This window comes from Amblyomma mixtum, chromosome 8, assembly GCF_055824585.1.
Source record: "Amblyomma mixtum isolate Tamu chromosome 8, ASM5582458v1, whole genome shotgun sequence".
In the NCBI taxonomy this organism is placed as follows: Eukaryota; Metazoa; Arthropoda; class Arachnida; order Ixodida; family Ixodidae; genus Amblyomma; species Amblyomma mixtum.
The window spans coordinates 11,792,051-11,861,782 of record NC_143019.1 but is presented as its reverse complement, the minus strand read 5'-3'; the positions used below and the strand labels follow the sequence as shown (position 1 = coordinate 11,861,782).

At 44.9% G+C, this 69,732-nt stretch overlaps 6 protein-coding genes across 7 annotated transcripts in view; all 6 read right to left on the bottom strand.

The window, feature by feature from the left end:
* LOC149331359 (uncharacterized) overlaps positions 1–7,210 on the bottom strand; it is a 7,863-nt gene extending 653 nt beyond the window's left edge. Inside the window, exons 1-3 of the mRNA XM_089556488.1 lie at positions 7,058–7,210; positions 4,537–4,609; positions 1,884–2,212 (exon numbers count right to left, since the gene is read on the bottom strand). Of these exons, the coding sequence (XP_089412614.1) occupies positions 1,884–2,212; positions 4,537–4,603 (396 nt within the window). The 5' untranslated portion in view covers positions 4,604–4,609; positions 7,058–7,210. The remainder of the gene's footprint in view (positions 1–1,883; positions 2,213–4,536; positions 4,610–7,057) is intronic.
* An 8,152-nt stretch (positions 7,211–15,362) lies between these two features.
* On the bottom strand, positions 15,363–23,320 carry LOC149331358 (uncharacterized). Its single transcript, XM_089556487.1, has 4 exons — positions 23,167–23,320; positions 20,937–21,009; positions 18,815–19,143; positions 15,363–15,826 (listed from the first exon to the last, which is right to left on the bottom strand). Exons 2-4 carry the CDS (start codon positions 21,001–21,003, stop codon positions 15,608–15,610), a joined length of 615 nt encoding a protein of 204 aa, XP_089412613.1. The 5' UTR covers positions 21,004–21,009; positions 23,167–23,320; the 3' UTR covers positions 15,363–15,607.
* A 5,442-nt stretch (positions 23,321–28,762) lies between these two features.
* LOC149331357 (uncharacterized) lies at positions 28,763–32,725 on the bottom strand. The gene is made up of 3 exons (XM_089555480.1): positions 32,631–32,725; positions 31,510–31,835; positions 28,763–30,127 (listed from the first exon to the last, which is right to left on the bottom strand). The coding sequence occupies exons 1-3, from the start codon at positions 32,710–32,712 to the stop codon at positions 29,888–29,890; spliced, it is 648 nt and encodes a 215-aa protein (XP_089411606.1). The 5' UTR covers positions 32,713–32,725; the 3' UTR covers positions 28,763–29,887.
* Positions 32,726–40,304: 7,579 nt separating this feature from the next.
* On the bottom strand, positions 40,305–47,138 carry LOC149331356 (uncharacterized). Of its 2 annotated transcripts, none has more exons than XM_089555478.1 (3): positions 46,896–47,138; positions 43,194–43,275; positions 40,305–40,872 (listed from the first exon to the last, which is right to left on the bottom strand). In XM_089555478.1, the coding sequence occupies exons 2-3, from the start codon at positions 43,264–43,266 to the stop codon at positions 40,325–40,327; spliced, it is 621 nt and encodes a 206-aa protein (XP_089411604.1). In that variant the 5' UTR covers positions 43,267–43,275; positions 46,896–47,138; the 3' UTR covers positions 40,305–40,324. The 2 variants fall into 2 exon arrangements, with proteins under 2 accessions (XP_089411604.1, XP_089411605.1); XM_089555479.1 differs by lacking the exon at positions 46,896–47,138 and adding an exon at positions 45,151–45,174.
* Positions 47,139–48,865: 1,727 nt separating this feature from the next.
* Positions 48,866–55,182, bottom strand: LOC149331355 (uncharacterized). The gene is made up of 4 exons (XM_089555477.1): positions 55,061–55,182; positions 54,005–54,101; positions 52,147–52,352; positions 48,866–50,077 (listed from the first exon to the last, which is right to left on the bottom strand). The coding sequence occupies exons 2-4, from the start codon at positions 54,081–54,083 to the stop codon at positions 49,697–49,699; spliced, it is 666 nt and encodes a 221-aa protein (XP_089411603.1). The 5' UTR covers positions 54,084–54,101; positions 55,061–55,182; the 3' UTR covers positions 48,866–49,696.
* Positions 55,183–61,160: 5,978 nt separating this feature from the next.
* LOC149331354 (iris-like) lies at positions 61,161–66,912 on the bottom strand. Its single transcript, XM_089555476.1, has 3 exons — positions 66,713–66,912; positions 65,879–66,168; positions 61,161–62,104 (listed from the first exon to the last, which is right to left on the bottom strand). Exons 1-3 carry the CDS (start codon positions 66,910–66,912, stop codon positions 61,200–61,202), a joined length of 1,395 nt encoding a protein of 464 aa, XP_089411602.1. The 3' UTR covers positions 61,161–61,199.
* Positions 66,913–69,732: the final 2,820 nt, after the last annotated feature.

Sequence of the window (69,732 nt, the reverse complement as noted above, 5' to 3'; positions counted from 1 at the left end):
CAAGTGTCGCTTTATGGTTTCTAAGCTCATATGTTAGTCTTGAGCCATCTTGCCGTGAGAAAAATAACATTCACTCAAACATTTCTTCTTTTACACGGGTGCAAAACTGCAAACCGTCGCTGTGCAGTAAACGATGTTGGGGTCTAGGTGTGCACCCGATATTAGTTGAACCCAAATTAAGTGATCCGGAATGAAACACTCAACAGCCTTGAGACCTAAACCAACCGGTCCCTGACGGTTCAGTGCGAATATCTGCACAGGTACATTGTACTCGCCCTACAAGGGCTTCAAGGGAACACATCTGTGTGCATGTTTTGTGCAGTGGAATGCTATTATAAAATCCCCGGTGCCAATAAAATTTCATCATTAATTAAGCCTGAATAATAAATTCTAAACAGCATACGCATTAGCCCAGAATAGAAAATTTAATTGCAAGTTTTAGAGTGCCCTCTTGTTCCCGAATGTGCGAAAACATTTTAGCCCCAAAGTTACGATTCGCATCAGGAATATTACAGGCTGAAAGAATTGTCGTGAAGAACTCGACCATCTTTCTGATTTATATCAATGGTATTGTTTTGGATCTTACCTGCAAAGTTCGGCTCTATGCTGACAATTGTCTCGTTTACCATGTTCTGGAAAATTCCTCTGATACGTTAAAGGTACAGCGAAACTTGGATTCCATCCAGTCCTGGTGCTCAAAATGGAAAATGTCTTTGAACACCACAAAATTCCAATTTGTCTCTTTCACTTTAAAGCGTTCACCATTAAAAACAAATTACTCAGTACATAATGTTTCCTTGCAAAAAGTACTTGAATATAAGTACCTCGGCGTTTCTTTTACATCTAAGCTAACATGGATGAGGCAAGTTGAGTACACTACATCCAAAGCCTGCAGAATGCTTAATTTCTTCAAACGAAATTTCAATAAAGCACCATCTAATGTCAAACAACTCCTGTATTTCACTTACATCCGACCAATTCTTGAATATGCCTGCCCTGTATGGGACCCCCAGTTTTCTTACTTATGTGATATGCTCGAGCGCGTCCAAAATAATGCTGCAAGATTTGTGTCCAATAATTACAGCTTCTAAACCAGTGTCACGTCTCTTAAAAACCACCTTGGCTGAGGATCTTTAGCTAACCGTAGGAAACATTTGAAATTGCAAATCATGCTTCGCATCTATTTTGGAAAGCTGAGCATTGACAAAGACCGGTATCTGCTTCAACCTCACTTTTTTTCTAGACGAGTTGATCATCAGTGGAAGATCCGGGAGATTAAATGTCGCACAGATGTATACAAAACCTCGTTCTTTCCACGGACGACCAATGAGCGGAACAGGCTACCAGCCGGCGTCACTCACTGCTGCACGGAAGGTCAATTCCGCGCATTTTTATCAGATGTGTGACGTGGCGCGCAGTTGTCTTGCGCGTGTCTTTTTCATTTCATTAGTGTCATTTTATTTGCGGAGCGTGGTTACCTTCCTTCAGTGCAAGCTTTTCCTCATGTATTAGGTGTGTGATTATATTTCTGTTATCATGTGTACTTTCGGCCAAATGAGCAGACGTTATTGTGTTCCCCCCCCCCCCCTGCAATAATGCCCTCGGGCGCTGCAGGTATCTGTATTAAATAAATAAATAAATAAATAAATAAACAAACGCTATGCAAGATACGCGTGAAGGCTTCAACCGCGGACATAGCCAACAGGGGATGCTGCCAATAAAAAAAGTTAAAAGGAAGATCAACTGAACTATTGTATGTAGACCTTATCATTGAGGTGTAGGCATGGCAACACTACGCTGCTCTTGATTGCTTCACTGCTCTCTCACCCCCCCCCCGGAAGTAATAGGCGTTTAAGTACAATGGGTCGAGTAGATCACCTCACCTTGAATATGAGCGTAACCTTAGCATCTGCGCGCGATGAAGCTTCTCCCTCTTTACCGCCGCAGTACTTCCAGGGGACGGTGGCCATCAGTTCTTCACGTATGGAGGCCAGGTCCACTTGCACGAACCTTGAACCATCATGACAGTACGGTAGCGGGGCGCCGTAAGGCCTCAGTTTGTTCAGGTTCCTGTAGACAACGCTGCCTATGGTGAGGCCAGGTAGTATTTCTTCTCCGGGTTTTGGATGCGGTGGTGTATGCTTCTCTGGTAACCGGTCCGCAATGGCTTCCACCATGTTTCTGACATCCAGGTCGGAAAAGTCGCAGGTAGCTGCGGATGTCAAGGCGTCCAAGTATGATGAACGAAACTGAGACAAACCCCTTCACGGGGCTGACTGATAAATTTTATATCTGATGTCTCAGAAAGGATAAACTGGAAACCAAAGGATCCATCTATTTAGCAAACCGATATTTAAACGACATTTGTAGGAATAGCTTTTACATCAGGCAAATTTTCGCCTTGGTTGTGTAATCGGGCCAAATTCTTTTTGCTGTCGTAAAAAGTGGTTTAGAAAGGCGCTAAAAACAACCATTAATTATATTAACAGTATCGATTCTGTTCAAAATCAGTTTGTTCCCAGGCGATACTTTGGAAGGTATCAGTCCTAAGATTGCTTTTCTGGTGTTCCAGTATCAAAAGATATCCAGTAAGCACGTGGAAGCTGAGCGCGCTGAACCCAATTTCTACAAAAACCACAACGGTGAAGAAAGCCTGCAAACAAAAATGCCCTTTCTTAATCTAACCCACCCATTTAACATTCTGACGGCCCCTACTACGCTTACCTTTTCTTGGGATCCACTCCGTTGCCCTTAAAGACTAGCAGTTACCTTGCCTTCGCATTACATGCCCTACCCAAGCCCATTTCTTCCTCTTGATTTCGACTAGGATGTCATTAACCTGCGTTTGTTCCCTCACCCACTCCGTCCACTTCCGATCTCTTAACATTATATCTATTATTATTGTTTCTATAGATAGCTGCGTCATCCTTAACTTAAGCTGAACCCTCTTTGTTAGCACCTTCCGGTCTCTTGACGTTATATCTATCATTTTTGTTCTATAGATTTCTTCTATTTATTCTACACATGCGTTGGCCTTAACTTAAACTGAACCCTTTTCGTTAGCGACCACGTTTCTGCCCCATAGGTGAATGCCGGTAAGGGTACCGGTACCGAATGGTATAAACACTCACGAACGCCGAGAAATGGGACTCTCGCCTTCGAACTATAGGTAGGATCCTTAAAGAGGCGCACGTAAAACATCTATGAGCGGATGTATCTTTCGTGGTCATAGGTCCATGTTGATTGTTTGGCGTGCAGCAGACCAGGACGAAAGGCAGTTGGTGGTAATCCCCTTTCCCTGTCGTTTCATGCTTCTCTTCCTTACGAAGTATGGGCCGTCAGCATAACACCAGTAGCGACCTTGAATATGCTGAACGCTGCTTACTCTTAACCTTACTGGGACCAGATCAAAACAAACCCTGAAAAATTGCAGCGCATTTTTGACACTGCACCAACCTAACCAGTGGGTTGGTGACTTAGAGGGGTGATTCAATTCAAGCTGAGATGTTGAGGACAGTTTGTGTTGCATCCTTGCGGAATACCTCATTTCTTGCTCATTCTTGTACGACAGAAATAGGCAATCATAACTATTTCTCCTGTGTGGTGTTGCAGTTGAGGGGGCTGATGTTGTTGACTAAATAATAAATAAATACTTACAAATCATTCCAGTTCGGGTTACGATTCTTGCTCATTAACCACTCTTGCTCCGAGTATTTGAACTAATTTTTTCTTGATGTTTGCTACACGGATGTTACAGAATTACATCAATGGAAAACGCAGCTAGGTTTCTTACGACGTAGCTTACACCATATAGAACACAAGAACTCCTTAGTCGCCGAATACATAGTAGTAAGGTGGAAAGTTGGGCAAGTTTAACCTTATTCACTTTACGAATCTTATTCAACTTACTTTACCAGGTGGGTTTATATCATGTGTTTTTCCATTAAATTTTTAGTTGAGAAGAAGCGCTCGTGTTGTGTTCTTTCTCCTACTTTGGTCCTCATTTTTGGCGCTAACTTCGTCATGAAGCTGAATACATAGTTTTCTGCCTGTCATAAACGTTGCTAAGAACCTACGCAAAGTAGTTTTGGCGCTCATTCCATCGTTTTGGCTCTAATTCCACTAATAAACTGAATGTGGTGTTTTCTTCTTTCCATTTATTGTTTTCTACCGGTTATCACAGCTTATTTTTGCTGGGTATGCTGAGGGAGGTTAAGCGCTGCGGATACAAGATAATTTAGTCTTTGTGGAGTAAACTTCTGTCGGCAAAGCTGCTTCGAATAATATAGAATAACAGCCATTGCGCGCAAGACGCTTCGTAAGAAGAGCTATACATTGTAATATTTGCGCCATAATTGAAGAAAAACTTGTGATAAGGCAAAGTGGACAGTCCACAGTTTTAACAATGAAAATTTCCAGATATTTTTGGCCAAACTCGTCTGCACTCCTTATTTTCGTACATCCACATCACTCTTTACACATAAGTCTAATTGTGCATTTCATAAAAAAAAAATTCGTTTCCTTTTCATGTCTTACCTCTTTGGGCTGTAACCACAAAGCAAACGCCCAGGAGTTGGAAGATGATCGTTGCGACTAGCTTCATAGTGCGCTGAAAGGCGAACAGTCATAGAGGTAAGCGAAGAGCAATCAGTTTAACGCATATGTGAAAAAACTGTAATATTAAACTGCATGAGATTTTAGTTCCCCTAACACTTTCTATACAATTGGAAACCCTACTACTTATTATCTGACCCATTTACCAAACTTTAACCAATGAGCCGAATCTGGAATCTTTTTTTGCACTTAATGCAGTCGCCAGCCACAAATTTTGCAGCCATTCCTTGCTCCGTAACTTTTTTAAACTATAACAAAATTTTCGCGCACCAGTCCGCGCAAATATTGGGTAAGCATTAATGAACGCAACCAACAAAATCTTTCCTGAAATTTATTTTTTTACATGGACCCTAACGCAACACATAGAAAACAGTTTGGATGATAGCATGAAGCATATTTGGCTGAGGGAATATTATCAAGTGTTTTTCATGTAACATAAATGGCGCACATCGAACGACGTGTGTATTATTGCATAGAGAAACAAATAGGCTTTCAGAAAAGAGCGCGTACAGGGCTCCTAATCGCGAGAAATTTAATACTGCTAATATGCCTTGAGCTGTCAACAATCGCTGTAGCTTTCCATTGTCAGACGGCCTAAACGATTGCTTTACTTTCTTTTTGCACTCAGTGAGTCGAATATTTTATTAACTATTTATTGTTATACCTCGAAAGACGCAGTTTTGATCAACGTAAGGTGGGTCACTCCAAAGATGTATATAACATAGACAACATATACTTGAGAGGTACGTAAAGAAAAACGTTCTGTTTAGCGCCAGCTAAATGGGCTGACAAGACAGATACCTAAGACACTGTTGCCAAGGCAAACTCCTGTTAGCTGAACTGTACTTGATGCTGTTGGTGACCAAACAATTATTTCCTCACACTACGGCATCCCACTAGACGAAGCCGTGACGAATATAAATGGTTGAAATTGAGCAAGACAGTAAACTACATCAAGAGAGTAAAGGAAGGAACAACTAGAAGGACATATCAGAACCGATGGACAACTTCTCTCTCGTATTTCAAAGATCAACGGCAGCAACATATATGTCTCCATTCTATAGGTTGGTGTAAACCGTCCAATACTGCCCACCCTCCTTGGCTTTTGGGCTGTTACATTTTGTAAGGCAATAAATAAATAAACAAAGTCACTAACTCACCCAGCATTCTGCATTACCTGAAAGCTTCACCACACCCAGCGCGAAAGCTGGTACTCCTCGGCCCAGCACGATGAGATAATGTAGGCGGGCCGTTTTAGGGATCACCAATTTCCAAACCGACAAATGCGCAAGAGCACCAACACCCTACGGCCAAAGAAGGCCAGTCTGAAGTGCGCGATCTGCTCGGGGTACACATCCCCTACGAGCCACGTACACCCGTGCGCAAAAGTGGAGAGACCACGCGAACTGACAGAACTGCGCGCCAGCGCTTTCTCACGGCGCAGCGCCTGCTTTCGAGATATGCATAGGGAGCCTGACCGAATAAGTTAACCCGTCTTTCTACCCATTTCTTCCAGACACGCCTTTATACACAGACAAATCGCAACCACCGCCATTCCCGTGGTCTCTGCACTTTTGTGCACGACTGTACTTCCCGATAATATTTTGTTTGCCGGAAGAACACGGGTAGGTGTGGTAAGCTCGTTCTAAGTGGCATCAGTTACGTGCTTGCGAGAAGAAGTCGTCTAGATCTTAAATTGGAAGCTGGCTTTAAGAGTAAATAATGTCATTCAAAGCAGTTTTTCACGGGTGCAGAGTTACGGTTATCCAAATACGTATTGTGCTTTCACGCAGAGAAGCGCATGTTACTAAATGGGAAAGAAAAAATAACAAGATATGTCCTTGTGCTGTGAATGTCATCAGCGCTGTTATAATGCAGGGAATCAATTTTAAGTAAAGTATAGTAAGGCTAGTTTACGCACGGCATTCATCGTACCCCGCTTCTGCTCTGTTGGTCGTCCCGCAATATTCCCCTAGTTTCACAGCCACAGGGATTTTGACTTTCTTACGAAGAAGTACACATTTAAGATAACTAGTTGTATTCCGACGTAAGCCCGATGTTTGCAACGACGCCACGAGTATCACTGATGAGTTTTACCGCATGATTTGACCATGTGAAGTCAATAAATATTCCGCAACTGATGAAGTTCTGAGCAATGCGTGGCTGTTCCTCATCTTTAAAGCTTTAAAGCAGCGCCATTCGCCTCTTATGGTATCGATACGCCGCGCTCATGTTTAAAGCAAGCTCAAGAATAGTTGCAAGGTACACCTTGTTTACTCCGTTTGTTTTGCATCCGCATTGCTCCTCTAACGTGGATGCTATAGTTATTACCATTTTCTCAGTGATGACAATGCGCGCTAGTTTCCTCCATTATGGGTTGAATCGGCACCACATACGCGCTACTGCACACACACAAAAAAAGCTAATTTGAAGGTATCCTTACCAGTGTTTGCTGTCCCTCTTATTTCGAACCTGCCTGAAGTCTTTTTGAGCTGACACTGCAGCAGACGTGTGCGCTACGACCATCTTTATACGCCTGAGAAAGGTTCGTGTCCGAAGATTACAGCAAGGCAGTTAATTCGCACGCAATCAGACAGCTTCCTCAAAGGGGCCCTGAACTTCTCTCCTCGTCGGAACTCTGTGTTTCTTCAGCCCTCGCGTACCTTCGCTCAATTAACGTCCCATTCATGGGGCGGCGGAGGAGAAAGAAAGAGAGACTTGGACCCGCCCCCCGCACGAGGCGGTAGGAAAGTGCTTCTATAATCGTCAGGAGAGAAAGGCGAGAAAAACACATTTCTTGGTGTTGTGTGCTGAGGTTCGCGTCTAGAATACCTAAGGTTGACGCACACCCTTACTTCTCCGGCTTATTTCAAGCACACGTGCATTGCTTGAAAGACAGTGAAAGCATAAGTACAAAAAATTTAATTTGTTGACAGCCATTCTCTGCTGTAAGAAACAAGACAAATTAATGGCAGCCCCTTATTATAAACCTGTTTTTCATTGCAGGACGTCCCGTTTATTCACAAGCACTTGGCGCATCGAAAAGAAGTTACAGAAATTTTGACTTGTCATGATTTCAAAAAGAAAACTGTGGGGCCCAACAAATTCGAATGTCTTTGACGATGCTCGACAAGACTTAGTGAACTACTGAACCGGCTTTCGATAGCAAGAACTGTGGCTACATCTCCGGTGCCGTCGAAATCCTTTAAAGTGTGCGCTTATAGTCTATGTCTCTACTAAGCGTGAATTTCGTTTATATATTTAATCGAAGATAACCTCTGCAAAATACTAGAGCCATGCGCGCCCCGAAAAGCTGCGAAAATTCAAATCAAAGCTCGCTCGTTCTTTCCTTCAACAAAAACGGCCCGCCCCACTACTCTGAACCCCGTTGACGTCAGGGGGGGTTACTTTCGCTAAAGGCACCCCATTGGTGCATCGTTCTGACTGACGGGAGAAGGTTGGGCGTAGCCTTGGCGTCGCGTCGTCTGCACAACGCTTTCCGCAGCGCCTTCTTTTCTGGCTCATGCGTACAAACCCGCATGAAGGAACAAAAAAAAAACTGCGGAGGGAGCGTGCGGCGACAGCCTTGAACCCTAGCCATAAAAAGTAAAAAAATAGTAAAACTGACGGAGTTGGTTCACCCCCCCCCCCCCCCCCCCCCCGCAGTAATCACGTCACGAGACGCTCTGCGTGCGCGCTCCCTTCTCAGTTTTTTTTCTTCTATGCAAGCCCCCCAAAACAAGGTTTTAATTAGTAGTGCAGCAGAGCCTTTCCCTTGCTCGCCCACTGGACCGCTCCGCACAGACACCGCTTATCCTTCATACATCTTGCGTACGCCTTGACTCCAATGAACGACATGGGCTTCGGAGCGGAGAAAAGACACAAACACACAGAACACAAACACACATGAAGAAGAGCAAACGGGCGGTTGCCGGGCCCGCACTTCCCAGTATGTTTCGAACAGAACCGACTTCCGCCCCTCCGCTCGTGAAGCGGTGGGGAGGCCTAAAAAAAAATGAAAGGTTGGCTCGCTAACTGGGAATGACAAGCAGATGTATGAAAGGATGCGCTCGCTAACAAGTCTAGGTGGTCGAGCCGATCGCGCCTCTCGATCGTTCAGTGTGTGCGCCCGCAGCGCCCCCCCCCCCCCTCTCCTCATGAACAGACCCAGCAGCAAAAGCAAGGAAAAGAATTCTATTGAAGGCGGGGCCATGACGTACCCTGTGACGCACTCCACAAACACCACGCCTCCGGCTTACGTCGGAGAAGGAAGGGGTGATTTTGCCTTGCCGAGCCTACTCGACGAGGAGCGAGAGAGAAGAATTTCGAGGAGGGAATGGAAGGAGAGCTCGCTCAAAGAGAGGTAGAGAGTGTCTGCTGCCCGGGGGTGGGCAGGGGCCCTTTAAGCAACAGGTTTTGAATCCTGAGGTCCGCTCATTCGCTAGCATTGTAACAGGCAACAACAAAAAAAAAACACTAAGACACGAAGTCTGAGGGACATAGGAACATGCGTGACACGCATTTCCGTCTGCATTACGATCGCATTCATAGTTTTGATACATTCTCAACGCTTCACTAAGCCGTTCCTTCTATCTTTCCTACGCCTTCTGGACCATCATCTGCATATCATCACATCCTCTTTGCATATTGCGGTACACATCCAGGAGAGCGTTCAATAAGCATTGTGCTATAGTGGCAGTCACTCTGAAAATACCCATGCTCATGGGAAGGGAATTAACTGTTCTGTCAATTGTTCAAGTGTTCGCACCTCTTCAGCAATTGCTTTCCAGTTTTAGTAATGTTCATACAGAAGTTATTTCATGCTTAGGTGTTCGACGCTGTGAATCCGCAAAGTGCCGCAGTGAAATCTTTCATTCTCATTTCGATGCCCGGTTGTGATTTCACAAACAAGCGTCACATCGACAAAAATGTGGCTGCTTGGGCAACCGAAAGTGTCGTGGCTCCATTCTTGTTATTAATTATCGTCAGCTCGAGTAATCATAGTTATCATTCTCACATTAAGCCAAACTCATCATCATCATCAGCCTGACTACGCCAACTGCAGGAGAAAGGCTTCTCCCATGTCTCTCCAATTAACCTTGTCCTTCGCCAGTTGCTGCCACGCAAATTACCCGTTGTAAAAAGAGAGGCCTTAAAATTCGCAACTATCATTCCGAACGCCGTCTTATTCAACCCAAAAACTGTGTACGTCCACTATGTGTGCTCGTATATATCCATACCGAAAGGCGCTTCCTTGGGAATGCATAGCGCGCAACCTCCGTATGGCCGCGTCCTTCAAAATGCTTTCCCGTGTTATGGTGTGCATGCAGCAGGATTTCCTTCGTGTTGCACTCTCAAGAGCATTGTTTTTGTCTCGCTTCATCCCGCGTCTATTGCGGTAGCAGGTGGTGCGTAATTGGTATGATTGCGTGGGTGAAGTAAAAAAAAGAAACAAGAAAGTGTTCAACGCCGGTCGTACACGTGCCTAGCGGTTCCACGGGGAACTGAGTGAAAGCCTGCTCTCCGGTAAGCAATGTCCGTCGGTTGCATCTGAGAATATACGAGCGCAATAACGTTAGGAAACGCTTGCTTTTTGGCGAGTTGAGTTGTTTCCGTGTTTGCAGTACACAGGGCAAGAGTGAGCGGAAAACAAGAACAAGGGCTACAGGAGGAGCGCTTCGTCCTATCGTTCTCCTTGTTCTTGTGTTCCGCTCATTCTTGCACTGTGTTCTGTAAGCAATTAAGTTCCCTTATTTTTTTCACTACACTATCGCTGCTCAAGCTATCAGTCACAGAAAACTGATGAAGGCGTGTTCCCCAACTCGTAGGCATTATAAATACCCGAAAGTTGAAGCTGAACGTGAGAAAATCTGGTTTGAAGTGTACGGAGAAAATTCTAAAAATTTCATGCTTTCTTCTGGGTTTTTTTGCGCAAAAGACACGACACAAAAGAAACATACAAAAACATGCAATACATGCAAAAACATACTCGCATGCTATCTTGTTGCGAGTGTGTGGTATCAAAGAAGATTTATTAAGAAGAATCCCCCAATGTTGAGGAAGGTTTGAAATAAGGAGTTAACTACTTACAAGCATCAACATAATTATTCCCACAAATAACAAACACATGTTACCCTAGTCCTAATCAACACCACCGAATTATACATTGCGGAGCGCGCATTCGATTGCCAGAAGGTAGCGAAAAAATGTTGAATCAGTATTCAATATACCACCTTCTTCGGTTTTTAGTTAGCTTTCATTTTCATCGAGCCCTTCCCTCTTAACTCTCACTTTCTCGCAACACACGTGAAAGATCGCTAGGAAAGGGTTGGATGGCCTAGAAACGTGGTAAAAAAGCTCATAGAAACGTATACATCAAACCCAAATTCAATATGGGACTGCCGCACCAGGGGATCAACGTCAGAATCCCACCGTTCCATTTGAAAAACAATATCTTAGTGATTTCCAAAATTTGCTCAGAAACATGCACAAATGTCCCAAGATAGCTGGCAGCTCGTGCGAAAATCAGGAGTAAAAACGAATTTATCACGTCCAGAAAATTTCACGTTAACTGCAGGAACTGCCGTCACTTTCGCCTCGTGCACATAATAACCATATGCTAGCGTTAATGCTTGGTCTATATAGCATGCAAGGACTTTCTTTGGGTGAGAACAATTTCGATAAAGGTATTGAGACGTTTTTCTGAACAAATAATATCCTGTCCGTCGAATGAGCCGGCTTGGTTGAAATTCAGAATAATCGTAGTCAACTCGGGAGAGTTTGCAGCGATGTTGCTATAAACTCCTGGCATTGTTTTCGTCGGTAATCATTGCTGTTAGCATTTATGCTCTATAGCGAGCCAATAAACACGATTTCCTAAACATTAAAAGAGACAAAAACATCGGCCTATTTTTCTCACAACTAAAAAGCGCGAAGCTCGCGACGCTTAGAAAAGAAAAGTGTAAACATACGATAAATGCCTCAAAGCATAGTTGAAGTGGAATGGCCAGAGGAAGGAGCATATCATGTACAACGCATAACTCGCCAGATGATATGTGCAGCGCTTTCAGCGACTAGTTTCCATCAGTAAGAAGAGTCAAACTGAATCAACTTTGCACTTTGTGCCCTGTTCTACCAAATTTTATCTTTATCATACGTATGGTGGAAGCATGCGTAATGCTTCTTCTGGTGTTCATAACATTTTAGTCCGCAGAATAAGCCTAAGTGGCAGAGAGCATGTGACATGTGCGTCGATGTCTGACACTCTGGGAAGCGTTCCTAGAGCCCTCCCTGACCACACGGTTTCGGTTTCCGCCATGTGCTGCGCTATGAGTGCTTAGCTGCAGCCGCGATAATAATGGCATTTTCGAAACTGTGAAAACAGGTATTAATATTGTTACGTGCTTAGCACGCACGGGGGTTTATTCACAGAGGAGATCGGTCGGAGCAGGATGGAAGCAGGCAGCCTACCAGCGTCCCTCAGCTCTTTTTCTTCCTTTCTCTCTGCCGGTCAGTCCTTCATCTTCTGCTTCTTCCGTCGAGATTCTGTGGAAGCACGTGACATTTCCCTCCTCGCAGACGGAGCCCGTCGGGCGAGTTACGTAGACCGTCTGGGATGGAATCGCTTGAGACGGGCTACATGCACCACCTGAGACTGGCGTGACCGTCGACCACTAGCAGTTAGTCGTGATATAACGTAATTAACGTCACTTATGCACTCCAACACAACAAACGGTCCAGTGTAGTGGGACAGCAGTTTCTGACACAGACCACGCTTGCGTAGAGGGGTCCACAACCACACAATGTCACCAGGAACATAAGAAACTTCTTGGTGTTGGACGTCGTAGCGGTTCTTGGAACGCTCTTGAGAAGATAAAATTCGAACGCGGGCAAGCTGGCGAGCTTCTTCAGCTCTGCAGAGTGTGGTCGCAAGAGAAGGTTCGTCGTGGATGAAAAATGGTAGAATGGTGTCAAGGCCGCAGCGAGGTGAGCGAGCATAGAGCAGGTAAAAGGGGCTGTAGCCTGTTGTCTCATGTTGCGCTGTGTTGTATGCATGAGTAATGAACGGGAGGACGCCATCCCAGTCCTTATGATCTGCAGCGACGTACATAGCGAGCATGGTGGTGAGCGTCCGATTAGTGCGTTCTACCACCCCGTTCGTTTGGGGATGATATGGCGTGGAGTGGCGAAAACTGCAGCTGCTGAGGCGGAGAAGTTCTTCAACAACGTCCGCTGTAAATTGGCGTCCACGGTCGCTAATGAGAACTGCAGGAGGGCCGTGCCGAAGAATGACGAATCGAAGTAAGAAGTTAGATACTTCAGACGCAGTAGCAGCTGGTATCGCGGCTGTCTCACAATAACGGGTTAAGTGGTCTACGCACACAAGAATCCATCGATTTCCTTTCGAGGACCGTGGGAAAGGTCCAAGGAGGTCAATGCCAACTTGCTCAAACGGGGCTGTTGGAGGTGTGATTGGCCGCAGTTTGCCCGGTGGACTTGAAGTCGGCAGCTTAAAGCGCTGGCATTGCACACAGCTGGCTACATAGTGCTGGATGGTTGAACGCATGTTAGGCCAGTAAAATCGTTGTTGTGTGCGGTGGAGTGTGCGTGTCACTCCCAAGTGCCCAGACGTGGCGTCGTCGTGCATCATTTCAAGAACTGTGATGCGTAGGTTTTCGGGTACGACAAGAAGCATGCGTGCTCCTCCAGAAGAGAAATTCTTCTTATAAAGCAAACCGTCGCGAATGCAAAAAGTATTCTTTACAGAATCTTGAGCGGCATCAAACAAAGAGGTTAATGTTTGGTCTTTGCGTTGCTCAGTTCGGAAAACTTCAAGATCGGGGAAGGCTTGTGAAAGTGACGCCAAGTATTCATCAAAGTTGTCTGCGTCGTCATCAGTCGTTTGAAGCGGCAAGCGGGAAAGACAATCGGCATCTGAGTGTTTACGGCCGCTTTTATGCACCACAGTGAAATTAAATTCTTGTAGGCGCAAAGCCCATCGAGCAAGCCGGCCACAGGGGTCACGAAGACTCACTAGCCAGCAAAGCGAGTGGTGGTCGGTCACGATGGTGAAAGCATTCCCGTACAGATAGGAGCGGAAGCGCTGGACAGCGAAAACAACGGCGAGACATTCTTGCTCAGTAACCGTGTAATTTCTTTCGCTCTTACTCAATGAACGGCTGGCATATGCTACCACGTGCTGATCGTGACCATGGCGTTGTATAAGTACAGCGCCGATACCGATACCACTTGCATCAGTGTGCACTTCAATTGGTGCAGATGGGCAGAAGTGGCGTAGGATGGGGCCCGAGGTCAAAAGAAATTTCAGATGTCGGAAAGCTGCGTCACATTCGCTGGTCCAATGGAACGGTGCATCTTTATGCAGCAAACACGTGAGTGGGTAAGCAATGTCCGCAAACCTAGCTATAAAGCGTCGAAAGTACGAGCAGAGCCCTAAAAAACTCTGCAGCTCTTTCACTGATTGAGGCACCGTAAAACTTTTGACAGCTTCAATTTTCTTTGGATCTGGTCGAACCCCTTCTTTATCAACTAAATGACCAAGAACAATTGTTTCTCGGTTCCCAAAATGACATTTCTTGGAATTGAGGATAAGGCCAGCCGTTCATAGTGTTTCAGCCACTCGTCAACGTCCTCTTCAGGTTTACCAAAAAATGTGCGGGGCTCTCGATAATGTGGCCAGTTGTTCGCTGTGGATATCCCCGGTTGCTCGGCATTGTCGTCTCCAGGCATGTCCGATGGCAGTGGTGGGAAGCCTGCGAGTCTACGGCTCCTTCGGTAGATGGAATGCTCCGTGGTCGATACCCGGCACCTCTCACCAAACTGTTACGTGCTTAGCACGCACGGGGGTTTATTCACAGAGGAGATCGGTCGGAGCAGGATGGAAGCAGGCAGCCTACCAGCGTCCCTCAGCTCTTTTTCTTCCTTTCTCTCTGCCGGTCAGTCCTTCATCTTCTGCTTCTTCCGTCGAGATTCTGTGGAAGCACGTGACAATATTACTTACGGTGGGCTACAAGCTTTTCAATAAATAAGGAGCCTAACAGTGTTTGTAAAAAGCAACTATTTAATATCACTTAACCAGAGCAATAATTTTATTCGTGCCCATATTGGTTTCACTTTACATGATGATTTCATTTAGAGATTTTTTAACCAGTGAGAAATATATCGGTGCGATCTGGCGAGTTAGACTGTACAGAAAGGTGGTTATCATGTATTTCGATCATTATTTAGCATTAATTAATTATAAAATTTCCAGTGTTGATTTCAGTTGGCAAGGTTATAATGCGATATTGACGGCCCGTCAACGTAGAAGGAGAACCCGGTTTTTTTTAATTTCTTTCGATGAAAAAAGTTTTCGCTCATAACTTGCAATTGAGCCGAGAGGATTGCGTTTGTCACAAATAATTTACTACCGACAGCTTTCAGTGTAAACTAAAATATAAACAACTTTGTCTAGTTTCCCGTGCTGTGAAACAAGAACGGTTACTGCTTGAAGTAACCTGTCTTCCATATTCCTTATTGAAGAGTGATTGAGTGAGTAAAGAAACCTCGCAGAGAGAAACAAGGGGTAAGTTTCGTGACAAGAAACGCATAGATAAGCCTGAAGCACATCGCTTTTTTTTCCTCGACTTAAGCGATTAAAGAAGGGGCAGGACCGGGTTGGTAACGGATGTCGTCCGGAGAGAAGTCTGGAAATCTGCTCCTGAAAATCGAGGCCAGCCAGCAACCCATTGCTCTTGCAGGATTTTATTTCAAGAAAATATTTTGTACAAAAGTTGGTCGTGAAGGAGATAACGCGATTTCAGTGAGTGTTTCGTTCACTACATGCCTCAAAACCTTGCGCCGTGGTTTCCTGGCCCGTGCAGTGTCGATGTTCTTGATAACTTTATTGACATAGTGAGACAACCGAAGACGAAACCAGTTGGGGCTGCAAATGGTTCCTGCGTTTGTAATGAACGCGATGTATTTATCGAAGTCATTCTATTTCCCTCAGTAGGTTCCGCAGCTGGAAGGTGAGCAGTTCCTTCCAGAACGCTTCAGGCAGCTTAGGCAGAATTATAATCATGGAGCCGAAGATGGATCCTATTATATCACCGGCACCATCCAGGCGCACGTAGTTTGTTTCCACGTTCACAAAATTCGGCCCGTTGTAATGGACCAGCTTCGTTGCATTGTCGCCGCTGCTTTCGACCACCTGGGGGAGAAAAATTTAACGCTGTCATTGACAAAATTAAGAATGAATAATTTAATTTTTGATACATTTCATGGCGAAAATTTCTGACCTCAGCAAGATTGTTGAAAGCCGAAAAATTCACGAGAGTTCTCTTTTGACCAGCCCAATTAGCAGAAGGTGAAACAAAACACCCAAATGCTGGTCCAGCCTCTTGCGCAAGCAAGTGTCCCTTTATGGTTTCTATGCTCATAAGTTGGCGATGAGCCATCTCGCCGTCAGAACAATAACATTTACTCAAACATTTCTTCTTTCACACTGGTGCAAAACTGCAAACCATGGCTGTGCAGCAAATGATGCTGTAGTCCAGGCGTTCACCCGATATTAGTTGAGCCGAAATTAAGCGATCAGGAATAAAACACTCAAACGCCTTCAGACCTTAACCAACAGGTCCCTGAGGGTTCAGTACAAATATCTGCAGAGGTAAATTCTACTCGCCCTACCAGGGCTTTAAGGAAACACCTCTGTGTGCATGCTTTGTACAGAGGAATGCTAATATAAAAATCGCGGGTGGCAGTGAAATTTTAATATTCGGTTTGAATATAAAATTCTAAGCTGCATACGCATTTACTCAAAATAAAAAATTGAATTGCAAGTTTAGAGTGCGGTCTTCTTCATGACTATACGAAGACATTTTCGCAATAAAGTTACGATTCACATCAGGAATATCACAGGCTGAAAGAATTTCTGCATTAAAGAATATTAAAGAAAAGAATTTCTGCATTAAAGAATACGTGCTGCGCTGGTCAACATCATTAGCCTTACTTGAACCACTCCAGGATAAAGGTCTTTCCCATATCCCCTCATTAATCCCCTTCCGATGGCAGCTGCGACCAGCTTTTGCAAGCATACTTTATAATCTTATCCCCCACCCTACGTTCTGGCGCCCTCTATATGGCGCTTGCGTTCTCTTTGAATCAACTCCATTGCCTTGAGGAACCATGGGCTGTCTCTCCTTACGGGCTACATGCTCTGCACGTACCCATTTGTTCGCCTTGATTTCAGCTTGGATTTTATTAACTCCCTTTTCCTCCCTGACCCACGCAGTTATCTTCCTGTATCTTACCGTTACGCACGTAACCTTCGTTTGCATAGCCCGCTATGGTGTCCTCAATTCGTTCGTTATAGCCATTAAAGTTCGTTAAAGTTGGTTATAGCCTCCCTGTTTCTGCTGCATAAATTAGTACAAATATGGTTAAGCTTTCAAAAACTTTCCAATTGACATATTTAGGGATATTAGTATACTTATATTCATCACCTCAGAGTGCCTGCCAAATACAGTGCTATGCTTATTTTCCTACGTATTGCAAGCTCGTGGTCCAGTTCTCCGGTTACTACCTCCTTTATTAGTTAAAGACGTCGAAAAGTTCCATTCCTTCCTAGCCACTTTTAAACTGTTGTGCCCTCCGGGATCACTTATCACAAGATTAAATTTCGCCACATTAACCTTGAGGCCCACCCTTCTATGCCTGTCTAGGTCCTCGATCATGTGTTACTGTTCGGCCCCTGGGTTACTTAACAAAGCAATGTCATCAACAAATCACTGGTTGCTAACGTACTGTCCATTACTTTTTGTCTCCTATCACTCCTCCATACAGTTCACTGAATACTTGGTGTAAATAACCGGACAACCATGCTGAATAGTGCCCCCTCGCCTACACGATTCCTGATTGGCCTTTTATCATTTTTCCTGTGGCGGACAACGGTCGCAGGGCACCTGATAAAGACATTTTTCCGCACCATTCATATTTCTCTTCTACTACTGTGTTACGCGATACCTGCTAGCCTTCTGCACCCTGCTTACGCTAGTAGGGCAAGTTGTTTAAAAGGGGTTTAGACCCCGAAATTTCACCTTGCTTTCCGCAATGGCTGCATTGCTTTAAAAGGAATACGGACCTATTTGTTTTTAACGCAGAAATGCAATAAAAGTTTGCCTTTTCAACGTTGTGCTTCCAATCTGTCCAATTTTTAAAATATGACGGGTCTGAGCTGGTCTTTTGGCCGCCCACCTTTGGCTGCCAAGGGGGAGAATAGGACAGCGGATGCGATACAGATGGAATCGTCATCAGCTGCCACTGCTGACAGTTGGCAACGCGATGCAAGATACGCCCGAAGGCTTCAACTATGGACATAGAGAACAGGGGGTGTTTACCAAGTGAGAAACGTAAAAAGGAAAACTAACTGAACTGTTGTATATATATCTTATTATCGAGGTGTAAGCATGGAAACAGTAGACTTCTCTTGATTCCTTGACTGATCTTGAGATTGTTGAATACAGAAACTGTTCATGTATTTTATGGGGCCTGCTCTCCATGCCTCAGGTAGCTTTAAAATATGTACTCTTATTTAGCAGTGTTCTCATTTCTTCTTTGCCTTACACTAGGGTAGCGGTATGTCCTGTCAAAGCACGATGATCAACGTGAAACCGGTTCAGCGAGGTGAATGACACATAACGCCGCTTAAGTACGCTTCCTGGAATTCTGCACTGTTGACGCGAATGAGCCCATTGCCGACATCCGGGTCAGCTTGTTTTAACAGTGTTCATGAACGTGCTTGTGCGGAGTACATGTATTTCGCCTAAAACACTATCCGATAACTAATTTTCTATGCAGGATGTTGCTATTGCACGATTTGGTGCGCTTTTTCACACCTTCCCCGTCTGCCAACACGCAGCGCTACCTGGGACCCATATCGACTGACAGTGTTCACAGTTCACACATCGTGACAAAATGACTGTGTCTGTCTTCATGACCTCTTCCCACGCTTTATCTCTAAGCCAATTTTGCCTATTAGTTGCTGGGCGCCTCCCTTGCATGCATTTTAAATTTACAGCCACTCTCCGCAACGCTACACTAGACATCGGACAGCACATATGCCTACAGTAAAGGTACTGAAGGTAGGCCTTCTAAGTAATAGGCGTTTAAGTACAATGGGTCGAGTAGATCACCTCACCTTGAATATGAGCGTAACTTTAGCATCTGCGCGCGATGAAGCTTTTCCCTCTTTCCCGCCGCAGTACTTCCAGGGGATGGTGGCCATCAGGTCCCCACGTGTGGTGGCCAGGTCCACTTGCACGAACCTTGAACCATCTTGACAGTATGGTAGCGGGGCGCCATAGGGCTTCAGTTTGTTCAGGTTGCTGTAGACAGTGCTGCCAATGGAGAGGCCAGGTAGTATTTCTTCTTCGTGTTTTGGATACGGTGGTGTATATTTCTCTGGTAACCTGTCCACAGTGGCTTCCACCATGTTTCTGACATCCAGGTCGGAAAAGTCGCAGGTAGCTGCGGATGTCAAGGCGTCCAAGTATGATGAACGAAACTGAGAGAAACCCCTTCACGGGGCTGAGTGAAAAATTTGATATCTGATGCCTCAGTAAGGACAAAAGGAACCAAAAGGAGCCATCTATTTAGCAAAACTATGTTTAAAAGTCACTTGTAGGAATGGCTTTTCTAGCAGGCCAATTTTTTCCTTGGTTGCGTAATCGAACAAATTTCTGTTTGCTGTTGTAAAAAGTGGTTTTGAAAGGCGCCAGAAAAAATCTTTAATCATTTTAACAGGATCGACTAAGTTCAACATCGGTTTGTTCCCAGGCTATACTTTGGAAGATATCAGTCCTAAAATTGCTTTTCCAGTGTTCCAGTTTCAAAAGATATCCAGTAAACTCGGAACGCTGATCGTGCTTAAACCAATTACTAATAGAATCACACAGGTGAATAAAGTTAGCATCCAAACAAATATGCCCTTTTAAATGATGCTGACTGAGGAGCCCATATGATGATTGTGCGCTGGCAAGCCAAACATATGTGCTTTGCAGAAATGCTTGTAGAACATGCTTAATGATCGAAGTGGCTCTATTATGCAGGACAAGTTCGCGTACCTACCTCTCCTACCTTTTGTTTTCGGTATAGCCTTAGAATATAGCTTTGATTGGCTCGGCCTTCTTTTGCCTTTTTTTTCTTGCAGCCGACAGCGAATATATATATATATATATATATATATTTCGCGCTTTTTCAAAGGGGCGGTAAGCCCCTTTCCCTGTCTTTTCCTGTCTCGTCCTTACGTGCTTTCCGCCACACAGTGAGCATAACACATCTAGCGACCCTGAATATGCTGAACGCTGCTCACTCTTTACCTCACTGAGACCAGATCGAAACAAAGCATGAAAACTTGCAGCGCATTTTTGACACCGTACCAACCTAACCGGTGGGTTGGTGACCTTAAGGCGTGATTCAAATCGGGCCGAGTTATATACAAGAGATTGTGTTCCATACCTGCGGAATCACTCAATTCTGAATCTTAGTTTATATAAATAGGCATTATAACTATTTGTAGTGTGTGCTGCTGCAGTTGACGGGTCTGACATTGTTGATAATAAAAAAATACCTACAAATCATTGCAGTTCTGGCTATGATTCATGCTCATTGACCACTCTTCCTCCCAATATTTGCCCTAAGTTTTCTCGACGTCTGCGACATGAATATTACAGAATTACATATATGAAAAACACCGCAAGGTTTCTTCCAACGTAACATAAAACATACAGAACACAATAACTCGTTAGTCGCCGAATACATAGGTTTCTGTCTTTCATAAACGTTGCTAAGAATGTACGTAAAGTTCCTTTGGCGTCAATTACATCATCTGCGTTATCTCTTTATACTAATAAACTGAATGCGGCGTTTTCTTCTTTCCGTTTATTGTTTTCTACAGGTTATCACAGCTTATTTTTGCTGGGTATGCCGAGGGAGGTTAAGCGCTGCGGATACAAGATAATTTAGTCTTTCTGGAGTAAACTTCTGTCGGCAAAGCTACCTCACATCATATAGAGCAAAATTCACTCCCTGCAAGACGCTTCGTAAGACGACCTATACATTGTAAAAATTCCGCCATAATTGAAGAAAAACTTGCGATAATGAAAAGTGGACAGTGCGCAATTTTAACCATCATAAATTTCCAGATATTCTGGGCGAAACTCGTCTGCACTCCTTATTTTCGTATATCCACATCACTCTGTACACATATGTCTACTTGTGTATTTCATAAAAAAAAATTTCGGTTCCTTTTCATGTCTTACCTTCTTGGGCTGCGACTACAAAGCAAACTCCCTGCACTAGGAAGATGATCGTTGCGGCTAGCTTCATAGTGCGCTGAAAGGAGAACAGTCATAGAGGTAAGCGAAGAGCAATCAGTTTAACGGATCTTTCAAAAAACGGTAAAAGTAAACTGCATGAGGTTTAAGTTTCGCTAACACTTTCTCTATATTTGCAAGCCCTTCTACTTATGTGACCCCTTTATTCAACATTAATTAATGCGTAGAATCTATAATAGTTTTTTTGCAATTAATGCAGGCGCCAGCAAAAAATTTTGCTGCCATTCCTTGCTCCGTAACTTTTTGTCACTGTAACAAAATTTTCGCGCACCAATCCGCGGAAATATTTTGTAAGCATAAATGAACGCAACCAACAAAATTTTTCCTGAACATTTATTTTTTACATGGACCCCTAACGCAACATATGCAGACAGTTTGGCTGATAGCGTGAAGCATATTTGGCTCAGCGGATATTTTCAAGTGTTTTTCATGTAACATAAATGGTGCACATCGAACGACGTGGTTATTATAGCATACAGCTTTTCGGAAAAGAGCGTATACAAGGCACCTAATCACGAGAAATTTAATATTGCTAATGCCCCTTGAGCTGTCAACAACCGCTATAGCTTTCCTTTGTCAGACTCGGCCTAAACTATTGCTTTACTTTACTTTTTTTCGCACTCAGTAAGCCGAATAGTTTATCAACTATATAATGTTATAGGTCGACAAAAGCAGTTTTGATCAACGTAGGGTGAGTCATTCGAGAGATGTATGTAACATAGACTACATATGCTTGAAAGAAAGACATTCTCTTTGGCTCCAGCTGAATGGGCTCACAAGGCAGATGCCTAAGACACTGCTGCCAAGCCAAACTCCTGTTAGCTGAACTCTAATTGATGCTGTTGATGACCAAAAAATTGTTTCCTCACACTGTGGCATCCCACTGGATGAAGCCGTGATGAATATAAATGGTTAAAATTGAGCAAGAGAGTAAACGACATCAAGAGAGTGAACAACTAGAAGGACATATCAGAACCGATGAACAACTTCTCTCTCGTATTTCAAAGGTCAACGGCAACAACTTTTATGTCTCCGTTCTATAGGTTTTTGCAAACCGCCCAATATTGCCCAGTCTGCTTGCCCCTCGGGCTGTAGAATTTTGTAAGTAAATTACTTCATTACTTCAAAGCTTCACGACACCCAGCTGCTCCTCGGCCCAGCGCGATGAGATCATATAGGCGGGCCGTTTTCGAGATCACCGATTTCCAGACCGACAAATGCGCAAGAGCAGCAATACCCTACGGCCAAAAAAGGACAGTCTGGAGAGCACTGTCTGCACGGCATACACATCCCCTAAGAGCCACGCACTTCTCTATAATATTTTTGGTTGCCGGGAGAACACGGGTAGGTGGTAAGCCCGTTCTAAGTGGCATCAGTTTCGTGCTTGTAGTGAAAGTCTTCTGGATCTTAAAGTGGAAGCTAGTTTTCAGATTAAAGAATTGCTTTCAAAGAAATTTTCCACGGGTGCAGAGTTACAGTTATCAGAATATTTTGCTTTCACGGAGAGAAGTGCATGTTAATAAGTGAGGAAAAAAAGAACAAAGTATGTCCTTGTGCTCTGAATTTCATTAGCGCTGTTATAATCGAGGGAATCAATTGCAAGCCCAGTATAAAGGCTAGTTTACACACGGCAATCATCGTACCCCGCTTCTGCTCTGTTGGTCGTCCCGCAGTATTTCCCTAATTTCATGGCCACAAAGATTTTGACTTTCTTACGACAAAGTGCACATTTAAGATAACTAGTTGCATTGCGACGTAAGCCTGATGTTCGCAACGACGTCTAGAGTATCATTGCTGCGTTTAACCGCATTATTTTACCGTCTTACCTCGATAAATATTCCGAAACTGATGAAGTTCTGAGCAACGACTGGCCGTTGCTCAACTTTAAATGTTTAAAGGAGCGCCATTCTCTTCTTCTGGCATCGAATACACAGCGCGCGCATGTTTAAAGCAGGCTAAAGAAAAGTTGCAAGGTACGTCTCGCTTATTTACGTTTCTTTTGCATCCGCATTGCTCCTCTCTCGTGGATGCCATACTTATTACGATTCTCTCAGTGATGACAATGCGCTCCAGTTTCCTCCATTATGGGCTGAATCGGCACGACATATGCGCTACCGCACACGCAAAAAACAAAGATACTTGAAGGTCTCCTTACCAGTGTTTGCTGTCCCTCTTAATTTCGAATCTGCTTGAAGTGTCCCTGAGCTGACACTGCACCAAACGAGTGCGTGCCGTCCATCTTTATACGCTTGAGAAAGGTTCGTGTCCGAGGATTACAGCAAGGCAGTTTACTCGCACGCAATCAGACAGCTTCCTCAAAGGGGCCCTGAACTTCTCTCCTCGTGTGATATCTGTGTTTCTCCAGCCCTCGCCCACCGTTGCTTAATTAACGTCCCATTCATGGGGCGGCGGAGGGGGAAGAAAGACCGTCTTGGACCCGCCCCTCGCGCGAGGCGACAGGAAAATGTTTCTGTTATCGTCAGGAGAGAAGGGCGAAAAAGAGCACGTTTCTTGGTGCCGTGTGCTGAGGTGCGCGTCAAAAATACCTGAGGTTCACGCACACCCTGACTTCTCCCGCTTGTTTCAAGCACACGTGCATTGCTCGAAAGGCAATAAAAACATAAGTGCAAAAATTTTAATTTGTTTATAGCAAACCCCAGCTTTAAGGAACAAGACAGTTAATGGAATTCTGGGCAGCCCCTAAATATAAAACTTTTTTATTGCAAAAGGGGCCCTTTGTTCACAGGCGCTGGCGCATCGTAACTACAGAAATTATGAGTTGTCATGGTTTCAAAAAGAAAACTGTCCAGCCCAACAAATTCGAATGTGTTTGACGGTGCCCTACAAGATGTGAACTACTGTACTTGCTTTTGATAGCAAGAAGTGTAGCTACATCTCCGGTGCCGTCGAAATCCTTTCAAGTGTGCGCTTATATGTCCCTTCTAAGCGTGAATTTTCTTTATAGATTTTAAGCCCTAGACGCGGTTACATGAACGTTTTGCCGCACATTATCTCATTGAGCGTTCGCTTTTTTGCAGTCCACCTGGAAAGCAACAGGTTTTGCATCATGTGGCCCGCTCAATCGCTAGAATTGTGACAGTCAGTGAAAAAACACTGAGACACGAAGTCTGAGGGACATAGGAACATGCGGGACACGTATTTCCGGCCGCATCCCTGTCGCATTCATAGTTTTGATACATTCTCAACGCTTCACTAAGCCGTTCCTTCTAGGGTTTTCTTATTCCCTATTTCCTCGATACGTTATGTTTAAGGCCTTATCCGCTGTGTAGTGTTTCATGCAATGCGTGTCTCGTGCTTCAGTGGATGCATTCATTTCTTATTTTGTGTTCATGTAATAAGTTTCTCTTTAAACATTCCCCCACAGTGTTGGTGTTGTAAACGTTTATCTGTACTTATGTTTTTTTGCTTGGGGCCCAGGGCCCCGTCAGGCAGAATTTACCTGCCCTTAGCTCCGGGCTCTAGGATTTTTGACAATGCGAAATAAAATTCAGTTGAATTCAATCTTGCCCACACCTTCTGGAGAATCATCTACATATTAGCACATCCTCTTTGCATATTGCGGTATACATCCAGGAGAGCTTCCAATAAGCATTGCGCTAACATGGTGGCAGTCACTCTGGAAATACCCATGATTACGGGGAAGGGAAGGAACTCTTCTGTGAATTGTTCAAGTGTTCGCACCTCTTCAGAAATTGCTTCCGAGTTTTAGTAATGTTCATACAGAAGTTATTTCATGCTTAGGTGTTGGACGCTGCGAGTCTGCAAAATGCCGCAGTGAAATATTTCATTCTCATTTCGATGCCCAGTTGTGGTTTCACAAACAAGCATCACCCCCACAAAAATGTGGCTGCTTGGTTAAGCGAAAGTGTCATGGCTCCATTCTTCTTAATAACTGTCGTCAGTTCGAACAATATCAGTTATCATTTTCACATTAAGCCAAACTCATCATCATCATCAGCCTGACTACGCCCACTGCTGGGCGAATGCCTCTCCCACGTCTCTCTAATTAAACCTATCCTTCGCCAGTTGCTGCCACGCAAATTACACGTTGTAAAAAGTGAGGCCTTAAAATTAGCAACTATCATTCCGAATGCCGTCTTATTCAACCCAAAAACTGCGTACGTCCACTATGTGTGCTCGTATATATCATACCGAAAGGCGCTTCCTTGGGAATGCATAGCGCGCAACCTCCGGATGGCCGCGTCCTTGAAAATGCTTTCCCGTGTTATGGTGTACATGCAGCAGGATTGCCTTCGTGTTGCACTCTCAAGAGCAATGTTTTTGTCTGGCTTCATCCGGCATCTATTGCGGTAGCAGGTGATGCGTAAGTGGTATGATTGCGTGGGTGAAGTAAAAAAAAGAATCAGGAAAGTGTTTAACGCCGGTCGTACACGTGCCCAGTGGTTCCACGGGGAACTGAGTGAATGCCTGCTCTCCGGGAAAGCGAAGTCCGTCGGTTACATCTCAGAATATAAGAGCGCAATAACGTTAAGCAACGCTTGCTTTTTGGCGAGTTGAGTTGTTTCCGTGTTGGCAGTGCACAGCGTAAGAGTGAACGGAAAACAAGAACAAAAAGAACGACAGGACGGAGCGCTTCATCCTATCGTCCTTCTTGTTCTTGTGTTCAGTTCATTCTTGCGCTTTGTCCTGCAAGCAATTAAGCTTCCCCCATTTTTTTCGATATCTTTTTCTCTACTCACAGAAAACAGAGGAACGCGTTTTCCCAACTTTGTAGGCGTTATAAATATCCGAGAGTTGGATCTGAACATAAGAAAATCTGGTTTAATGTGTCAGGAAAAAATTCTAAAAATTTCTTGTTTTCTTGTTGCGAGTGTGTGGTTATTAAAGTCAGATGTATTGAGAGGAATCACCTAATGTTGACAAAAATTTGAAATATGGAGTTAGCTACTTATCGGCGTCAACATAAATATAGCCACAAAGCAGAAATACATGCTATCCTAGTCGTAATCAACAGCAACGAAGGATATATTGCTGAGCGCACATTCGATTGCCAGGAACTAGCAAAAATTTGTTGAATCAGTATTCAATGTACCAGCTTCTTCGATTTTCAGTTAGCTTTCATTCTCATCGAACCCTTCCCTCTTGTCTCTCACTTTCTCGCAACACTCGTGAAAGATCGCTAGTAAAGGGCTGGACGGCGTAGAAACGTGGTCGAACAGCTCATAGAAACGTACTACGTCAAAACCAAATTCAGTATGAGACTACCGCACCAGCGGATCAGCGCCAGAACCCTCCGTTTCATTTGAAAAGCGATATCTTGTTGACTTCCAAACTTTGGTCAGAAACATGTACAAATGTCCCAAGATAGCTGGCAGCTCGTGTGAAAATCAGGAGTAAAAACGAATTTACCATGCCCAAAAAATTTGACGTTAACTGTAGCAACAGCCGTCACTTCGGCCTGGTACACACAATAAACATATGCTAGCATTAATGCTTGGTCTATATGGCATGCAGGGACTTTCTTTCGATGAGAACAATTTCGATAAAGGTAATGAGAAGATTTTCTGGAGAAATAAGGTCCTGTGCATAGATTGAGCAGGTTTGGTTCAAATTCAGGATAATCTTGGTCAATTTGGGAGAGTTTTCTGCGATGCTTTTATAAGTTCCTGGCATTGTTTTCGCTAGTATTCGTTGCATTTAGCATTTTTGGTCCGTAACGAGCCAATGAACACTGTTTCTCAAAAATAAAAAAGGCAAAATATGTTTTTTTTCTCACAACTAAAAAACGGAAAGTCCGCCGACAGTTAGAAAAGAAAAGCGTAGACATGTGATAAACACCTGAAAGGAAAGTTGAAGTGGAATGGCCAGAGGAAGCAGCATATCTTATACAACGCGTACCTCGCCAGATGATGTTTGCAGAGCTTTCAGCGACTAGTTTTCATCAGTAAGAAGAGTCAAACTGAATCAACTTTGCACTTTGTGCCTTGGTCTACCAAATTTTATCTTTATTGTAAGTATGGTTGGTGAGGTAATGTTCTTAGTGTGTAGCATGCGTAATACTTCTTCCGGCGTTCATAACAATTTATTCCACAGTGTAAGCCGTGTGGCAGAGAGTACATGACAACGATCCTAGGCCCTCCCTGGCAACATGGTTTCGTTTTCGGCCATGTGCTGAGCTATGATTGCCTAGCTGTAGCGGCGATAACAATGGAATTTTATAAATTGTAAAAAACTGTTATGAATATTACTTATGGAGGGCTACAAGCTTCTCAATAAATAAGAAGCCTAACAGTGTTTCTCAAAGGCAACTATTCAATATTAGCTAACCAGCCTGCTTGTTAGAATGCCGTACCTGTGCTCTAACGCAATATAACGCTTTCAGTGCTATGTTAAACACAGCTTTCCTCTAACTCAAAAGCCCATTTAAAAGTTGCGGATTGTCTTAGATGACACCCCTGTATATGAAGACAAGCCATATGTTTGTTGAGCGTTTAGTTTTTGGGATACTATTTGCGCCTTCCTGCGGGTGTCGAAGTAGTACTGAGGAAAGTCACGCAATACTCGCCGCAATATCTATCGTGTCGCATATCCATCGTTTCCGTATATCGCAATGCCCATCGCCTTACGCTGCCTACGTTAATGTGTTGTCAAAAACCGCTGTCTGTGGCAGCCGCGCCTTTACCTTTCATGTAAAATATGATATAAAGTTGGCGCCGTTCCCACCAATCGATTTTGTACCAGAGAGGCGTGTGAATGTAGCACTAGAGATGCATAAAACCTTCCTGAATCATTACATTGGCCCATATACCAGCGAAGTAATCTGGAGGCTGAAGAAGCGAGAAAGCCTTCGGGTTAAAGATGGGCTTTTTTTTTCCACCCATGAAAAGGAAGTACTTTGCCTGGACAAACATACTAAATCCGAGAATCAGTTGCGGGCAAGCCGTAACTGGTAGCCGAGCGCGCTGGAAGTGGCGTTCATACACAGCTTAATACGCGGAAAATATCCCATAGGCAGGCTACTTGTGTTTAACCTGCCAAAAGCTAACCACCAGCTGTTGGCTGTACAAAATTTGGGGCTCTAAGTAAATAGCACGTCTTATGGGAAATAATCAGTGCGTTTAATGGTGACAACGATGGCGGTGCTGCCTTTCTTGGGCGTTCTGATCAATACCAATGTGCCACAGCCGCTGTGTAAGGCATTTTGCTCTTAATTAGAGAGCAGCACTGCAAAGAGTTCTCTATACTAAGTAGTGGTGATAAAATTCACGCAATCTCTTTTAGAAAAATGTCACCGTTTCAAGTGGCGTCCATGCGAATATTTCACAAAAGTGGGCCAAGATGCAGTCGCTCTCTGAAATGTGCCCATACTACTGAAGTGAGCGAGAAAACACATGTTGCCCTCGACGCTTGCTGTGAGGGATGGCATGGGCAAAAGCGTTGAGTGGCGTGATAACGCTTTCCCTGTCCAGTAAGTCATCAGGGATTTCTCCCTGCCGAATGGAAGGAAAATGTCCTCTGCGATTCTTCAGCCAAATCAATTTCGATGCGCCAAAAATTAAGTCTGATGAACCACTTCAGCACACGGTTAGTTTCGAAGTAAGACATCATGTTGGGCTAGTCGGTTCATGGTTAGAGCGAAACAAAACTGCGCGAAGACGACGGGACAAAAGAAAGGCACGAATACACACTGCGCTTTGTGTGTGTGTATTCGTGCCTTTCTTTTGTCCCGTCGTCTTCGCGCAGTTTTGTTTCGCTCTAACGGTTAGTTTAGTTAACACTTAAGTCAGAAGCAGCCAAGCTGAACACGTTGCGCATACAACGGCAACCATCTTATTAGTTTCTGATACTCCCGTATACGGGACCACTGCCTAGGTGCCAATTACCTGCGCTGACGGTTAATAGAGAGTTTTAGTATAGCGTTAGCGTGATAGCGGACCTAAGGGAATTAACGTTAGTGTGCCGCAAGCAACTTATCCCCACAGACAGTTTTAGTATAGCGTTCTGAAAACGTTAAACGCCACCTGCTTGACATGGATGCGAACGGTCCTTCTAAAATGGTCGACACTGCCACTAACTTGCCAAAATATAATATTTCCGAGTTTTTTAAACGAATTATTACTGTAGTGCTTATTTTCGTCTGCAAAATGACCCCAAAATTTAAATAAAATGAAAAAACAAGCGTAAAGCAGTGGCGCCATCTAGTCAAGGTAATGTTAACTACAAGCCATTCGAGCAAGAATATTTGCCATCACATCACGTGTAATGTCAAAAAACTGTTATAAATTTAATATAAACTCGCTTTACATCATTTAAGTCCATAAAACACCGCGAAAAAGCTCCAGATCTATTTTTGTTTCGTTCCGGACGTTTGTGCTAGGTTTCGGCTGCGTTTTGGGCAATTGCAGACGGTAGCAGTGCAGCTGGAGGTCCCATTAGGCTTGCGCGCTCCAGAATCGAGAGCGTAGCTAAAAAACTGGGCTGAATGACAGCTTATACTTTATCGTCGAAGCAAGGTAAGACATAGCGAAAAGCAACTACACCAGTAGTTGCCGGTAAACATGCCGACCGGAATCGCAAGGACTGCTGAATCGGCTGAAGCGGGCGGTTGTCGCTTGAAAGGACGCCGCCATGTTTCCACGCTAAGGGCGCAAAAGCCGCAACGCTAAATTCTGAAAATTGAGTTCGTACGCTAACGCTATTTCCCCGTTAGCGTTCTGCGCATGCGCACTCTGGACCCGCTATTCCGCTATGCACGCAATTGCGCAAAGCCCGCAATACTAAAACTCTCTAATAGCACGCCGCGTTCAACACTTCTAAGGTAGCAACATAAGATGGAGGGAAAAAAATGCGGGTATGGGTTTTCTCTGCTCTCTCTCTCTCTCTCCGAATACTTCTTAATTTGGAAGACCTGATATTTCTCTGAGAATGGTCCGGAGTCTCCAGGTGACCATGTCGCGCCAGAATTCCCTAGGTCGATTAGAGAAGAGATCACAAAGCATTGCGACAGCGTTTCCCAACAACTGTCCGGCACCTTGTAGGTACATGGACACGCCTTCTATGGAAACTGGGGTTGGTCCGCTGTGGTGGATAAGCTTGAAGCCGATATCATTTGAGTCAACGCTGGCGTCGACAACCTGCAAGAAAAATTAAGGTCAGTTAGAAGCTTAACTTTAGTGACAAAGCATTCTTTTTCTAGTCAAAAAACGCTAGCGCCAACGTTTCAAGGCGGTAAAGTCATCTCACTTTTCATTGAACACTGTGCTACACCTCCGCCTTCCAATTTCATTTGGACGTTTTCCCTAAACTTTTTTCGGCGCGAGGTTGTTATTTAGATGTTATTTAAGCTTCTACGACCCACTTTAGTGATAAAAATAATTGCTGTTGCTTGCGAGTACCTTTCTGCGGCAGCTAGACGCATTCCGTGCCAGAAAGTCGAAACTTGAGCTAATTATTGAAATAGTGATGATGTGTTTGCATAGAAAAAAAAACGCGCTGCTTCAATACGCTATTAATAAAATCCCTTCGCAATATTTTGGATGCTGCTTCTTGGGAGTCAGCACTCAGTTCATGGTCAATGGAGACCAGCAACGATTCGCTGGCCTAAACTCAGTTTGACACCTAGTATAATGCGCATACTGTGAGAAAGTAATTTATATGTAAAAAAATTCCGATTGTTAAGCTTGTGCCCCGACATGATTAAGTTAGGCAGTAGCTGACGCCGTTATTCTGTTTGGCCAAGAAGTCTACCATGCCCACTCTGGGCTTGAAATATGGATGGGTCTCGTTGCTATTTATGTTATTGCGCCCGGTCAATAGCTCGTTCGAGGGTGGCAGTAGTCCGCTGCTCAGAACGCACCACGCCCACCTAGCAAAACTCGCTCTAACGTGCTGCACTAGTTGCTACTAGTGTTCCTAATGTTAGCATCGAGGAGCGGGACGCCGATTCGCCGGAAGCGCTCTGTAACAGTTACTCACTGTTAAATGGCTTTTCAAGCAAAAAGAAAAACACAAATAAGAGACCAGTCTCGGGGCCCAAGTGGAGATTGTATGTTCTATGGATATACAAGGAATTAATGAAAGCAGATGAAAATGGCCAGGAAACCCAAATGCAAGCAGCCTAAATAGCAGTAGGCGACATGCACGCTAGATATCTAACTCTAAAATAGAGGCCAAGTTAAAATTTCTTTTTTCCACTGACATCCACTAAAAATAATGTGGGCCGTTAGAGAAACAATGGTATTTTGTTGGTTCTTTAGGTCTAGACAGCCAGTCATCTACAAGCCGCATCCTGGTGTAGTAGGACTCTGAATTTGCTTAATATCGTGTCGCTCTTCAATAACCCTCGAATGTCATTTTACCGCCTTTTATACACTTTGCTTCATATTAGACACAGTCACTGCAGGTCCAATTCATTCCATGAGCACATTCTCGGAATCAGCGCGGCGAAGCCGCGAGAACCCTTTCCGCAGAGGAATTGAATAGAGAGCGTCCTTGCGATGCTCCAGCAGCAACTTACCTTGAACGTGACGGTAACCCTCGGTGTGGCGTATGAGGACAGTCTACCTTCCTGTCCGGCGCAAGTCTTCCAAGGCATGAAAGCCTCTACGACATCATCTCCGGTGGCCAAATCCACTTGGACAAGTCTCGAACCGTTACGGCAGTATCCCAGTGCCGGACCATACTGCCTCATCTTGTCCAGGCCCATGTAGACGATAGTACCGAGGAACACGCCGGGAATAATCTCCTGGGGCTTTTTATCCGGCTGTGAATACTCCGGGGGCAGCTGGCTTAGAACGGTGCTCACCATCTCACCAAGATCCAAGCCGGAAAATTCACATCCATCTGTAAAAATGGCCATCCATTTGTCTCTTCAATGTCCGACAATAGAAATACCGTCACCGAATACTACAAGTCCTAGGTTGTTGCCACTTACAGATGTTAATGAGAAGAGAAAACTGGGACATTTGGAACGTGGCTATGAAACGCTGTTTCACTTAGTTCCTGAATTTAGCGGTATGTTCTTAAACGTTGTTATTGGCTCAGGCTTATGTAATGCCTAGGGGACCCCAAGGATTCAGTAATTGAAATGAAATGGAAATTTGATGAGCAGGTGATTTTGCTTTAACCGTGGAAAACAAAAATTTTTGTTCACCTTCGCTAGCTCTCAGATTGTGCGTTCTTTTTAATACTTTTGTTTTTGTGGTGACGACGGTACGGTAACGCCGGCAACGACGCATTCCGCTTAATAGTGCGTAGAGATCTACGTGAAAAACTGCACTCCATGTGCTTGTACTACGTGGGGAACGAAGACAAAATAGTAGGGAGCGAACTAGCAGCCTTTCAGCGAAAAAAATACGCAACAATCTTAAAATTCGTTCCTTGCTTCTATAACGCTTTACCAGAAATTTTCTAGCATTTATGTGATGCAATTGCATTCTGCTGTCGAGCCACCTTTATAATTCAGCAAGATAATATGAAAACTAGCAGGTCTGTGCGTCTCTCTGTATTCCAATAGCAGAGCTGTTTGCATGCGCAAAGCTGTAGCAAATGCAGTCCATTTGCTGTTTCCCAAAATCTGTTATTGCTAGGGATGCATTGCAGCTGTACGGCCCAGACAACGTCACTTTCGTTCCATACCTTCCGATTCTTTGGTTTTCGGAATCGCGAGGACAGTCCCAGCAGCCAGAAGCAGAACGGCTGCTGTAACCTGAATCTTCATCACGTCCAATGTTCTGCAACAGCACATCATAAAAGTGCAAAAACTGAATATATGGTTATGTATAGTAAGAAGGCACTAGCATTCAATCCTACCTAACATAAAGGGTTGCCCGAAATCGAACTCTATTTCGTCACCCTCCGACTTATATACTTGTTCTTAAAGAAACTGTGAATTCATGACAATGTATTAAGTGATATATTTCCACTCTTGATAGCGTAATTCCACTTTAAATATTAACACATAGTAGGATAACTAGCACAGGACTTCAATGATTTTTTGTGGATTTTTATTTCAGACGAAAGACCAGCAAGATTCCTCGCGCCCAGGGAACAGGCAGGTATTTAAATAATGGACACTCTCATTGCCTCACTTTTCGAAGTGGGTTCTGTAGAAATGTTTAAATATGCGATAGCAATTCAATACTTACAATTTGGAATCAGAAATTATGCTTCATTTTCTTTAGGACATCAATTTAAAGACGTAAAATTCGCCACTCTCAATGGTCGGTCACTTTTTAGGGTTAAACTGGGTGTAAAAGACAGGAATATTTCTAGAAGTGTATAAGCACTGAATGAGCGCTCCATCCGTGAAAAAAATGTAGCTCTCAGGACTTAACGCAGAACCTAGCATGAACGCAAGCGCGGAAGGTGGGGATGGAAGGAACATTAAAAGTATCTTTCAAAACCTTCGTATATCGAGTAAGCAGTCACCGTTTTTGGGGCCTCTTGATAAAATTCCAAGCTTTCTGGAGGCTGTCAGAACTGTTTATGTTTCAAGAGGTTCTCTCTGCCTTTATATAAGCCTAAAACGGTCAGTCGAGATGATTTTTCCACTTCGGCATGATGTCGCGTGCAACTGTGTGGTAAACACATATACGTTAAGACGACGGCTTGTGCACGTTGGCGCCTACGTCATACACAGAACCAAAAGCAAAAATAAACGCGGTTGTACCTCCCACGTGACACAAGATCATTGCCTCTCCGCTTTTTTTTTTTTTACAGAGCCGGTCGCCAAGGGTGACATTATCCACGCTACTTCGAGATCATTGCTGTTTATTGCAGTTTGCTTGTGAGCCAGTGTACTCACCGCCCACTCCGTGCTAATACCTCCTCGTTCGGCGTCTGCAATCATGCCACATCTCAAAGCACTAGTGGTGTTTTGAGCTTCTTTCGACACGAAGTGTATGATAAGCGCCTAGCGCACTCGCTATTTTCAGCTCTTTCAAGGGCATGTACATTGTCGATGGGTCCGGATGTATCCGGTATGAAAGGACGGCGTTAGTTGAGCAACCATTTCTGGCATTCAGACAAGGAACAATTTGAACTATAGAGGTTAAGGACTGCGCTTGGAGCTCGAAGGAAACGGTAATGGGTCTCCTAGTGACGGCATTTTGTTTACGATAGCCGAAAACCTTGCAACGGCCAAAGAAAAATGGAGCTTGACACCCGTCTGCACGAAAACAACTTGATCTAATCTTTTCTTCATGATATCACATGACAATATGAGAAATCACACAAGTATTTGTCGTTTGGACGCTGTCATTTAGGCATGCTTTATGACTAACACCCTGTCGGAGAGTTATTCATTTCTAAAATTTTAGTCTGCGCTTTTGAAGCGAGTGTGCCTGAATGGGAAGCTACTACCTCTATCCAAATATTTTGCCTATCATGTTCGTTATCAGAATCTTTGGACGGTTTCCAGCAAGCGCCGTTAAGCCTTCAGGCGTATTGTGGTTCAAAGCATAAAATTCGCGCTTATTGCGTAACTAATCGTTCAGATAACGAAATGAGTTTTTCCACAGGGTTTACGTTGCAGGTGATCGACTGCACAAGTCGAAGGCAACGGAATCTCGATGCCTTGCTTAAGGTTTCCTTCCAAACCCATTCAATACACAAACAGTGGGCGTCTATGCGAAAGAGTAAATAAAGATTACATTCTTTTGGGCTGACAAAAATGTAATTTGTGTGAATCTACAGCTCTGATAGTTTCTTATCCGGTTTGGAATTGGAGGGAGAGTCGTTTTATCTTTGTTGAGCGCCGAGTTTGTCAAAAACAAGAACACTTTTTAAAAAAAAATTGCCATTTTCGCATGTACGTTACCTCACCTCACGTTACAGGACTATGAAAGGTCTAGCCGAAAGGTCTAACGCTACTCGGCGCAGATTGAGAGGTTTATGGTCCTGGATTTCAATAATAGTGCTCACGCGTTTTTCAGAAAAACAAATAGGAGGAGATACTCAAGCTCCGCCTTAAAGATATACCGCGATAGCGTTAATTAGTTAATTAGTTCATGCCCGTATAGGTAAAATTAGTCATTCACAACTTTACATTCATAGTTCCCTGGGAGTCCGGAAAGGTGCACCGGTCGAGGGATGAACCACTGATCTGGGATGGCTGGTTCTTCCACCGGTGGGGCTTGTGCGACCCTAGTTCCTCTTCCCGAGCAACCTCTCGCGATCAGACATCAGCCGCTTGCGAAGCTACAGTATCTTGAGATCTGGAGCTGCATCATATTAGTCAGGGGTAGGCATAAAGCATTAATAAATAATTTCTTAACTCTACGAAGAATTATCTCAAAATGACGGGAGGCTGTAACCCTTTCAGGCGCTTTGTACACAATTATGTAAGCGGCAAACTTCCAGCTTTTTCTGAGAAACTGGGGCATTTAACAGTGATTTTATTATTTCAGTCATATTGAGCACCCTTCTTGTTGCAAATAAGTTGCTTTTGTGTACCATATAGCGATTGCAGTAAACAATATTTCACATAAGAGTCAGCTAGGTAGCACTTTGTCCGCCGTTTTTGTGGAGACAGATTTTGCCGCGAGCGAAAACATCGATTGCTTTTGCTAAGTTTCGAGCGTAATGTGAATCTTCGAAACACAAAGTGGTTCTACGACCCCTAGGGTGTTTACCTGACACACGAGAACATTTCGATGTTATTGTTTCAAACAAATCGGACACTTTGTACGGAATTTTTCACATCGTTGTAAAAACTTACCTGCTGGTCTTTCAAGATCGAAAACTAACAAATTCCCTTTCTTGAGGACAGAATATACTACTTAGGTGAAAAAATAATTGATTTCACTCAAAATGCCTGAGAAGCCATTCTGTACTATTTGGTTGCCTGTACAGACTGTTATGCACAAAATATACGAAAAAAAAACAAACAAATTTCATTAAACGATGTGGGCTTCCATAGAAAACGTACATAAGTTCAACTAAGTACGAACATTGGGGGCCTCTGAAGAAGTGGAAGTTTAGTTTGCTTTCTTTATACTTCCTTGATATATTGTGAGTCTAATCATATTCTACTGTTTTTTCGCATGTTGAAGCATCTTTTTTTTTATTCTAGCACCCCCGAAAAAACAAATTAGAAGGTAGAGGCTGGAGGTTGCTACGGCAGAGTGGGAAATCTCGTAATTGCAGGCGAACAGCGAAAGCTCCCGTGTGCTGTGCGATGTCAGCGTACGTTGAAAAACGACACGTGTTCTACATTAATGCGGAGTATCTCACCTGCAGCGTGCTTTATAGCCATGTGGCCCAGATTTTAAGGCGAAAGCCTTTAATGGCTCATACTTGCGGCCATGCCTCTGTTCATCCGTCCGTCCGTCCATCCGTTAACTCTGAAGTGAAAGCCCAGAAAAAAAATTGAAATCTTGTGCACGAAGAGAATTGAACCACCATCCTTCAGTCCAAAATCCAGAACCTTAGCAGTGATGTCCACCTCAAACCCAGAGGACAAAAGAAAGATAGTTAGCGGGTGCAGTAAGCAACTAACGCAGTGGGAGCCCTGGACGATGGGCCTCTCCCAGTACGGGGTGCTCAAATCCCTTTACTGAATAAATTTTACCACCAACGCACCCCCCCCCCCCCCCCCCCTGCACTTGGCGTTTGATGATTCTTTCAAGGCTGCGTTTGTTCGCACTCAGAATAATAGATTTCAGCTTGTTAATCAAGCACAATGGAGGCATCTCGCAGTGGAGGTCTCTCTCTTTTGACCATCTAGGGTTGTTTAGCGTGCACTCGCATTACATAGCGCACACGTAAGACCGTCTGTTTTTCGCTTCCTTAGAGATGTGCCTGCGGGAAGTGGTACCGAACCGATGAAGTCGTGCTCAGCAAGCGTACGTGGTTGCCAACGGGCCTTCATGGCGGGCTGATTTGCAATAGTTCGTGAGGCGGGGCAGAGTACGTCCGAAAGGAAGGCGCGGCTGTCCGACGTGACGGTGTGCGAAGCATCAAGGCTACCGTGCCAAGCCTTGTTTGCTTGTGCTATTGCTTTTCGAAACAGCAACACACCCCCTGGCGCGCATTGTCGGTTAACGGGCGAGACTGCAAACCTGTTTCTTTCGGTTGCGAAATGCAACCTCCACTCGCTTTCGGTGGGCTTCCGGCACCGTCTATAAAATCCAAGGCCGTTTCGCCTCTCAGCTAGCAAGTGAAAGCGTTTAGCACAACGCGCACGTGACTCATCGTCTTCATTACTTCCTCAAGAACCCTTCAGACCGCTAGCGATCGATGTTAACGAAGTTGGCAACGTGTGTTGTACTCGTAGCCGCCTGAGTGGCCTTATTATCGAGCTGTCTGTCTCCGCTTAATTGGTGCTAGAGCAACAGGTCATTCAGTAGCCAGCATTATTTCCCCCCCCCCCCCACAAACTTCAGGAGAGTGACAGCTTTAGATTTCAGCTTCACAAGGCTGGCTTCTTGGGATCTCGGCTGCGTGCGACATATTAGGGTGGCAAATCGTTAGGTATGCTTGTCGATTGAAGGATGGCTTATTATAACTTCACATCAGCTTTTTTCCACCAGATGCATTCCGCGCTTTTCTTTCCATACGCACGAGTTAAAGCTGGCTAAACATAACGATTCTTTAAACGGCTTTTTTCGTGGCTTAAATATGCCGCGTTATAAAAAAAAACAATAATCGGAAGTAGGTTAACTTACCTGGTGGCCATTCATATATGTGTCGTAGAAGCCTCTTCTATTGAGCTCCTCAATGAAATTCTGTGTCATCGCAATATTTTGTTTGCGTGGTCTCTATGCGACCAATCTACTTTAAATGCGCCTACCGTTTGCCAAACAACCTAAACTGGCCAACTAACAGGAAATAGAATCCCTTATTGTATCTTGCCATTAATTTTGGGGAGACACTCTCAGTCAATATGACCTACAGGAAATAAAGTAAAAATAAAGCAATGCACTGCATATTTTATTTTTAAATGGGCGAGCGTTCTATCTTCCCTCGCAAGCGGCTTTTTTCACGTGCCGCTCTATGTGAAACATCCGATGGCTTCGCCTCTATTCGGGAGACGATGCGTGTAATTTTGCTGTTATATTATTTGACAAGTAATAAATAGTTTGCAGCATTGCAAAGGGTTTTATGTAACGAGAGCAAAGTTCAGAAATTCGTACTTAATTTCGCCGTTATGTGTAATAAAACGAAGACGCAAAGATCGTTTATTTACAACTTCAAACAGCCTAACCACAGTGATTCCGGCAAAGAACTATCTTGGTAAATCAAGATAAAGCCGGTTGGGATTTAGTATAAACGGAACTTTCCATCGAAAGAACACACCCGCATGGTGATAAACGTGCAGCGTTCTGTCATCTATCACAGAATGAAAAAAAGCCACCATCAGTTCTGCACCGTGCAGCCAGCCGAAGTATTCAAGAATTGGTGGCCTCGGTCATCTTCTCCTCCGACATCATAGATGCTTTACACACCGCTTAGCATTATCAGCTCCAGTTGGACAGTAGCAGAATAACCTTCCTAGTTCAGGGATTGGACGCGCCTGAAAATGTGCCTGGTATGACAACTGCGATCAATGCAGTCTTTCCGGTGTGCGTTCTCAATTGGTGCTGATGGTCACAAGTGGCGTAGGATGGGGCCCGAGGTCAAAAAAAATTTCAGATGACGGAAAGCTGCGTCGCATTCGCTGGTCCAGTTGAACGGTGCATCTCTATGCAGCAAACACTTAAGTGGCTAAGCGATATCCGCAATCTTGCTATAAAGCGTCGAAAGTACGAGCAGAGCCCTAAAAAACTCTGCAGCTCATTCACTGATTGGGCACCATGAAACTTCTGGCAGCTTCAATTTTCTTTGGATATGGTCGAACACCTTCTTTATCAACTAAAATTGTTTCACGGATCCCAAAATGACATTTCTTGGAGTTCAGGATAATACCAGCTCGTTCCATGCAATCAAGCACGATATCCAGACGGCTGTTGTGCTCACTAAATGTTTTGCCAAAAATTACAACGTCGTCCAAATAACTTAAACAAATTTGCCACTTCAGTCCACGCAGGATTGTATCCATAAACCGCTCGAATGACGCAGGCGCCGGAAGGTGGCCGGGGCACTTTAGAATTACTGCTATCGTTACCTGTGTCTTTCGAGAGGATGGCAGAAGCTCGAGGAGGTGTATTCTTCACTCTGATATAGACTACAATATTTACGCACCACTTTAGGGATGTCTTTAATGCGACTTTCGAAGAAAGGAAAGTGTTCATTGTAAAGCCAAAGTTACCGGATATGTTTAGACATACCTCCATTCGTAGATGAACCCCCTGAAGCGATAGAGTTTGACACTTTAGGAGGTAAGCTAACAGCATATGAGCTTCTTACGGCCGACATACATTTGCCGCATAGATGGCGCATCTGCTGACGAAGTCTTTGGGGACACGGTGCTCGCAGCCGGACCAGGACAGGGTTAATGGGAGAGATATGGCAGAGGGCTTAGTCTTACGATGGGCGTATTCAGGTTGGGGATAATGATGAGATTTGCCGCTCTCACATGTTTGATCGTTTCTGCACAGAACTCTGAGCCGGTATTTTAGAAGACTTTTGAAAGCTGTTATACTCCATTTTTATGTATCCCGTGCCTGATCATGAGCTGGTGCGACGCCGAGCCCTGTTTTCGCACTTCGTTATTCATTCAAGCATACCAATAGCGCGAGGGCGCCGATTGGGGTGGCAAGCACGGACGGCTAATAGAAAAATAGATTGACATCATCTTAGTAAACTTGTCCAGAGTATTGTATTCCTGAAGAATTTTCGGATAACCTGAACATCTCAAACCAGCTGCCGAAATAACAGCGAAATAATTCGTAATTCACGTTTTACAGTCAGCGATTATTAACTCGAGGTAACGTCCATGACCAAAGAAAAAGGTGAACGAAAGGAAATAGCCGAGCGTTGTGTGTTTCTCAAACACAACGGAAAACTAACAATGGGGACATGGAAAGCAAATGTTATACGCTTTTTGCCAAAAAGTTAACTGCAGACAGTTCGAAACCCTACTTTATTATTATCCAGGATTTTCCGAATACAGTCTGATTTTATGATTTCAAACCATGACAGGAAAAAATTTTACTGCGTGGAAACGCTTGAAAAATTGTAGTAATTACTCATTACCGTTCTCCAAAGCGCAGCCATATGGCCACAGAAGAAAGCTGTGCAGCTTCCACACAAATTCGCAGCTGACGAAACATGGTCTAGGCCCTTGGTTCGAACCCGGAACCATTGCCTTACCCGGGAAGTAGCATGTTACACTGTATTTACTGCGAATAACTGAATTCACCAGACACGCAAACGCAGCCAGCCTGTGTTTATTTCCTTGGCAGAATTTCAGCAAACAGCTTTTCAAGCTCCGAAAAGAGCATTCCATGCCACAGACTCCGAAGGAAGCTTGGCCTCCCGAGCCCAATGAAAGTTCCCAGCTCCTCGTTCGTCTCCGCGTCCACGCTCTTAAGGACCATGGTCACCCCAACCATGGACACGGGCAGGTTGACCGTGGGATACAGCTTCAGGTCTTCTTTGGACCCTTCCACTTCAAACTGCGCCGTCAACCGGACCAGCAGCGCCCGGCTCTCCATTCGATGAGTCTTGCTGTCGTTGCCAGAGAAGGTGCCGATGAGGAAGAGCGGCCTTCTGTTCACGAGGTCGAACTGGACGAATTTGCTTCCGTTGCGGCAGAAGGTTAAGAAAGGTCCGAAGGGACGCAGCGAATTGAGGTTGACGAACTTGAACTCGATGAGGTTCAAGCCTTCCGGTGGTTCGGCGCCCTTTTCGATTGTCTCGGGACGCTCCCGGGGAAGCTTCTCGATGAACGAGTTGATGGCGCGTTCTAGGTACTCGTCAAGAAAGTTGCAGTTTTCTGCGAAAGAAAAGTTACAAGAGAATACAGTTTTATCACCAAGACAACATATTTTGAATTTGAGGAAAACGCATTCACTAGGAACGGGCCCAGTTTTTCCTCTATGTACTGCATTACTTAACAACAATGACTCACTTTGAGTTAATCAATGTTAGGGATATGAGAGGATTGTTATGATGTACCCCATTTGTCAAAAGTAACCAAGCAACAGGTTTCTGCTTCTCGACCATATAACGTAGGCTTTACGGCACTCCAAAAGACCTAAAGGAGTCAGAACGCGAGGAAAAGGGTTCATCTTACTTTACGCACATTCAGAGCTTATCGGGTAGCGAAGCGCCATCAGTGCTTCGTTAAGCAGCTGAGAAACAAACCACCGTTGCCCGGTTACTTTTGGCAAGGACCGTACATATGAAGGCGGCCAACAGCCATGGAAACCCAGGAAAGCACGGGGATTGTTTGTATTTTGTTTTAGTTTCTGAGATTGACTGATAGGAACTGAGCGGCTAGGGCGGCAGTTTGTTTACTTGAGTTAATGTTTAGTTTGAATATACATATAGAACTGGGAGGACGATAGAAAAGAAGGATTTTATTTATGAGAAACTTGGAATGAAATTCAATCGCTCTCTTGCGTTTCTCATTTCACCTTTAGTTCAAAGCTCATATACTAAGGCGAGACAATTTTTAAGACGGGCATTATTGCGTGCTAGTAGTTACGCTGTTTTTCTTAGAATTGTGATATTTTTTTATGTTGACTGCAGGGGACAATACACACAAGAACGGGAGACATAACTACAGAGACGGGTGCCAATGCCTTTCTGTATCTGTTTTTCTCATGCGTTCCTAGCCTCCCAGTCAATATCAAAGATCATCTACTAACGAGAACGAAACTTCTTACTCGTATTTTTTATTTTTGTTGCACCAAAAATCTAAATTTCTTTAAGTGTAACTTAATAGCATATTGTATTTGATCGCATAAAATTGCCCCTAGCATCAAGCATAGACTACTTCGATATATTTTCCTCCTAGATTCACATTATTACACCAGCTCGGATCAATTTATGTACTATCCAAGGCATTTCTTCACTTATTATATTTACGCATCTCTACGACGTATCAATAAATGCAATTGTCTCCTTCCGCAAAAGCCCCTCGCGTGTTATTTTTTGCGCACGCTACAACGTCGTAGTGCAAACGTTCGGCGCAGAAGTTTCAAAGCCGTTCTTTTAATGCTTTCAGAGTCTAACATATGACCTGCGCCTTACAATATAAGGCAGTGGTTCCCGAGCAATCATTTCTCGGGGCAAAGTGCTTATGTTTGGTTTATCCTTGTGTGCTCAGTGCACTATGTAGACCTCGTCAGATCTGGTATGGCCATTTAGTCACTGATAATAGCCCCCCCCCCCCCCCCCCCCCATCCCGGCTGCGCCAACTCCTGAGAGGCTGTTAAATAGTTCAAAAGCAACTCATAGTGATTCGGCTGTGACGCCCTACGAACTGAGGTGTTGGAGAGCTTACTGCTTAGAGGCTAATCAAATCACACTGAAGAGACTTCGGCTTATCTACTGTTTTCACATGTACACCTAGTACACGGATTCATTCATGCACAGGTCGTAGGATACTTCCTTGCATGGTGTCTAATTTGAACAAAGTGCCAAGAATTAAGGATCGAATTCCGACGATAGATGTCGAGAACTAATTAGTAGATAGAAATGCGCACTCGCTCAGGATTCAGCCTCAGAATAACCTGCACGACTAGCTCCAGTAATATAGGCAACACCACCACATGCGATTTGAAAAGTAGTCACTAAAAAAAAAACGCAAACGCTGAGAGTGCTCGGTAACCGCTTCTTTCTGAACGTATGTCCTGCTTATTTTCAGGATTGTAGCGATCAACTTAACAAACAGCACAATAAATAGGCGCCAACGAAAGCTAAGATCCTGAAATTAGGTCTGTTTTTATTTATTCTTACTGACGGCAATTAAATGTTTTGTTCGCACACTGATTGTAGACTGACGGGTTTAGAGTCTTGGGGGTGTCTGAATCTTCACAGCCATGTTTCTATTTTTCGTTTTATTTTAAAACCCAGGACCCGAGGTCATCTCACATAAAAAAAAGTAATCCGATTTTGAAGAAATAGATTTTAAAGTAATGGCGAAAATAAAAAAAAAACAAAATCAGAAATGCGTTTGCACTTGCAGATCTGTGAAGGCAATCTACGGAAATGCGTGGTGCTGCCTGTTTTGTTGGCACGAAAATTTGCCGACAACTCAGTTATAAATTACTGGCCAGGACTAGGCAAAATCACTGTTGGAGAACTCACCTTCTTGCGCTGAAATGGCAGTGGACATTAATACCAGAAGGACGGTCGCCACGACCCATTTTGGGAAGCCCATTTTAGCACTCTGAAAATGGAAAAGCCACAAACCATAATTCAGGTCTAGCATCATCTTTTGAAAATATAAAACTCTAGGCAATGTTCATCGAGAAATCTCACTGAGTTGTGATAAGTATACGTTTCCTGCTTAACCTTAAGATGTAGCTCACCGCTCTTGCCAACCATCGACTACGTGCTTTCGCCTCTTTTGCAGCGAATGAAGCGCCTGGCACCAAACGCAGCGCATTCAAAGTGACCTAAGTATAAACTGCGCCAGGTTTTTTAACCAGTCATTTTGCCAGCTGGACGCAGCATCACCTCACCCATTGCGCGCAAGGCCTTGAAAGCTCGACAGCAAGCTAGCGGCAGTACTTATCTACTGTGGAAATATGCCAGGCTTTGCTTATTCCAACACGCCCTACACAGCTCGGTGAAGACACTCAGATATCTGGCAGGACTGCACGGTAAAATTTCTGATCCCGTTTCAACTTAAGGATGTTTTTTTCCTCCTGCTACTGCATCAACGGACTCTCCAGTTTGGCATTACGAGAGCCGTCGTGATGACGGTCGAGCGTGAGGTCATCCCAAATTTATAATATGCGCCTATTCCTCCTATTAAAAAACGCTAAACCGGTAGACGCCATGCTTCTTTTCGTTGATTCTCTGCGTTCAGATAAATGGAAGAGGGATGGCTGAAAAAAATAAGAGGGATGCTGTTGAGAAGCAAAATGTGGAGACCTCTGTCCGTCTAATAACTTTTACTAAGATTTTAAGCAATACACTGTAGGACTAGATTCAGGTTGGCCTCGGTAATTATGTTCTGGGGTTTTCCTAGAGAGGAGCTAGTCAAGAGCATTAAATATTCCAAAGAAGGTAAATAAGTGGCTCGTAAGCGTAATCCAAGTGTTGTGAAGCTGTTTTGGTGCACAAACAGAGTATAAAGCATGAACACATTTGAATATATTCGTCCAAGGGCATGACCGGTTGCATAAGTACCTTGTTGCCGAGATTTACGCTCTTATGCACAATAAGGATATACCTAGTTTCAGGTGCAATGCATTTGTGGAGCTAGAGAACTGATGTATATTTATCTATCTTTTGCGCAGAATATTTCTAGGTGCCTTTAACGAAGTGCTCTTTGACTACAGGGCTGGGCAAGATACTTCAAAATAGTATCTTCGATACGATACTCGATACCTTTGAAAACTGTATCTCCGATACCGATACAAGATACATAACCGAAATCGATTTTCGATACAGATACTCGATACTGTATCGTCGATACTTCGATACATCACTAAAATATCAAGTATAATACAGGTTATATTACGACTAACGAAGTTTACATAGGGGCAATACACTGACGTACTTAGATACGTATAATTTTATCTACGAATTGGAACGCCGCCTCGAGATAGAAAATGGATAGGAGATAATGGTGGCCGGTCAGCAGGGGCGTATAAGATATTGGAGCAGTACCCCAATACTCACAGCTGCGCCTTATCCAACAGACACCGTCGTACAGGTTATATTACGACTAACGAAGTTTACATAGGGGCATATACACTGACGTACTTAGATACGTATAATTTTATCTACGAATTGGAACGCCGCCTCGAGATAGAAAACGGATAGGAGATAATGGTGGCCGGTCAGCAGGGGCGTATAAGATATTGGAGCAGTACCCCAATACTCACAGCTGCGCCTTATCCAACAGACACCGTCGTACAGGTTATATTACGACTAACGAAGTTTACATAGGGGCATATACACTCACGTACTTAGATACGTATAATTTTATCTACGAATTGGAACGCCGCCTCGAGATAGAAAACGGATAGGAGATAATGGTGGCCGGTCAGCAGGGGCGTATAAGATATTGGAGCAGTACCCCAATACTCACAGCTGCGCCTTATCCAACAGACACCGTCGTATTATGCCCTGGGCGTCCTTGCTTAGTTAACTTTGAACTTTAATCCCGCGCCAGGCTTGTTCACGTGATAGTCAGCTTTGACTCAAGTGCAACTTGTACTTAACTGCCAGCAAGTTGTATCTGCATGAAAAGAATAGCGACCTCATCAGGCTAAAACAATATTTCAAAGAATGTAATTTGACGTAATTTTATCGTTTCTTTTTTCGCTTAGCCGAAACGTCCAGCGCCTAGTTTCATCCCGTAAGTGACAGTTAAAATCTGAAATATTAAGGCGTTAAAAACAGTAAAGCTATGAAAGTTTACGTACTTTAAGGTGAAGCTTGAAATTTGAAGTCGAGGAGTAGGCACCGCTGATTGTTCTTTTACAAAATGAGCACATGGCCTTGACTTTGTCCTCATCAGATGACGTGACAGTGAAATATTTTCCATCCAAGATGGCACACCAAAGTTCGTCAGCCATAGCTGCTGCTTATGCGCGCGGAACGCGGCGAGGGCTACTGGCGTATACCGCAAACTAGGAACACGTGTGAGCAGTCGCACTGAAATGGGACGGCGCACAGTCGGACGGCGCAGAACCGCCGATACAGAAGTGGTAGCTTGGGAGTTGGCTAAAAAGCAGCGAAGGGGCTGCCACCCGTCTTGTACTACCGCCTGAGCGAGGGCTTTTGCAGCTTTTTTTTTTTGTATCGAGTATCGTAAAATACACGATACACTAAAAATGTATTTTCGATACCGATACTGCGATACTCTAGATTTCAGCACGCGATACCTAATACCAATACACAAAATGTATCGAAAGATAGTATCGAAGATACATGTATCTTCGATGCTGCCCATGACTGTTTGACTATAAGGCCATTGTTATCAGATCATGATTGTCAAAAAAGGCAAACTAGCGATCCGCTTTCTTATTTTCTTCGCATACTTTCTCGTATTTCTATTTTTTCCATCAACATTCGCTGCGCTACCAGTGCGCACCAACTTCAACAAAGATTAATTATGTTCCGTAGCTAAAGCACCTCGCCCATCAGCCACCTGGTCAAATTTAAATCCATCCCCAGCATTTGTGCTAAATTACCATTCGCTAAACATTCGAGTAGTTGATGGACCAAAAGAAAACTTCCTGCGTGATTGCACTGTTCGATACTTCACTTCACCATGCCTCTTCTTTATTAAGGCACAGCAACACACATTCAGAATATGATCATAAAAACGCAGTTTGCAAAATAATGGCAAGAGTAAAAAAAAAGCCTCACAGAAAAGGTACCTAAATAACTCATGCTACTCAACTTGATCTAAAGACAGCTTGATATTGTCGCGTATACATACAACTCATCATTACTTACATGATCAGGCGGGCGCCTTTGAGTCACAATCATTTCTTAAAATGCTATGACCTAAGGTTTACTTGTGCATAATCTTATTTCTACTGCGTAATGTTGCAGTAGCTGAACCTCAGTCGATTGACCACAGACGCATATGCTAACATTATGCTAACATCAGACTGAAATGTTAACTTGACTATTTGATTGCCATTACCGTTATCGAACACCTACCATTTTTAACAACTGAACATGCCGTAGCATACAGATACCTTGATAAAGACTGGCTATGTCAACTAGTGTGCACAGTGGCCGGTCTATTTATTTCCACTCAGTAGTCATTATGCTGTCTTGTGCTGCTGAAGCCTCTAATTGTCTACTAAAAATTCTTACCTGTTCCGCAATGCACAGCAGAGAAGGAGATTCTCTTGCAAAGACGTGTTCCTCTACGACGCTCGTGTTTGCACTACGGCACCTACTTGCTTATGCGAGCTCTCCGTAGAAAAGCAGAAGCCTCGTATCTACACTGGCTCTTTTCTCCGTGTGCAGCGCCAAGACGCCCAGATATAAACCCGCCCTCGCAGGTGGCGACGCATTCGACCACCAAGGACAACAAGAAGGCGCCGCTAAGACATCGTTACTTGGATGCTGCAACGGGTTTCTTCTTGTTTCTGCGTTGTCCTCGCTTCTTTATTATTTCTTGTCATTCCCCTTAGCGACATCGGCAAGTTTTCCTTCCGCCTATCCGGTGTAGCGGTGTCTAGGAACCGACGTCCGTGTAATTGCGTCTTCACGCTCCGCTGTCCTTTCAGCTCCTCAGCTCGGTGCATGTGCCACTACGGAACGTGTTGACCGTGTTGGGGAGAGAAAACCAAGTTAGCGAGCTCTTTCTTTCAAAAGTCGGAAGTGGGCACTTAACCTTGTCTCCCATCGGAGGATTTCATTGCTTCTACGCCGTCACTGACCTGAAGGACAGGACTTCAAAGAAAGTCCGTGTGACAGGGACGCCGTCTTCTCAGGTACCTAGGGTGTAGCTTTCAAATTCTATGCACGTGAGCAGAGAATGAAAAAAACTGAGTTGTATTGCATGGCATGAGGTGAGATTTAAAGGGACAGCGCTTTTCACTGCTCCGGTATCTATTTAACTTGTGTCTAATAGCGGTCTCACATATTGTTTTTCAAGGCTCAATAAGGTTGATCTGGTTGGTTTATGAGGCTTAACGTCCCAAAGCGACTCAGGCTATGAGGGACGCCGTAGTGAAGGGATCCGGAAATTTCGACCCCCTGGGGTTCCTTAACGAGCACTGACATCGCACAGTGCACGGGACTCTAGAATTTCGCCTCCATCGAAATTCGACCACCGCTGTCGCGATAAAACCCGCGTCTTTCTGGTTAGCAGCCGAGCACCGTAACCACAGAGCCACCGCGGCGGCTCAAGGCTCAATACGCTAACAGTTACTTTTTGTTTAGCATTGAAGCTTCTTTTTATGGTGGTTTGTGGTTGGTGGGGTTTAACGTCCCAAAGCGACTAAGGCTATGAGAGACGCCGTAGTTGAGGGCTCTGGAAATTTCGACCACCTGGGGTTCTTTAACGTGCACTGACATCGCACAGTACACGGGCCTCGAATTTCTCCTCCAAAGAAATTCAACCGCCGCGGCCGGGATCGAACCCGCGTCTTTCGGGCCAGCAGCCGAGCACCATAGCCACTGAGCCACCGCGGCGGCTTATGAATAATGAATAGATGCCCACATCTACACCGTTGATGTGGGCATCAATTTCAAGTCAACTTGCTGCGGTTGAACTGTTGCTCACGAGAACTATGGACAAGTCTAGAAGGAAAATGAAAAACTAAAGAACCCAGTGGCTTGAACGAACATTCAAGATCAGAGAAGCTGGAGGTATGACATGTTTTTCGAGCACATGTATGAACAAATAAAAATGATAGCTTTTTATCTGAGACGATACTAAACTACCCAGTAACAGCCCTGTGTTGCCTCTTCAAATGTTGTTAACACGGAACGCGGCCTGGAAGCCACAGAAAAAAAACGGGTAGTTTAGCTCTTCAGTTCGTGCATTAACGCTCTAAGTGCATTTTCCATTCAGCAGTAGTTAATATTGCGCCACAGAGGCAAGCCGACAATTTCGAGCTCATATCGGATACCATACACTTGGCATTTATCATTTTGCGGTAATATTGAAGAGGTTTGTAAATAACAAAAAACTACACATCTTTAATTCATAATTTTCTAGACGACTTTCTAGCGAAAAGTAATTTTTCGCTGCGGTAATGAATCCAGCCTACTGCGATAAATGTGCAGGGAACAAAGCTTGCTCCTAAAGAAAGTAGTAAGCACTATTCGAGCATATTGATTGAAAACTTTATTTAGACAATGGCAATTACTGGAGCCTTTGGCGGTCCGCCTATTCCGGCAGCCCACTGGCCAGCGCCGCAGCATAGGCCGTAGCTGCGAACCAGTCTTCGTTGCTGGTCGGGATCCTCGCTGTGCAGAATGGCTTCTCACTGCTCCAAATGGATATTCGGACGTCTGTCTATGGCAGGATTGAATTGGCACGCCCATACCATGTGAAAAGCTGTCGCTATTTCTCCACAGTGTGGGCACTAACTTTTGCTTTGCCGAGATGTAAGGTTGCACGGAGGAATTTCATCACTTTCCGCCGAACACGACCGATTCAAGTCTCAATTACGGGAATTAACCGCAGCGTTTCTATGCTAAACTTTTACCGAACACAGTTGTGGTTTGGCGCTTACGCCCTACGCGCAAGTTGCCTCGAACCAGAATCAATCGACCATTTTTCCTTGTTTCGTCACTGTTTCTCCTCTCACGAGGGCGTCTTAGGAGCATCTGCAGCAGCTTGGCGCCTGCTTGGGCTGTCTTGTACGCTCATCGAAATTGTGAGTTTGGTATAGATTTCGTATGACATCAGGCGCATGATATGCAAGCCATGAGTAAAGTATACCGTAGTAATAGAGAAGCCGTACGGAAATGTTATAGAATTTATGGGCATTTCGATGAGTTTTGCATATTATTTAGAGCCTGATAACCTATTTTTGCACATATGCCGCCCAAATGGAATATTTTCGTACGGTATGGCTCCACTATACCTTATTTTGAGCCTTTACTCTAACACTCAAGGCGAGGACGTTTACATTTCGTCCTTCACTGCTAATAAATCAGGAGGGCTGAACAGAAGAAAGATTTTTCAGCGCTTCGACAAACTTCGCTACGAAAAGTTCTTCCCAGGAGTCCTGAATGGCAGCGAGAGCCAGGAGTCGCATAAACCCGGCTTCCTCCCTCGTAGCGCCACCGTCCGAAATTCCTGAAATGTTCACAGTCATGCCACCTGTCCGCAGGGTCGTCCCGACCGGCTCCTCGTACTCGTCTAGGATTCTTCTCCTTTCCACGGCGCTGTCATTGGCAGGGCCTGGGATGAATCTAACGTGCGTCGTCATCTTGACGTCATCGGCGACCAGATCCAAGGAACCATTGCCGTTGCCTCTCCAGTAAAATGAGCACACGACCGGCTCTTCGGAAACCAAGTCGAAGCTCACGGCCTGCGTGACATACGGAGTTGTCAGCAGAGCTGCATATGTGAATAGGAATCAAGCAGAAGCAAGAAAAATCTTTTTCGCACAATAAGTGACGCCACCGTTTCTCAACGATCTACTCATCAAAATCGCCATCGCTTTTCTAAGAACTTCTTTTCTACACACACGCATCGTATACGCATAACTCGGCAACAAAATGGCGGTGAATAAAGTAGCGGATATGCTTCAACTGCATTCATTTCCGTCTCTGGGCGCTAGCCTGAACCTCAGCATGCCCATTTTATAGTCGGGATGAGGTGGCCGGCTTCCCTATGATTACATTTAGATGAGGTCAAATAAAAGAAAATTTGTATTCTACACGCTCACGAGCTTGATAGGTGTTGTGCAATATTGTTACAGTTCGTGGGCGACGGACTACTCTAGCCTTGTGATCCTGAGCATTCTGTTCCTTAGTCCTTACTAATAACAGCGATTCCTGCACAGCTGCAGTTTAAGCCCCACCAGGAGCAGCTTTCAGGCTGCCTAGCAATTCCAGCTTTTTATCTTTTGTGAACTCTGCTAGGCTTTAAGTTGAGCATTTCATTTTATTCCGTACGCCTTCAGCTGCTGATGCATCTTTTTATTGCTTGAGCACATGTTCCATGATAGCATGGAATGCACGCAATATTTTTTTAGGAAGCCTGAAGTTGCGTAGCGAATTTATGACTTTTCTAGAGCGCGTATAAAAACCAGGTCGTACAAAATACCAGGCCCCAATAATACGCTACCGTCTGCAAGATATTCGTGCGCTGGATACAACCTCTTTCCACTCCGCCACCTGCAATTCGCGCTTGGCTCCTGGCGTTATCTTCCATGAAAATGTGAAATTGAAAATGGCGAATGGAAAGCGATATACGTAACCTTAAGGGCAATGAAAAGGGGACAGTCGGTAAGGGAACAAAGACAAGCTAAAGGTATGCTGTTTGTAATCAGTAAGCACTGAGCACGAAATAGGCATATGACGCGGAGTTGAGAGAAGTAACAGTAGCTTGGTTTGGGCTAGTTGGTAACAGTTCTTAGAAAACATAGCGCAAAAAAGACACGGACGACACAGAAGTGGACATCGTCCACTTCTGTGTCGTCCGTGTCCTTTTTGCACTATGTTTTCTAAGAGTTGAGAGAAAGAATGGCTCTTTAGGGTAACAGAGCGAATTCCAAGAGGACGCTAGCATAGCAGGACACGCCAGAGAGTGATGTGTACAAATGAGCTTAGAAACCGTCTGGGGATGAAGAGAGCATAAATAGCACGAGAGAGAGCTTTTTGGAGAAAAACAGGTGTAGCCTTTTTGCTCCAGTGGACATAGGCATGCTGATGATGATGATCGACCATGCATGGTGTGAAGTTGACTCATTTAAACAGTTTGCCTCAGCCATAAAGAACTAATCTCAGCCCGCCGCGAAGAGGATAACATTAGTTGGATATTTAATGAGTTTTACAAAGTCTTTGTCCCAAGCGATTCCAAGAGAATTCCAAGTGGTTTCTAAGAGAAGGCAAGCATAGCAGGGGGCAGCAGAAAGCTAGGTGAGCGGATGAGATTAAGAAGTTTGCGGGGACACGGTGGGCGCAGCTGGCAAAGGACAGGGTTAATTGGAGAGACATGGAGAGGCCTCTGTCCTGCAGTGGGTGTAGTCAGGCTGATGATGATGATGACGTCTTCATTGAGCTCTCGCCAATGAGTGGTGTGATAGCATACTTGGTGGGTTTTCATTTTTGCTTCTAGCTGTGGCCGTTCTAGATTCTTTGTATTTGTTCGAAAGAAAGTGAACCCATCTCCTCTTCCTCAATTCCGTGCCTTTTTCTCCTTGATGCCTAGTTTGATTGCAAAAATAATAATCTGACCTTTATTCCTTTACACTGCTAGTTTTATTCTCTCATTCTGAACTATTTCCAGGCATTCACTCACATCAGCAACGTTTTCTCTGACGGCATCGCTCATTCTGTTCTGCACTGGCCATGTCCTGCGCAAGGGCGAGAAAACACAGAACGGAACCTCTTTGTCTGTATGTCCTGGGCGTCGGTTTGTTGCAAAGCATACCTGTGTTTCGTTGTGGCAGCAGGCGCGCAGCTGCCCGTGGCGCTGCAGGCGATTAAGGCCAGTGACCCTGTAGCTGTCTGGAGGTAGAAAAGTGTGTATTCCTGGCTCCTCGTCTGCCATCTTTGATGTGTGCATTTCTGGGACGCCTTGCACCGCGCACTCGATGACTTGCTCCATGCGATGACCGTAGGGCGGGGTGCACCACTCTGTCAACAGCAACCCAGAACACTTTGAATGCGATGTAGGAAGTTGGGCTGCGATTCCATATTTTGTCAAAGAATTACTTTACGCTCCCTTGACATGCGAAGCAAGTTCGCGTTGCTCGCTAAGAATCCTTATCGATGTTCAAAATCCTTTCTGGAAAAATAAGTCTGTCTAGCAAGTAGACCTTAGAAAAACATACTATACATAACTGCTTATCAGCTTTTTATGGTACCGTTACGTGCAATGTAACAAATGATGCCAGTGATAAACCATGTAGAACCACGTACATGTTTCCTTTATACGGCTCGAATTATGCGAGCGAACCTTGATCTCATTGTTTGCAAAATTACCGCACTCTGTCCTTGTTAGTTGCTCGCACTTGCAAATGCAGTCGTCATAGCGTACACCACCGCGATAATTCGGCTTCTGGAAACCTGCCTTCCGCCGATCTACCGGATAGATAAGGGAGGGGAGGAGGGGGGGGGGGGGGTGGCGGTTCTTGACGTCGGAAGGACTTGGAGTGACAACTTCGTATGAAGTTCTACCATTTGTTGGACCGTGATCTGGCTGCCTAAAAACTTTGTCGCACTACGTAAATCAATGACAGTAAAAATCAAGTGCTGATAACTCCCTAAAGGGCAAAAAAAATGTTCGTTTGTACTTCAAGGCCACGGCAAGCGCTCAATGGACGAGAAATGCAGCTTCTCCCATGCAACTTAAGGTGTTCTCGGTGCGCTTCTCACGTTCCGCAGGGGTGTCGTTATAAGAGGTTTTTGTTTAAGAACGTCATTAAATGGAAGACCGGAAATTTGAGGGGTCCATAACATATGGCTCTGACACGTCACTCTATTGAAATACTTATTTTGAGCCTCACACACATCCGTTTTTATTAATAGCAACAGTGGTAGATTATTTGGTGCATTTTTAAACTGTTTTGCGGTTTAATGATCTTCGTCTCTTCTATTTTCCAGCCCTACACCTGTTTCCAAAAGGGGCATCATACATAGCTCGGCTGGCAGTGGTAATGATGTCAGAGACAGCTAACACTAACGATAATGGAAGAACGAAGTGAGACGTAATGCTTCCACTTCGACTACAGGGCTATTTTGAAAATGGTATATTAATCCAGAATTTGCAGAGAGTATCGTCATTTTCAGGGTAGCGATTCTGGCTGTGACATCTTGTGACAACTAGCGCGCTGTCCGGTTGTTTCTTGAATATGAATGAAGCAGTACCTCGCATCAACAATGTGGGAGGCTGAGTGCTAAAACTTGTTCGCGTGGTACAGTGGAGTTTAAATGACACCACTTCTCGCATCGTACGCCTGGCTTTTGTGATTCGCGAAGCAATAGGTATGCGCAAGCCGCTTTTTCCTATGCTCTATGCCCTTGGTGACTTGCTCTTGATTCTGCAGCTGGAGCTGTCTGCTTCCGTTCGTTGCCAGCGAGCGTTCAAAAACAGGGTAGGGCCGGGATTACATAGCGATTCAGCTATATGTTAATTTTCGTTATATCCATAGCGACTGCGACAGACGCCACCAATACTTCGTTACCCGCTCAACAGATTTCCGTGAATAGAGTAGTTTCGGTCATACCGGTCAAGACAGATCCATGACTTCGTGTTTTTGCGACCTTTGTCCCTTAAAGGAGCGTACCTGGAGAACAGTCGGTGGCAGCGGATGATAGTGTCAACCAGAAAAGAGGAGTCAGTGTCCTCTTCATTGCGAAGAGCATGTCCGGCTGCCGGTAGTACTGCCGGACGGAGGACACAGAATTCCAATTGGTCACAATGGCTCGCAACACAAGAAGGAAAATCTGACTAGCGCCAACGCGCTATAATTAGTCTGCCAGCTCCACTACGCAGCACGAATTGGCGTGTTTCCAAGTGACAAAAAACGGCATGCTAAACAGACAGCAGTCAAGAGTAAATTTTTTACAGCACGAGAAGAAGAAGGTGGGAGAATTCTGTCGACCGTAATATCTGTAAATTAGAGCAATAAAGTTTATCTTATCCTATCTTACAGCACATCGAAATGCGTCAGCTGTCCCGTGCAGAAGAAAAATAAAAGTTGGTCTCAGTGTTTCCAAAAACCAATTTAATCGTTTTTAACCTCTATACGTGAACCGGTAAACCTGGTCATTAGGAGAGGGAGAACAACGGTAAGGCAGAATGACGTGGAAAAGAAAAGTAATAAATTTCCGCATGAGGTGCACCGATTAAAACAGCGATGCGAGGCCGTAAATATATTTCAAAACAATTTTACAAACACTGTATTACCGATACCCACAATTCTGCGAACGGGCAACATATGACGCATATCATTTCGCGGAAAGCATCTTTAACAGATTCTTGAGGCCATCCTTGCACTTCTGTGTTAAACGTATTTTAAAGGCATATGTGCATGCTTCATTCAAAACAAACGAAATTTTTGTCTGTCATGAAAAAGCCAAACTAAATTTCAAAGTAACACCGGCTGAAAACTTTGAATTGTTGCAAAATTGCACAGAAATTTATCATCTACAGGAAAGCCACTTATTGACATTGCACACTTCATTTCAAGTGTGCGAGAATGCAGCGCTTGCAGAAATTTTCCCGCCTATTTTCACTCTCTAGCCCTCTAGAACAGTTGTTCCAACTGAACTCAGAAATTTTCACTCTAGCCGTTTGGGACAGCTGTTCTAGCTCATAATTAAGAAATAGCTATACTTACCGCTTCTTCGCTTGTGAGGAGGCAGCTGGCCACTCCTGGCGCCTCGTGGGCTGTTCTGAATACAGCTGAACTCCGGACGCTCCGTAGTAACTGGGTGGTGCCATATCGCCGCTACTATACACGACCGCGTCTCGTTTGCGACAAGGACGACCGCGGAAACATAACTCGCACCATGCGTTATCAAGGCAGAAAGAGGATATGCGCATGCCTAACGCGTTTCCGAGAGGTTGTGTTGCTGGAAAACAGCATGTTGTCTTAGGACAGGAAATAAAGACGTCGCGGGATGCAACGCGCGTTCTACTGCACCCTTATTTTATTTTAATATTTCTAGTAATGTTCCCTGCACTTTTTCTTTACCATCATTCCAAGCGACATGTACTCAAGCCGTAAAGTCAAACGAACAAAAAGTCCGTCTTGACTGTAAAACGTTTGCGGCATTTCGGCCTCACTGCAAATCTCTCAGGCACTTCATGGTTTGCGTGAAGTGTTTGTCTGGAAAGCACACTTTCACACGTTGGTGTCGTCAAGAAAGCGATTGAAAGTAATAACGACTTCGAAATAGCCGGTCGTCTGGCGTTACTATGCCGGTTGCGTTAGTACAGTAGTCTCAAAGGAGGTTGCCACGCACAGCAGCACGCCAGAGTCATCTCACCGATTCTCACACCCGATGCTTTTCGATTTTTCGCACCCTCACGGGCTGAAGCAAACGAAGCAGCGAACAACACAGCGCAAAAAGACGAGGAACCATAGTAAGAAAGACATAGGACAGGCGCTGGGTCTTCGTCTTTTTTTGGCGCTGTGTTGTCACCATGAATCTTTACCAACTAGCCCAGCTGAACGTCTTGCTGAAGCAGCCAACTATACTTACCATGGAAAGTGATGGCCAAGGACCTCGCGATAAATCGTCTGACTCACTTCTTTTCTTATTCCGGTTTTAAGGCTGAAAGCCTTGAGCCACCCGAATTTCCACTACGTTCAACGTGCAGTCCAGATGCATCTATTTCTACCACTAAATGAAAAACGAGGAAGCGAATGCGGGGGTTTGACGGCGTTGACCTTCGACGAGCAATAGGCACGCCGAAACGTCCTCTTCAGAATTCGTCGACTACAAAGTGAAGGACACAACTCAGCGACACCACTCTTACTATCACCATATTTATTTTGGCTTCTGAATCTGACGAAACACCAACCGCACCTTCGTTTTCGGCGCATTTATTCTGGGCAGATTCGTCCGTGCGGGAAATGTGCCTGTCGCAGGCCGCCGTTTCTTTGTTCTATAGCGCCATGCGTTAATGACAGAGTATACCAGAAGCATGTGGACAAGCTGGCTTGTATTTTGCGACGGGGTGGAAACATGTGCGTGCGACGAAGTCTTTTGCTAAGGTTGGGGGGGGGGGGGGGGGAGTAAACAGTGTGGACGAACCGAAGCCGTCTTCGGTAACCTAAGGGTAATGATATACTACCTATTGTGCCCATAACAGCAGTGTGGGGAAGAAATCATTCCGCACAGAATCCTACTAATGATCTGTACATCCTGTATTTGGAACAGTATAGGTGTATGTAATGTTGCAGCAAATAAGTCCTGCTGATAGGAATTGCTGCTCTTCTTCATACCTATTTTGAGTTGCGACGGCTGTCAACAGAGCTGAAAGATTTCCGCTTTGGTGTTCTGGAGCTTGCAGAACAGGCTGTTGTTGACTTAACTCGTCTAAGGTTACGCACTCCTCCACACACCGGTCAATGAGTTCATCTTCAGCAGCGGGATCAAACGCATCAGCTCACGAATTCTTGGCGTTTGGAGCAGCAAGCACAGCAACAAGTGTTAGTTCACAAGATGCGGTAGTGAAGTTTGCGTTCCTTAACTACCTCCAAGACCCCTGACTAGATGTGACCATGCTTCACTTTTATCTGTTGGTGAAAAATTGGCAGTGGCTTTGCTCAGCTATGCCAGGGTATATCTAACGAGAGGTGCGGTATATCCCTGGTTACGTCTAGTTGTTTTGCTTATCGTCATGGCTACGTGTTATACATTAAAGACGAGACATGCGGTGAAGGCGGCACGTGTAATTCAACTTTATTGACTTCCAGAAAGACGGCCCGGTGATGCCGTTCGGTCGGAGACGAGCGGCGTGGGCGCGCAACGCCAGCAGCTGTGACGTCACTCGGCGGCTCCTCTAGGTCGGAGGCGAGCGGCGCGGCGCGCGGCGCACCAGCTGCGCGGCTGTGCGGTCACTCGGCTCCTCGCGCATGCGCACAAGTGGCGCCGAAGGCCCACAGCGAAACGGCGACAGTGCGGGTAATGTAGCTGTCGCTACAAATGCGCCGTCATCAAGAAACGCGCGGCAACGAGCTGACCTTCTCCTCTCGAAAGGCTGTTTTCATTATCTTCGCTTATAGCAAGGCCAAATCGCGGGGCTCTTTCTGACTGGCGGTTAGAGCAAATACTGTTGCTTAACACTTTTAAGTAAAGATAACATCGTAACTGCGGACAATAGAAATATCTTTTTTTATTTTTTATTTCGTTTGTTGTTTGATATTTCATCTGATTGTGTTTCCGTTTATAGATACTTCCAGACCTTTTATTTTTGTTGTGTTCTTCCTAGCTTTATACACGGAACGTTCAACTTGAAATTTCTGCTAAACCCACTGGTGCAGAAATTATTTATCGGCTTCCCCAAGCGCAGAAGCCTACACTTTTCAACCCAGGGCAAAGGCAGATCCGAATGCTGCACGAATGCTGCATGCAACAAATGAAGCGCCGCAAAAACACTTTAAAGCTTATAGCACTGCATTTCAATGGTCACAGACAACACAAACTTAAAATAAATTGATTTTGCAAGTCTACTAAAAATGTCAACTCATTTTCTTCAGTTGTCTGCTAAATTAAATATAGCGTTATTCCGACGCTTGCTTTAAAGATATATCAGCACAATAAATTTCTGTGGCCGGGCAAGTCTATTACGTTTAAAAAATAGTTCTGTATATTTTACGCACTAAACATTCTATAATCCACGCAAAAATTAATTTTCTAATCATTGTACGTATTATCGATTTCAGTAATGTATCGAAGCATTGAAGATACAGTATCGAGTATCTGTATCGAAAATCAATTCCCTGCATGTATCTTGTGTTGATATTGGAAATAAATTTTTAGTGTATCGGGTATCGGTATCGAAGGAAGCTTTCTTTGACGCATAGTACCCAGCCCTCGCTAGGTGTATGGACGGATGGATGGATGAGTAGAAAATATGAGCGTCCCATTTGAATCCGTTCTCTGTCCTACACTTCTAAGCTTATGTGACCTCTCTGCTTTTGAGCCACCAGTTTTAGAGTCGCTTTTTCCTAACTTACGCCGCAGAATTATTTACATGAGGATTGTTACCTCTAAACCCTAGGGCCTCGGGAAGAATGACTGTGCCTGCGTCGGCATCCGGATAGATCCCAGCACATTCGAGTACGAGGTATGCATTTCTTTCCACAAATTTAAACACACGCAGCACATGTGCCATCGTCTTGAATAAATTTTTTTTGTAGTTGCCCGTACTATAGGACACCCTTATCTAGCTTCAAACAGCCGAGCACTTGCCCTTGAGTTATCATTGAACGATTCCTTTCTGATCTGCCTTTCCAATATCGATGTAGTACTACACACTGCTTCTTTTCCATTAAATTAATCCAGTTTTTACCTTCCGCGTTTTTTACCTGTCGCTTAATGCTATTTATTTCTCCGTCCTTGTGCCCTCCATACTTACTGGTTGGTTTCAAAGTTCTTTCCGGCCAAGTGTTTTATAACGACGCCACCTGCATTCGCGTCCAGAAAGTTGCAAAAGCTGCCTCGCTAATCAGTCACTAGAGGGCCGCAGCATACGAAAAGGAATGATGAGGTCGCGCGATTTATCTTAGCGGGCACTGCTGAGAGTCTGCCTTCGAGCCAATGGAGCTATGGAATGTATACCCCAACCATAAGCGCTCGCTCAATTCCCCTCCTTTTAAATAAAGTTCTTCCTCCTCCTTTCCTGAAAAAAAGCAACCAACATTGAAATAGAAGACAGAGATTGTGCAGTCTGTTCTTCCATCCTCCCTCTGCTTTCGCGCTGGAGCTGCCTTCTATATCTGAACACCAAACTAACGGCGTTCTGGCGTAAAAGAAGACTGGAAGTTTGTGGAAGTTTCTGAACACCTGCTGCTAGGTCATGGTCACTGCATGATATGCTCTATTTTTTATTTTTTTCGGTTGAAATCGATGGCGACCCATTCCGTTTAAATAGGTCTTTCTATACCACTTTCACCAGGAAAAAATTATGCCTCTGTTGACGTAACCTAAAACTCTAAAAGTGCACCTTCCGTCGGACGAGAAGTCTGGGGCGTTTGGTTTGGTTTACGGCGGCTTTACCGCCCCGAAGCGACTCAGGCTATAAGGGACCCCGCAGTGAAGGGCTCCGGAAATTTCCAGAACGTGGAGTTTTCTACCATGCACTTCGCACAGTATATGGGCTTCTAGAATTTCGCCTCCATCGGAATGCGACCGCCTCGGCCGGAATCGAGCCAGGATCTTTCGGGTCAGCACCGAGCAACATAACCACACACAGCGGCGTCCGATTTCTGAAAAGCCTTTTCGGCGGAACATGTCGGGATTGGTGCAGCGAAGTTTGCAGTGTGTCGCAGCTGCCCTAGACCAATGCTATTGCGCCGAAGGGTTATGCAGGCTCTTCTGTGCTGCCTCGTGGTTACGCTGCCACCATTCACGGAGCATTCGCGTTGAAATGCGATTTGCATACAACACGTCCCTACAACCAACCAACACAACAGCGACTAGCCCTAATCAAGCCACAACGATATTTGAGAGAGACTGCTCTGGTTGCCAGTAATATGGTCTTGATGTCAGCATTGCCCAGAACGCTATGTCTTCTCACTCGATACGCAACTCACCTGCCTACACAGCGTTCCATATACAGGCTGTGAAACTACCGTGAAGCGACCGCATTTGAAGTCAATGTTCACAATGAGTTCAATGGAAGTTGCCCACAGGCCCCAGAGGGCTATTTATTTTGCGCTGTAAGTGTGACAACGTGCCTGCGAGGTTGACACGCCTCTCAGGTTGTCAGCTCGTGCTCAACAGAGAAGTCTTGCCGCTAGCGCGGAATGTGAGGGGGGTTACGGGTGTTCACCTTTAACGAGTCAGCGTCCACAGCTATCATAAGAAGAGGACGAATGAAGAGAGTGTCCTGCTCGTAGAGAAGAGCGAGTTTGGACTCTGGCGTTAACTCGTCGCGGCCTACTAGTGTGCGCAAACTGTGCGCCAAGGAATAACCGGAAATAAAAAAGCTTCATGCGCACACAGAACACTTAATACGACCGCGAGGGGGATACTCAAATATCTGCAATATCGTTAAATAATTTGAAGTTAATAAAAAGTGAAAAAAGCAATGAATAAAAAGGAACCCGACCACACTGTGTATTCGATTTCCAACCCTTATCGAGCAAAATAGGGAAACGAAATATGATGTCAGAAGAGAAGAGCACAGGACAAAAACTTCGCGCACACACATGCAGCATACAACACAGTTTATAGTTTTGTCTTTTAGGCCTTCCGAAGACACTACAGCACCAGTGAGGTGTGCCCTCATTTCACAGAGTGGTTAGTTAATTGTCCGGTTGTCTTCGTCTCTGCAAATACTTGGCACAGTTTCCAGCCGGGTGCGGGCCGTCCCAGAGTGCGTGCTTTTCGACGTTTTTAAAGGCACGGAGCAACAGAATGCCTGGAGTGGCCGTGTAGAAACTGCAGCTGGGACAGGTCGGTGTGTGCGTCCTTCCAATTGAACAGATATTCTTAAATGCCGCTTGCAGCCACAGGAGGCTGCAGATCTGCCTGCAAACAGGTCTGTAGCGCTGGGCCATTGATCGGGTTGACAATAAGACACATGTGAATCCTTTCTCAAGTCACTGCCATAGCAAGACACATGCAAAGTCCTTGTCAGAAGTATGGAAAGAAAATTTTTGGTTCATAGTCTTGCAGTGATGCTCTTGTAACATCTGTGAAAGTCGGAGATAACTGAATAATCGAAGTTCACGCAAATAAGATGGATGTTGTTGCGGTCAGTATTTCGCATTTTGAAAAGAATTTACTAGGTCCAAGTTGTTAAATAACGTGAGTAAAGGACCCCAGAAGTAGGACGGTGTCGGGATGACGAGCAAGAACCATGAATAGAAAAGGACGGTCAACCGTTATCTTGAAGGTGCTTTTTCCCGTGGCGGAGCGCAGGTGTTCGTTGGCCACAGCTTCCGCCACTGCCGTTTTAGGACCCCTGTGGCCTGCTCGAAACACGGCGAGGTGCTTGGCCGCCGACACCCTTAGCCCCACAATGCGTGCCATGTTGACAAAGTCCGCGGAGTCAGTGAAGGCGTCCACAACTCCCATAGGTGGAAGGTAGTGCTTCAGGTCTGTGAGGCACTTCACCTTCATCCTGGGCAGGGTCACCTCCACCAGACCGCGGTTCTCCAGCCGGCCCAAACACGTCAGTATCACGGCGGCGTTTAGGTTCTTCTCCAAGGCTGCCAGGTTAGACGAGGGCGCTGGGACGAAGATAGCTAAGGACCGCCGCGGGTCTTGGTACGGGATGTCGAGCACGATGCCCTCGAAGGCGTCGCCTTTGGTGAACTGGGCGAACTGAAACCTTCCCGTCATGGTGAGCGTCTGGACGTAGTCGTCCCCGCGGCTGTCGCTTAAGCTCTCGGCGTGGAACTCTCCCGTCGAGCTCTTGGCTCCGCCGGCGGCGAACCAGCGTGAGCCGAAGCAGAAGACGCTGGCCAGGACCACGAACGTGTCCAGGTCTACGCTGTCCCCGGAGAACACGTCTCGTTCGAAGCAGAAGCCGGTCAGGGCCCGGAGGAAGCCGTCCAGGGCCAGCCGACTCTGCTCGGGGCTCTCGGCGAAGTCCTGGATGTGCACGTGCATGTCTAGGCTGGACAGGGGCTCCTTGAACTCTTGGGAGACGCTGACCCGGGCGTCGTGGTACAGGCCGGCGTAGGAGGTCACCTTAAGGCCTGTGCACAGTGTAAAGAAATATGTTTGGAAATGAACGGAACTCATGAAGATGAATTTTCATGACGTAGGAGCATCTTGGACAAAGAGCGCTACAGCACAAAGTGGTTGGTTGGTTTATGGGGTTTAACGTCCCAAAGCGACTAAGGCTATGGGAGACGCCGTAGTGGACGGCTCCGGAAAGTGTTTTTCGTCGACACTGGGTGGGGTAAAAAATCTATATCAACAGTATTGCCCTTCTTACAAGACAAGCACTAGGGGAGCAGAAGGTTGGTGCCCGCTGGAAGCCGGTTGGCACTCGGTGGCACTACGTTTCAGCGTCGCAGTTTTCCATGTGCGCAAAGAAACCAAACTGGTTTACGTCGTCATTGTATTAGCTGTAAATATTCTCATTTTTTGTTTTTTTTTTTCACGTTGCCACAATAATCTTTCCCCATCTAACTGGAGCCGGTGACCGCGTCCAGGAATCTTTTAGACAAGAAGTCGCGCTTTCGCAGGTTTCCGAAAGAGGATATTGCCCTGATCGGCCGCTACTATAAGGCATATATTCCCTTGAGAGCAGATGCTATTGAATGTGTGTCAGGAGTCGCATATGGTCCAGGTAGGTCGTAAGGATTAGTGCGTAGGATTTAGTGCCGGCACGGAAGAAGCGGGTTTAGTGCTAAGCAACTATCGCGGTCACTACGTCACCCCGAAAAATGCCATGAATGGATATTTTTGTTGTTTTATTTTATATTGGTCATGTATTAGCACAAATATGGGGATGGCCGGACGTGCCAACATATTTCAAGCACTGCCTTTCTAAAAGTTACGTAAAAAGTAAGAAACCTTATTTTAGCATCCACAGCCATGGTGACCAGGTGACCGGCGCCAACAAATCTTTCAGGATAAAAAATCCGGTCTGTCGTGCTTTTTTTCTGCCACTATTGGCTCATTTGCCTAAAGAAAATTTTTATTTTGTTCAGTGGCACACAAGCGAATATGGCTATTAAGTGCCAAACATGAGGTTAGGTGTATCTGTTATCCGCAAAAAGAAGTAGTTTTTTAAATAAAAATTCAGTAAGAACTTTGTTTCTTTGAGGAATGTAAAAGCTGTGTCGACATCGACAACTGCCGCGTCTCCCAGGAGCAACAAGGGTGGAACGGAATTTTGTCATCGTAAAATCGAGAGAAATGCTATTTCCTTATTTCTAGCTCTGTGCATAAAAGCAATGTGTGCTCCGAGGTGGCGACTTCTCTGGATTGTTCCTATATTGATTTGGCTTGTTTTGCGAGCATAAATGTCTCCATTTTCAAAGAGGAGACGTCGTAAAGTTCCTTTCACGAAACGCTCCTGACTTGAGCACTACTTTCGTTCTATGATTGCCTTCTAGAACCTAAAGCATAAATTTCCTAATACTTTATACCCTTTCATTGTTGTCTTTTTTACCATGCCAGCAAAGGTTTTGACAACACCAAGAGTCTACGACTGTTACCTGGCGGTGAACAATGGCAGCTTAGACCGAGGCAGCTACTAATAAAGGAGCGAAAGGCTTATTAGGCATAAAGGAGTTCCACACTACCATTTCTGACTCGAATATAGCATGCACCGGTTGTTTCCGCGAGTACTGTCAGTGAAACTGAAAATTAATTGAAACTGAAACTTAAAATCACTCATTCCCTTTTTAATAAAATCGGCTTTGTGGTTAATCATAATGAGGACATCGAAACCATGCAAAAGTTTATGTAATGTTTTATTTTGAAATGATAAAACAGCAGTATTGTCATGCTATTGCAGGGCGAAAAAATTCCGCGCCTTTTTTCGACGAATAGCTACACAGAGCAGGCTAGGCAAGCAGGAAGCTTAATACCCGTGTTACACGGGCGTTTTCAACGGCAGTTCAGTTAGCCATCAGTTGAGTAATTCAACTGTCGTTGAACTCAACTGGATTCGCTTGCTGTTACACGAGCACTTCGCGTTCAGTTCAGTTAGCACACTAACCACGTGAAATCGCATCTAGAGCGAAGTGAAAATAAAGAAAAACAGCGTATACATTTTTGTGTGTGTAGTAAATGATCGTCTTGTACATATTCTTTCCTATAACGACAAATTTTGTGCATTTTTTTTGCTTTTGGGAAAAAACTGCGTGATGATGTCTGTCCGTAGCCAATGACTATCTGATGTGGTTCGGTTCGCTGGTCGTCGTCGTTTTTTTGCGTTTTCTCACTTCTACTGCTCCACGCACACACTATGTCTGCCTGTGTTCAATGCGTCTCCAGTTTTATTTGGAGTGTTTTCTTAGTTTGCTGTTTTGCGCATGCCGAAGTACACTGGGCGAAGACAATCCACTAGGGGAAATTTCTTTATCCGTTGGACGCCATCTTGTCAGTTGCCCGTTCAACTGGGACCCCCGATCTCAGTCGAACTCAACTGCCGTTGAGATTTGAACGGCAGTTTGAGCTGCCGTGGAACACTGCTAACTGCCGTTCAGTTCAACTGACGGTCAACTGAAGTGCCGTTGAAAACGCCCGTGTAACAGGGGTATAAGGAAGCTGGATGCAAACGCATCGTGCTCTGTTGGCGGGCTGCTGTGATTGCGGTGGCTAATTTGCACTGCCGGCGACATTGTACCATGGCATGCTCGCTCCGTTGCTTTGATGTTGCCAGAAATAAAGGTCACGCAGGTAGCACTGAATATCCTTTAGCTCCCACAAAGACACAAAGCTTAATTAAAACAAAAGTAAGAAAAAGTGGGAACAAAAGGCGGCGGCCGCTGCCGGGTACCCAAGAAAGATGACGAAATACATCAGTATAGTAAGGCTGCAGCTCGAGCAGCGCTGTGTAAGATGCCTGTCGCCCTACATGAACAAGTTAAACACAGCGCTCGCCAAAACTCGAATGAATGTAATTAACATTTAAGCTTACCCTACAACGCCCAGGAAACTCGGATGTTATAGTTTACCGCAGACGGTGCCACGCTGCTTCAGTTAGCTGGCAGCCGTGATTCGCAAATGATTGGCGATATACTGCAGCTCCTCAAACGAAATTTTCTGGAAATGAAGTTCCATTCGGAGAATTTTCAGTTTTCGGGGAATTATAGCGTAAAATTTTAAGAAAAGGAATTCTTAACGTAGTTTCGGGGAATTCATAACGTAGTTTCGGGGATTGCTAGAAGGAGCAATCCTCAGAAGCGCGTGTTCCAGTTGAAACTTTACGTACGATTCATTGTAACGCCGCTGTATGCTTTCAGAAACATATCTAGGTATTCTTTTCCGGATGTCGCACAGTTTAACGAAAAATTGCATGATAGCTAGTAGCTTCCACTTTTTCTGTGGAAGGCAATATCAAAGTACTAAAAACGTCTCTTCGAAATCGCCTCCAGAACGAACAACTTTCGATGTTACTGCAGCCATATACTCCGGCACACAACCATAACCAGTTATCCCGTCAACATCCCGTAGTATTTGCTCGCGCGCTACAGAGCTACTCCGGAACCGTGCTGATAGGACCTTGGGTGTTAACTAGATTGGGTCCAGAAGTTCGCCCACCCGGCGGCGCAGCAAAATTAGCGGTGCAACACAAATTCTAATGCCATCTCTTTGCCTCAAAGAAAGGGGCAAGCTTGGGGCTTTTCTTTTTTAGCTATCTTCGTAGTAGAGACGTTCTCTGGTTTAAACGAAACTCTCGTCGGCGCAGCAGTCTTAGCAAAAGACATGACGCAGCCATTTACTCAGTATGACTTCCTGGTGAGAGTGGTGCACCGGTAAGCCGCGAAGAAGGACAAAAGCTGCACTACCTGAGTGGGTGTGTCGGGGCTTGTGGTAGTCCCGGCAGAAAAGGCGGCTGGCGTGGCTGTTGAAGCGCTCCACGAGCTCGCCGTCGTCGTCCGTGTAGAGCACGCGCGCGATCTGGCGTCGGGTGGTGCCCCCCGAGCCGTGGTACATCATGACCATCATGCAGGACAGGTACCAGGGCGACAAAAGCACGTTGCCCCCTTCCCGGCGCATGCGTAGGTACATGTCCAGCGGGAACTGCAGCAGCGGTCCGGCCATCTCGGGTGCGATGTTGAACGGGGCGCGCAGAAACCTGGGAACCGGCACGTTGCGCATTGTATTGGCAGATATTTGTTTCTCTAGCACAATGGCAAATAGAACTTATCATTTAAGAAAATCATAACTCTCATACAGTTGTCCTGTACGCTCAAGAAAAAATATGGCATCGGAGTTTCTTTACCCACACCACACGGCTATCACCCTACTGAATCCGCGGCACCAGACTTTGCATGTTACTTAGCCAGCACATTAAGTGGACACGCTGAGGCCGTTGGAGCACGAAATTATCTGATGGTGGCTACGTGCTCTTGGAGAAGCATTCATCTGTCGGGCTGAACAAATATATTGCCACGAATGCAGCGACAATCACTACGCCGTAGTGAAACGGGGAGAGGCCTGCCTCTGGAGCAATCTGCACAAAACTCCAAATCGCGCTAAGGCAAGGTACCAGACAGCCGAGTGCAAAAATACGTTCACTGGCGTAGCGTCGGAACATCCTGTATGTATGTCCTCAATATGCACCATCACGTACAGCTACAAGTAGATCTAAGATAGCCAAGTGCGGGAGAAGTGCTTACCGTTCAATTTCGTTGCGTGGCTCCACAGAACCAGCGGACTGGCTTGAATGGGAGGCCTCCAGGCTACCCTCCGAGCTGGTCGCGTAGCTGGCTGAGGACGAGCTCGAACTCCAGACGCTCGGCCGCCTGGCCTGTGGCGTCGAAGATTTGCGTAGCACGCAACTCGAACGGCGACGCGGGGCCACCGGTCGGGAGGACATCGTCTCTTCTTCTGCTTCTTCTGCGCGAGGCCAGTAAACGTGCTACGAGGGGCACGCGAAATACATCTTCTATTTCTCCCTACGGTGACGCTACCTACCGACAAACAACGGGAATTACCGGTTCTGTGAAGTCTGCAGTGAAGATCCGCCCACGACCGGCGCACAGAATGCCTCCATGATAAAAATGTAGCCCGTTGTCAAAACATCCCTTGTCACCTAAACAAGGTAAAACTTATAAGGTCTATAATCTTTATACCTGGCTTGTTTACTAAAGTCAAACCTGAAAAAGCTGATTTCGTTTACTTTTTCGACTGGCTAGCGGAGTAATGCAGTGTGCCGCGGAGCGTGGCCCATTGTTAACAACTGATATTTTTTTCTAAGTTGTATCCTTGTATAGATACCCAGCAGTTCCGGACAAAACAATTCTGTAACGGGAAAAAGTTGTGGACGCAATTTTTTTTCATATATTGTAAAATTGCATCATAACAATCATTATATTCGCAGATCTCCCGTCGGCACGCTTGCATTTTTGTTTTATATTAACGCTTTGGTATCGTCAAAAGAGTTCCTGTTTGGCTTCCAATGGCAGTCTTAACTGCTGGATGCGACGGATGGAAAAAGTTTAAAAGAAGACTTTTGCTACACGTCGGAAGAATTGACCATTAGCTTCAATATTTCCGCAACAGGGCTTTACAATTTTCCGGTATTCAAAATTTCGTCCATGGATGTTCCACATTTCTCGATGCGAGAGCTCTACATGTTTTGTTAGCTAAAGAGAAACGGGCCGTGGATCGAAAATGCCTGCAGAAGCTTCGCAGGACCGAAGGTTGCTCGCGCATGGAAATAGCATAAAAGGTACAGCATGCAAGTTCGCAGTCCGACTTTCGTTGTTGTCCATTTACTGCACACATGGGCTTCAACGAACTTAACCTTTGAAACGCGCGGTGACGACTAAGTTTGGGTCTGCTTGAATAGCCGCCTCATGGTGCCGTTCAATTCGAATAGAGCGAGTTTGAAGCTGCTCTACGCAGTTATATCAATTTTTAACAGGATAGAGCAGCTTACCCGGTCTCGAGAAGTTTAACGGATTTGGCGCAATGGTGGCGTCACTGCCTTTCGATGCGATAAAATTGCTTATCATAATATTTAACCCCGCCTGTTATTTAAAACCCGTCATATTGTCCCTAAATGTAGTAAAATAAAATGAAATAAGCTCTACGTCACTGGTTAGCATCCTGTACTGCAGCCGCGTTGCTTTTCCGATTATCAGCAACGTCGCAAGATTTTGCGTAGCAAGTCACGAAATCTTACCATCCTAGTGATTGATATTTCCTTACCTCCTCGGAGTCGTGCTAATTATCTGCCACAACGACATTTTTGTCATATACCAGCTGCGGTCGGTAAACATCGTTCAGTCTCCACGACCGCACTATCCCAAGCTTCCAGAGGTGGATCGACGATACCCGTTTTCTACATCAATGGCAAACTTTCCGCAACTGCGCCGCCTGTATTCTCGGGAAGAAAACTACAATTGGTGTTTCACTGGCCACCAACAGAGGTCGCACTGGTCTTACAGCGGCTGCTCCTGAGACCCAGTTCCAATAAGTGTTTTCTTCCACTGAACCACTTAGAAGAATGAGACGTTTTCTTTGGCTTTTTTTTTTTAGCGACGTCTCACGGGCTGTATATTCAGGTCACCATCGATGCTCTACCATTCTTTACTGAGTAAGGCTGATACCTACCTAGTGAAAACACCATGTCCGAGGATAATCCGAAAAAGACCCCAGTGTTCTTGTACCGCACCGCACTTAACAGGGAGATGCTGTGGATTTCCCACCCAGGGATATTCCATATAGGGGATCCCAGGGATCTTATACGTGGCTCTGTTTGGGCTCAATCGAATTGCAGCTACCGTTTTTTCTTAGCCGAGTGAAGAAATAAAATTTTCTCGAATTGTAAACCGTTATTGGATACTCACGCGATCTACATTCAAACCAGCGTAAACAATGCATACTAGTGTAATTGCTGTACATCTCATCGTTGCTGCGTATCAATATAATAGGTATACAGTAGTAATTGAAGAGTGACTCAACGCAAGAATCTCCAACAAAAATTTTGCTCAAAGCTAATGAACCCAGCCGCTCGTCGCAGCATTCGGTACGTAGAAGGGAGAGCCGCAAGACAGGTTTAGGAACGCTATACGAGCCGAAACTTTCTTTGATTTCTAACGCCTTTTTTCAAACGTCTGTTGCTGAGGCCGTTGGGCTACGCCGTCTACTTTCACGTAGAGCATGTGAATGAACGGGCAATAAACTCAATAAACTGCTGCACTTGAATCACGAGGAAACTTTTCTCAAGCAATAAGGTGGAAAATTGGGCCAGTTGAATCTTATTCATGATAAGATCGTTTTTGGCGCTAACTACATCACGAATAAGATTCAACTCGCCCAACTTTCCTCCTTACTACTGTATATTTCTTCTGCAATGGGCTCTGTTGCGTGTAAAAAGCGCTCGTGTTGGGTCTTTCTCCAACCTTGGTCCTCAGTGTTGGCGCTAACTACATCATAAAACTTTTCTCAAGCGCTGACAAATGCAGGAATTGGAAACTTTTCGGGGTTTCCCCCATCAAGCCGGGGTCGTTGGCCCTGCTTCAAAGAGTTTACCTCTATTATCAAAAGACCGGTACAGCTGGTGGCGAAAATATGTCACCGCTGGCCTGGATTTAGTAATTACAGCCTCCCTTTACCACTCCTGTTACGTACGCCAGCATCCATTGCTTTGAGCGCAGATTTGGCCTTTCATAAACACAAACTGATGCTT

Bases quoted from the DNA above. Each gene is read 5' to 3' on its own strand.
- LOC149331356 (XM_089555478.1), bottom strand. From the start codon at position 43,266: ATGGGCTTCCCAAAATGGGTCGTGGCGACCGTCCTTCTGGTATTAATG. The intron at 40,873-43,193 runs GTGAGTTCTCCA...TTTCTTTCGCAG, and splicing joins TGCCATTTCAGCGCAAGAAG to AAAACTGCAACTTTCTTGAC.
- LOC149331355 (XM_089555477.1), bottom strand. From the start codon at position 54,083: ATGCTCTTCGCAATGAAGAGGACACTGACTCCTCTTTTCTGGTTGACA. The intron at 52,353-54,004 runs GTACGCTCCTTT...TGCTGTTGACAG, and splicing joins TGCCACCGACTGTTCTCCAG to AGTGGTGCACCCCGCCCTAC. The intron at 50,078-52,146 runs GTATGCTTTGCA...TATGTCACGCAG, and splicing joins GCTGCCACAACGAAACACAG to GCCGTGAGCTTCGACTTGGT.
- LOC149331354 (XM_089555476.1), bottom strand. From the start codon at position 66,912: ATGTCCTCCCGACCGGTGGCCCCGCGTCGCCGTTCGAGTTGCGTGCTA. The intron at 66,169-66,712 runs GTAAGCACTTCT...GCCGGTTCCCAG, and splicing joins CCACGCAACGAAATTGAACG to GTTTCTGCGCGCCCCGTTCA. The intron at 62,105-65,878 runs GTAGTGCAGCTT...CACTGTGCACAG, and splicing joins GCCCCGACACACCCACTCAG to GCCTTAAGGTGACCTCCTAC.
- LOC149331358 (XM_089556487.1), bottom strand. From the start codon at position 21,003: ATGAAGCTAGCCGCAACGATCATCTTCCTAGTGCAGGGAGTTTGCTTT. The intron at 19,144-20,936 runs GTAAGACATGAA...TGACATCCGCAG, and splicing joins TGTAGTCGCAGCCCAAGAAG to CTACCTGCGACTTTTCCGAC. The intron at 15,827-18,814 runs GTGAGGTGATCT...TTTCTCCCCCAG, and splicing joins AAGTTACGCTCATATTCAAG to GTGGTCGAAAGCAGCGGCGA.
- LOC149331357 (XM_089555480.1), bottom strand. From the start codon at position 32,712: ATGAAGATTCAGGTTACAGCAGCCGTTCTGCTTCTGGCTGCTGGGACT. The intron at 31,836-32,630 runs GTATGGAACGAA...CCATTTTTACAG, and splicing joins GAAAACCAAAGAATCGGAAG to ATGGATGTGAATTTTCCGGC. The intron at 30,128-31,509 runs GTAAGTTGCTGC...TTTTTCTTGCAG, and splicing joins GGGTTACCGTCACGTTCAAG to GTTGTCGACGCCAGCGTTGA.